General features: G+C 44.2%; 5 protein-coding genes and 1 pseudogene across 8 annotated transcripts in view; 2 read left to right on the forward strand and 4 right to left on the reverse strand.

Moving 5' to 3' along the window:
- Positions 1–3,018: 3,018 nt before the first annotated feature.
- Positions 3,019–20,383, reverse strand: LOC311340571 (B-cell receptor CD22-like; annotated as a pseudogene). Its single transcript has 7 exons — positions 20,329–20,383; positions 17,281–17,647; positions 16,880–17,095; positions 16,487–16,747; positions 12,874–12,940; positions 3,537–3,658; positions 3,019–3,038 (listed from the first exon to the last, which is right to left on the reverse strand). The product of its transcript is annotated as a B-cell receptor CD22-like (transcript).
- Positions 20,384–21,520: 1,137 nt separating this feature from the next.
- On the forward strand, positions 21,521–29,022 carry LOC311340572 (B-cell receptor CD22-like; the record flags this gene model as incomplete). Its single annotated transcript, XM_084465432.1, has 5 exons — positions 21,521–21,575; positions 24,256–24,627; positions 24,817–25,032; positions 25,165–25,425; positions 28,952–29,022. The coding sequence occupies 5 exons, from the start codon at positions 21,521–21,523 to the stop codon at positions 29,020–29,022; spliced, it is 975 nt and encodes a 324-aa protein (XP_084321558.1).
- Positions 29,023–31,683: 2,661 nt separating this feature from the next.
- Positions 31,684–39,843, forward strand: LOC311340573 (B-cell receptor CD22-like; the record flags this gene model as incomplete). The annotated part of the gene is made up of 8 exons (XM_084465433.1): positions 31,684–31,723; positions 37,399–37,770; positions 37,960–38,175; positions 38,309–38,569; positions 38,765–38,858; positions 38,947–39,004; positions 39,442–39,686; positions 39,768–39,843. The coding sequence occupies 8 exons, from the start codon at positions 31,684–31,686 to the stop codon at positions 39,841–39,843; spliced, it is 1,362 nt and encodes a 453-aa protein (XP_084321559.1).
- LOC311340805 (general transcription factor II-I repeat domain-containing protein 2A) lies at positions 33,955–35,322 on the reverse strand. Its single transcript, XM_084465695.1, has one exon. The coding sequence runs from the start codon at positions 35,255–35,257 to the stop codon at positions 34,076–34,078; it is 1,182 nt and encodes a 393-aa protein (XP_084321821.1). The 5' UTR covers positions 35,258–35,322; the 3' UTR covers positions 33,955–34,075.
- A 6,881-nt stretch (positions 39,844–46,724) lies between the features above and the next one.
- On the reverse strand, positions 46,725–50,653 carry ftr84 (finTRIM family, member 84; the record flags this gene model as incomplete). The annotated part of the gene is made up of 7 exons (XM_084465869.1): positions 46,725–47,266; positions 47,555–47,608; positions 47,867–47,923; positions 48,202–48,358; positions 48,651–48,884; positions 49,672–49,767; positions 50,051–50,653. 7 exons carry the CDS (start codon positions 50,651–50,653, stop codon positions 46,725–46,727), a joined length of 1,743 nt encoding a protein of 580 aa, XP_084321995.1.
- A 1,536-nt stretch (positions 50,654–52,189) lies between these two features.
- LOC311340955 (nucleus accumbens-associated protein 1-like) overlaps positions 52,190–72,089 on the reverse strand; it is a 25,898-nt gene continuing 5,998 nt past the window's right edge. For 2 of the 3 annotated variants that reach the window (XM_084465871.1, XM_084465870.1), the window contains exons 2-8: positions 71,297–71,506; positions 70,645–70,887; positions 68,813–68,995; positions 67,632–68,067; positions 62,608–62,920; positions 61,953–62,050; positions 52,190–61,684 (exon numbers count right to left, since the gene is read on the reverse strand). In XM_084465871.1, coding sequence (XP_084321997.1) covers positions 61,368–61,684; positions 61,953–62,050; positions 62,608–62,920; positions 67,632–68,067; positions 68,813–68,995; positions 70,645–70,887; positions 71,297–71,422 — 1,716 coding nt within the window. In that variant the 5' untranslated portion in view covers positions 71,423–71,506 and the 3' untranslated portion in view covers positions 52,190–61,367. The remainder of the gene's footprint in view (positions 61,685–61,952; positions 62,051–62,607; positions 62,921–67,631; positions 68,068–68,812; positions 68,996–70,644; positions 70,888–71,296; positions 71,507–72,089) is intronic. The other variant, XM_084465872.1, reaches the window with a different exon arrangement.

Below are 72,089 nucleotides of genomic sequence, written 5' to 3' on the forward strand. Positions count from 1 at the left end.
ACGGACAACACAACATTTGGCAACGAGAATGGGATAGTTTGCTATGACGTCGAAGGCAACAAGACGACAAGGATTTCACGTCTAATACGCCGGGAAAATGCAGACTGAACCACGAGTGATAGCTAGCGGACCGCCATGTCGCAGGAAGGACAACAGGCTGTTGTTGCCGCATCAGTACCGCCGGCGCCTGCTTTCCATGCTCAAATAGCCCCGCCAGTCCCATTGAACCTTGGAGCATCTGACTTGTACCCGGAATACATGTTATGGAAGGACTCGTACAATTTCTTCGAAGTTGCGAGGGTCAGGGGCGCAGATGGGATTTTTGAACTGGGGGGGACCAAGCTGTCAGCAAATGATTTCACCTCAATAAGTTATTTTTGTGTAATTTGGGCTTTAACTAGCGCTCAAGTAGTTACTTTCGTAATAGCCTATGGGCCAATAGTTTGCACTAAAAAGCCATTGGAGAATTCTTATTTGAAATCATGGATAAACAACAGTGAACATTGTTAAACAAAGGCCTACTTGATCAACACTAGCCATATATGATGAAACTGTTATTTGTCTGGAATGCCAATCATCCACAAAAACTTCATGCCCTGGGCAAAATATGTTTTATTTAAACATTTGTGTATAGCCTACACTCAGAAGTGTAAACAACAACATATTTACATCAATGAAAAAAAAAGCCAAACAAATTTGCTGTCTAAGCAGTGAGCACACTCACTGAAGGACCCAAAAACATCTCTCCTCCTTTCATTACCCTGAACATACTGCTGGGCAATTTCTTGTCTGTCCAGTCTGTCAAGCCTCTCTTGGTGAATATGGCACACAGCAATGCCATTTAGTCTTTTTTTTATAATATTAGATACCTAATAAACCGTTGGAACACGCAAGACCGGTAACCATAGCCATAGCAACGCCGGTAAACAAACCCTGCGAAGCCCAATCCAGGTCTTACTGAAGGCATTTAATGGTCAAAATATTATTAATAAATATTCGAATATTAATATTAATAAACAAAAGAACTTCGAATATGATTTTTGGGCAAAAGTCAAAGCCCTACTAGCGCTACTCAACATTACAAAATGATTAGCTGCCACATCTGGGAAAGTCAACAGGCAACAGGTGTAGGATAGCCTACATACATTGTTTGTTTTTTGAAAAAAACGCTCTGATTGTTTTTTGCTTCTTCATTTTGTTTCTTCGTTGAAGCACCCGCTCTGTCATAGTAGACAATAATGATCACCGCAACAGGTACAAGCGCAGCTGAGCTACAAGTTCCTCTTTAGGACCCTGGGGAGTGAGAGTCGTGCCTTATGGTGTGTTCGAGTTGCACTGAAAGTCGGAACTTGGAGCCCGGAACAACGTAACCTCAAAGTTGAGTGCTCCCAGACACAAACGCCGGGCTCTCAATGCGCGCTGCATGTAAATTAGTCGAACTAACGGAACATTAATCCTCCGTTTTACCGGCGGTGTTTGTCGCCTTATGTAGGGACAGAGTGTGGGGGGGGGGGGGGGGTCTGGGAGTGCTCCCAGACACAAACGCCGGGCTCTCAATGCGCGCTGCATGTAAATTAGTCGAACTAACGGAACATTAATCCTCCGTTTTACCGGCGGTGTTTGTCGCCTTATGTAGGGACAGAGTGGGGGGGGGGATATGAATCTGAATCTATGAATCTGAGGGGGACATATCCCCCCCGTCCCCAGTGCCCCATAGCTAGTGACATAGCTGTAGGCATCCAGTGTCCTGTAGGACTTAAGGCTCTCTCGGGAATAGAGACTTGGTGTCTCGATCAGGTATGAATGGATGTCCGGCCACTGAAGTCGGGGCCACTTTTTCCTCATCATTTATCCACTCACTTGCCCCTAACGCGTATGGGTCATGTTGGGAAAAACAGTCTGCCTAGTTACTTGACCAGATAAAATGAGCCGGAGAGGTAATAAAGTCTGTCAGCACGAGGGCCTCGGATTTATTGAGTAAAGTGGCAAAGGTAATACTGATTCATAAAGCGTGAGAGATCGAATATTCTACGTCCCCTAACAGCGCTGAGGTCGTCTGGAGCTTCGCCTCCGTGGAAGTTCTGCTTCAGAAGAGCACCCCGTGATCCGGTGCATGTGAAACTTATAGTATCTTTCCTAGCCAGCTGTGTGTGTTAGACTTTGTGTAGGTTATAGAGGGTTCTCTTGTCCCTGAGCCTCCGGGTTGTGTTGTCTTTCTGTGTGATAGGCCTATGTGTGTCCTGGCCATCCAGCTGTGGCTGTGAGTGTTCTCCGCAGACTGATAGGGGGGCTCGAGGGTCATCTTGACCCTCTTGAATGTGTGGTGTGTTGTGTTTATTAGATTTAGGCCCAGAGTTGAGTATCGTTGAGAGTCGTAATGTAATGTGTCCGTTAGGTTATTTTTGCCCATCATATTCCCCTCAAGTCGTCGTTAGACGACTTTCACTTAACATAAAAATAACGACAAACTCGACCATATAAAAAATAAATAAATAAATAAAAAATAAATAAATAAAATAAAAACAGCTATCCCCCTCAACCCGTCGCTAGACGGCTTCACTTACTAGGGACACGAGGGGGTTGGACCTCAGCGCTTGTAGCATCATTATTATCACAGAAAGACGACAAACTTGACCATAAAAAATAAGCAACCATGAGCATGGGATCCTAATATCTCGCTTGGCCGGGTGTATGGGGAACCACGTGGGAGAAACGCTACTCATGCTTCGGACATGAGTATGCCATACACACCCTTCCTAGGGGGTGGCATCCACCCCGGCCTTACATTGCGAGCACCCCTTTGCACAATGACACAGAAGGACCGGGTCGGTAACTAACCGCCCCCGAGCTATTTCATTCACAAAAGCAATATTTTTTTTAATTTATTTTTTTTATTCCTCCATGGGCCCCTGACGGCGTCTGGGCCCCGGACAGCTGCACCGGTTGCACCGTCGATATTTACGCCACTGGGGGACATCCTTCATTAGCCCCTGCCAGGGAGACACATGGGAGTATGGGTTAGCGGATGGCGGTGAGGACTGGGAATGGGGGCTGCCCACCTGGAGAGGTTACTAGCACTTCACAGGTAGGGGGAGGGGGGGGGGGCTGGGACTGGGAATGGGGGCTGCCCACCTGGAGAGGTTACTAGCACTTCACAGGTAGGGGGAGGGGGGGGGGGGGCTGGGACTGGGAATGGGGGCTGCCCACCTGGAGAGGTTACTAGCACTTCACAGGTAGGGGGAGGGGGGGGGGGCTGGGACTGGGAATGGGGGCTGCCCACCTGGAGAGGTTACTAGCACTTCACAGGTAGGGGGAGGGGCGGGGACTGGGAATGGGGGGGGGAGCTGTGGGTAGGGGAGGTCGTACCCATAGCCAAGGGTTGCGGTTCCCAGGTGTCCTTCTTGACCGACCTGGTCAAGCTGGTCAGGGAAATCCATCAGGGGCATGAGGGGAACCGCTTTGGAGTAGGGAGGGGGTCGGTGTCTCTCGATTTGTTTTCGAGGGCCTGTAACCCTGCCAGCACTCTGGACACCGACCCCTCTGGAGTTTGGTTTCATCCTTCCTCTGGATCCGTCTTTGGGACAGTGGGATCTGCCAAAACCCGTAGAGGATCAGGAGGAGGCTCGCCAGCTTCAGCCTCATCATGTGGCTGTTGCTCCTGTTGGGGACCACAATGGAAATAAGACTGGGACTTTTGTGTTTCAATCCTCAATTGTATTCTTTTGTCTTTTCATGTGTGTGTAAGTGTGTGTCGATACAACAAAACAAATCAAATCAAAATCAAATCCTGGCTCGGCTGGTCGGCTCTGGGCGTCTCTGCATCTGGCTCCTCCTCACGCTCTGGAACTTGTGTTTCTATTGTTGGAATATAAACTTATGTAAAGCAGTTAGTGGTCAAACATATTTTCTTAATTCTATTTCTTATTGCTCTAATGGAGGTCCCTTATGGGGCCTTGAATAATAGGTGAAGGTATGGGTCGACCCGTAAGCATTTCATGCGGGGTTAGATGCATCATTCTACTAGCATGCATGTGATAACTCATTAGTGCTAGTGGTAGTGCATCTACACAAGTCAATTAAGTCAAAAGTTTGATTACAGTATCCACACTTTTCTCTAATTTCTCACTAATTCCCTCCTTGCTTATTAAATGATAAGCAAACCCAAAAACGTCATTGGTGCAACCAACCTTGATGTCCCTAACCTTAACAACCTTTAAATGAAACCAATCTGGTGGGAAGGGAAATCAAAGCCAGTATATCCAAAACCAAAGGTCGATATTAGTGGGTTTACCATCAGCCGCCGTAAACCAAACTGTTCCCGAAATTAACAAAGTTATGCACTAAACCGAAAACGTAACTTGAGTTAGTATATACCATTTTATAAACGAAAACGCGACATGTCTCATTCTGAGTCCACCACTTCCGCTTCCTGAGCCAACATATCTGACTCCTGTTCCTCCTCCACTTTTCACCCCACCTGGCTCTTCCTATGATGGTTGCAGCTCGTCACTTCAATGCTCACAGTGACTCTGCCAAGTAATCGTGACTGTGCCTGCCTTAGGTTGTCCCTGGTTTCAAGGTGGGATCTAACCCGTCGTTGGCTAACCAGCCTTCCATACTGGCTTACTGCAGGATGCCGTGCCTGGGATACAATCAATTTCCATCCATTAGGTGGAATAGATTGCGAAGTGGAGGGATGGCGACAGAGTCCTCAGCCCCAGCTACTCATGCAGCCAAGTGTGTGTCTAATGGAGACACATCAGGGCGGTTACCCTGTGTGTGTAAGTGGGCGGATGATGGGGCCAATCAGAAAGTAACTTTCTGTTGGAGTGAGAAGTAAAATGTTATCAAATGTTAACATGTTATGAAGGCGTAACAGCAGTAGTAGTGGCATTTGAAATGTAAACCCATTACTTCCGAATGTAAATTGAGAACCTAGCTTGTACATTAGATCCCTTCCCATCAGATGTAGCGCTAATCCATCCAATCCATAATCAATCTAATTGTCCTACTTGTACAGGTTTTTAAGATTACGTTTTATTTTATGTATTTTTATTCATTCTTATCCTTATAATATCCATATTTTTTCAATTATCCTTTCCAGTGTGAAAATAATAATATTAATTTTCAAGTCGCATGACACTTATTGTTTATCTGTATTCTTTTAGGTTAAATCACTTGGTTAATAACAACACTCTTAACTTCAATTGCAGTAACATTATTATTTTGTATGTGACTGATATGTATTCCCCTTTAGCCATAATGTGAATATCAGAACATCTTTTACAATTTAGTTGACACAAATGTAATTGTAATTAGTTATAGTAAAGACCATTTCCTTATTAACTCTATTGTTTCATCTGAAATATGCTTTCAGAACCACCTTGTGTGTTCCAACACTCTGCGCAGGGGAGTAACCTCCCTTATCTCAGTGGCCCTGATGAGGCCTACTACCCGGCCTTTCTCTGTCTAGATTCTATGATCAATTTTAATATAATGTCTATTATTACTGCAATCCCTCAGGGAATAATAAAAAAAAAATTTGTGCTGTCTTTTTGGTACTTAAACCTTGTCAGGTCTGTTGAACTGTGCAGAGTCCTTTTAGGGTGGGTCCTTCTGCTCAGATTGGTGAGAGAGGATTTTCCCTGAACTCTTAAAAAGAGTCCCCAGTGCTGGTTGACCCCTGGACTTCTGTGGACGAGCGGTGCGCATGCTATGGACAACTTTAAATGCTAATTGTTCATGTTATGGAGTCTAGATAATAACCTCTAAATCTCTCTGCCTGTCTCCCTGTGACTCCCTCACAGGCTGCATTCCCCTCTTATCTCTACTGTCCTTGCTGCTGACTACAAATTTGTCAAATGGGAAAACTTCAAATATGGCGGACAGGGACTACAAATCTATGGCATGGGAGAACTACAAATATGGCAGACGGGGACTACCTTTTTTAGGCATAGGGTCAGTTCCCACACACTCTCTGTCTCTCTTCCCCCAACGAACACACACTCAGTGACGCACACACAGCCTCTTTTCCTCCTTCTCGAGCTGTCTTTTACGCAAACGCATACACGCACACACTCTCACTGACACACACACTCGCTCTCAGTTTCTCCTATACACGCTCACACACTGTCCCTTGGTCTCTTTCTGACTCATGCACACTGACACACACTCGCACACTCACACAAACGCACATTCTCGCTCCTACACTGACACACACGTACACGTTTTTTTTTTTTTTTTTTTTAACAAATAAAAATAGACCCATTGTAGATTTAAGATTTAGCAGAAGGCTAAATCAAACCTAAAATTCTTCAGTTGGTGCTTTATAGTGCAGTACGCCGTGTTTGAAAAATAGGGTCCTGCTGGATTCTCATGCGAAAACCGGTAAAAACCAACCCCCACAAGAAAATCCAGCAGGACAATACAAGACACCGCACCTTTAAGAGTTGTCAGAGTCGGGGCCCCTCTTAAATCCTCAGGGAGTTTATTCCAGCTATTTGTTGCCTGGCAGCTAAATCCTGCTTTCCCTTGTTTCGTATGGACTCTTCGAATAATTAACCAATTGATTTTAGTAGTGATTTGTCGCATGTGTGCCGGTAAAGCATTTTCTTTTTATTATTATTATTTTTTTCAATTTGGAGTGATTGTCCCGTGTGTAAAGGTGAGGGACGGTGGGCCTCGGCTATCCCTAATCTGCGTCAGTCCATGTGTTTGTCCGTCAGTCCCCGCATATGCAATGAATATATGGCCCAAATAACGATTATTTATCGTGCTTTTTCAGGCACCTCAAATCCACTTATCAAGGTTCTCGAGGGTATTCTTTTCACCATGCAGCGAGCCTTATTTACCTTGGCCATCGGGAGTATTGTATCACCATGCCCGATTGTTATAGGCCCCGCTGAAGCAATAAATATAGGGACGTTCGTCCACGTTCGCATGTGTCCCCCCTTCCCACGTCCGGGGTTTGCTATGCGTTGCTGTGCGTGAACCCGTTCGCGGGAGTTTTAGGGACCCTCACGGGCGTCCCATGTGACGCCCCCCCCCTCCCGCTAGTAAAGTTTGCTATGCGTTGCTGTGCGTGAACCCGCGACCGCGGAGGTAGGGACACCCCTCTTCGTTCGTCTGTGTCCCCATTCTCGGGGGCAGGTTCACGCACAGCAACGCATAGCAAACTTTACTAGCGGGAGGGGGGGGCGTCACGCGGGACACCCATGAGCGTCCCTAAAACTCCCGCGAACGGGTTCACGCACAGCAACGCATAGCAAACCCCAGACCCGGGAAGGGGGACACAGACGAACGAAGAGGGGTGTCCCTACCTCCACGGTCGCGGGTTCACGCACAGCAACGCATAGCAAACTTTACTAGCGGGAGGGGGGGGGCGTCACATGGGACGCCCGTGAGGGTCCCTAAAACTCCCATCATCGTTGTCATATACATCTCCTCCGGGTCTCATATAAAGCCCGGGTATTCCCTCTAGGTCTCTCTCATATATAGCCTAGGTATCTTTTCCTCTCATCTTATGGCCATCGGGAGTATTGTATCACCATGCCCGATCGTTATAGGCCCTACCTTGGCCATCGGGAGTATTGTGTCACTATGCCCGATCGTTATAGGCCCTAGGCCTCGAGGGTATTATTTCACCATGCAGCGAGCCAGTATTTGTGCGTCACGCGTTTAGGGTCAATCGGGTTTTTACAGGTTAACTCTACTTTACACTCAGCTTTATCCCCGTGGGATGCCCTGTAGAAAACCATTCCTACAGTCTCATCTCCTAATGTGGTTCCTATATAACTATGCAGAATTCGGATTTTATCAACGGGTTCTGCCTACCTTTTGTTTGGGCGCCCGAGGTGAGACTGCAGGAATCGGTGGTGCTCCGGGGTCCCAGGGCGTGCCCCTCTCCGTCCTCTGTGGTTTTCCCAGTTGTAGTCCAATCAGAAAGAAAATCACGTCGGGGTCACCAATTTGTTGGGAAAAACAGTCTGCCTAGTTACTTGACCAGAGAAAATGAGCTGGAGAGGTAATAAAGTCTGTCAGCACGAGGGTCTCGGATTTATTGAATAAAGTGGCAAAGGTAATACTGATTCATAAAGCGTGAGAGATCGAATATTCTACGTCCCCTAACAGCGCTGAGGTCGTCTGGAGCTCCGCCTCCGTGGAAGTTCTGCTTCAGAAGAGCACCCCGTGATCCGGTGCATGTGAAACTTATAGTATCTTTCCTAGCCAGGTGTGTGTGTTAGACTTTGTGTGGGTTATAGAGGGTTCTCTTGTCCCTGAGCCTCCGGGTTGTGTTGTCTTTCTGTGTGATATGTGTGTCCTGGCCATCCAGCTGTGGCTGTGAGTGTTCTCTGCAGACTAATAGGGGGGCTCGAGGGTCATCTTGACCCTCTTGAATGTGTGGTGTGTTGTGTTTATTAGATTTGGGCCCAGAGTTGACTATATTCATAATGTAATGTGTCCGTGGGTTATTTTTGCCCATCAGTCATTAAGACGTATCCCATTCACTAATGTTAATTTATCTGCATAACCAATTTTATCACTCTCTGATAAACTGTTGTAGTAAGCTGACAACATCGCTAGTTAACACCGCAACTGCAAGTTAACCACACAGAGATAACCATGGCAACCAGTGAAACGTTTTTCTGCGGTGTTAACTAAAGTGGCCCCGACTTCAGTGGCCGGACATCCATTCATACCTGATCGAGACACCAAGTCTCTATTCCCGAGAGAGCTTGAAGTCCTACACGACACTGGATGCCTACAGCTATGTCACAGACAATCATGTTCAGGACATACATGATTACAAAATTGAAAACTTTGTGACTCTGAAGACCAAGATGCTGCCTAGTGAAAGACAAGGGAAGAGGACGGAGATGTATAACGTCTGGGTCATTGTGCAGATTGTTGCATTTTTAATCATCTGCTCATTCAATTCAATCACTTCCTCTGATAGCTTGTAACCAAAGACGTCTCCTGTTTGCCTTAAATGGGGTGCGAGTTGATGGTATCTGATAGAACTTCCACATTTTGTTTATCTTATTAAAACGGTTTGTGCAACCAACAGCACAACAAGACATGATTGTGCGCTCGACTCTTTCTGCAAACGACATGCGCAGTAGAGCTGGGAGTGACGTAGAGTGACGTAGACTGATAATCCCTCTATACTACTATTGCTAATTCTCGTATGATAATACATCTTCTTTTTGGTTTTATTCCACATTGTTACAAAGTTTCTTAGTTTACAAATACATACTCCATTCTCGTTCACCACCAGATTGTATTGCATCTGCCTTGGCTCTATCCCTCTCCATCATGTGTGCTTTAAGTTCCTGATCTAACCAAGGACACATGGCGTTTCGCACCGTTAACTTCCTGACAGGAGCTTGTTTATTCACGATTGGGAGTAACAAACTGTCAAACGCACCTGTGGTGTATTGGATTGAGCACTCGGTGCTCAACTGTGTTGGACTGTCACTACTGCGGGGTTCGGTGATTGGCTGCGGAGGTCTGGCTATTCAGTGTGTTTATAGTGCGCCAATAAAGTAACTGGCTCGTACTGCATCCTTGCCTCCGTGACGATAGACGATAGACAATAGATCAATAACCTTAACCAAATAAAGTGAGTTAAAAGCGATCCTGTCTCGGTGGCCTTCCCGGGACTAAAATATCATAACATTCACAAAGTAAATGTACCTGGTAATGACAGAAGGATTGCTAGAAATGGCAAATTCATAGTTCTCTAGTCCTCTCCTTTCACACTTTGTTGTTCTGGAGAGATATTTAAACTCACCTGCAGGTAAAAAAAAAAAAAATCGAAAGTACATAAAAGGAGAAATACATCAGTTTGTAAAAAACATTGTTAATAGCATTTTAGCTGAGAAAACCACAATACTTATCTTAATAGGATTTGTAGCCATCAATATATTTGCTAAACAGTGAAATTAAAGTAAAAACAAAGTACATGGTCTTACTGTAAAATAGAAAGCTGGTCTGGTCTGGTGTATGTATGCCCGTTCAACATATACTAAGCTTAACAAAAAAAATAAAACTTTCAAACCTTCCTCCTCTTACCATAATTATCAGTATTAACAAGAACTTTGAACTTCCAGGCCTGGAGCAATGAATAACCTTAAGACCACAATGGCACATAGTTCCTTCTTGTTTTATATTTTGCTGTTTTATCTTTATCTACTTCTCTTTCTTCTTCCTTTTTTATTTGACAGATTTCTGTACTTACTTCATACTTAAACTTTTTGAATAGTTTGTTGACAAGACAGGATGAAATCATATTTTCAGCTTACAACATACAACTTTTAAATAGTTTTCTACACAGCACACAGGCCTGAGTAGAACGATATGTATTCCTTTCCTTAGAGAACTACCTCACCCTGGTACTTTTCTCTAAGCATGTGTATTATTTTTAACTCATCACTTCAACTTTAACTCCCTCAAACAATTACTTAATTGTATGAATGTATGTTCTGAATATCTTTAGTGTATATAATGCACCTACAATTAACAGCAAATCAATTGTCATAAAAAATAATAGTCCGTCTGTCGACACTGAGAAATATTTTATTGGTATCGCTCTTAATCACAGTTACAGTCTCAAAAGCCCACATTGTAGAAATCGAAATACTGGCTTACAAATCTGGCAGCTCCAATGTTAACATGCAAATATCACAATCTTTACGTTACGTTATGAGAAGTTAATGAGAGTGGAACATAAAAAAATCAAGGATCTGGTTGGAGGTATTCAGCACATAAAGAAATTAAGTGCTATAACATGAGATAAAATATGCAGAAAACCATCACATGTATGGCTGTACATTGCTAGAAGACAATCTCACTGCATATGGTTCTCTATGTCAGACCTAAAGCAATTCTCTTGTTTAGCATCAGAGCTGACAGTAGGCTGACTCTTGCTGGTTCACTTCTCTGTATAGCTTTATTATTATTGCTAATAGTAGTAGTAACTCATTCAGGTTGACTTCCTTCTATGGTTGAGTGAGGACCTTCCAAGCCAAAGCTTCATGCTCAATACCACTATGCTGTGTATTATTGGATATGGTGTACAATTCTGAGATGCTTTCTTTATCTGTCTTGTAAATTTATCTTGAAGACATGTGCTTTAGTCCCACTGGGAGGCTGAAGTCTCTACACTCTATACCAGGGTTTTTCAAACTGTAGGGTGCGCCTCCCCTATCAGGCGACATGAAAAAAAAAAAAAATAAAAAAAATAAAAAGCCACCTGTGCGCATCAAAGACGCAAACTCATTGCTCCCACTAAAGTAGTGGTGAGCCAAAAAGAAAGAAGAAGGAGGATGATAAGAAAGAGGCTAAACTGGCAGTTTACAGATAGTTTTTTTACACAGATAAAGACGTTAAAATGTTTTAAAATAAGTTTAAAATGTGTAAAAGAACAAAAAGATCTTTAAAAATTCACAGAGATGTTTGAAATGTTTTTAAAAAGTTGTTAAAAATGTGTAAAATAATTTGAATATCTTTAAAAACACACAGAGATGTTTTTTTTTCAAAAATATCTTTAAGATGTGTAAAGGACAAAAATATCTTTGAAAACCCACAGAGGTGTTTGAAATGTTTAAAAAAATATGTTTAAAATGTGTAAAAGAACTATTTTTTTTGGGGGGGGGGGGGGGCATCTGTTTATTTGTTCTCTGAGGGGGGGCTTTCTCACACTTTGAAAACCCCTGGTCCATACTCTATACTCTATATAGAAATCCCAAGAGAAGCTTACTCAGCCACAGCGTTGCGTCTTTTACAGTTGACCACAGAGTACACGACCTTCTGTCTCTGATCTGATTGGACAAGGCAGTTCCTGGAGCTCTATTGGTTCTCTCTGTGCTGAAGGGGCGGAGCTATTGGTCAGAGCTGCTATGTTTTCATACACAGGAACAGGAACTGTCTGAGCAGGAGAGAGGAAACAAGAGTACATTTTGGTTTTTGGTTAATTTGTCAAACCTTGTGGTGACCAATGTTGACATCTGTTTGTTTTCACACAGCCTAGAGTTACTCGGGAAACAAAACATATTGGCACCTAAAATCCAATTCTATCTGCCATATCATCTGGTGACCATACAGGATGAACATAGAATGACTTGTACCATTATCTGGTGACCATAGGGGAAGAACAAAGAATGACCTATACCATTATCTGGTGACTGTTGTGGATTTTGGTCCAGGAAAGGCCGCCGAGACAGGATCGCTTTTAACTCACTTTATTTGGTTAAGGTTATTGGTCTATTGTCTATCGTCTATGAAACAAAAGGAGAGGAATGGTAAATAACACGCGCGGAGCGTCTCAGAGCTTAGCATCCAGGATACGCTGCTGAGAGATTCTGAATCTAAACTGGCGGAGTCCGAGTTAAATAAGAAGGTAAAAGGTGGGCGTGCTCTGTGGCTTTAAAAGCCCGCCCCCTTTCATCTATGGTTTTCCCACTTCCTCTGTGTGTCCGTTGCTGCCCCTAGTGTAAATGTTTCGTAACTTTGTCAAATGTGTTCAGTGCTGCCCTCTGGCGATTGTGAGGGGAAATCAACTCTAAACTATGCTTGGTGCTACTGGATATGGCTAAGTGAGAGTATTACAGTAAAAATGTATCACTAGGGAATATTACAATTAAAAAATGTCACATGACCATAGGGGAGGAACATAGAATGACCTGTACCATTATCTGGTGACCATAGGGGAGGGTAGGAACATGACCTGCACCATGATAGTTTAGTCTTATACATCAGCTTTAGTTTGGGTCAACACAGGTCCCACACAGAGACTGGCCTGGTGAGACTTCTTCTATCGGGAGAATTAATAAAAGGATGGTTGAGTCAAAAGTCTTCATTCCTGTCCCTCACCTCCTCCTCCTCAACCGTCTCTGCTGCCTCCCCCAGGCCAGATGCTTCTCTGGAGGCCCTTGTTCTTCTGGTAAGAGAACAGAGATAAAGAAGAAACAGAAGTGAATGGAAAATGAGAGAGAGGAAGAGAGAGGCACACAGAGAGAGAGAGAGAGTGACAGAGAGAATGAGAGAGTTAGCAAGACAGAGAGAGAGGCAGAGAGAGGGGGGGACAGAATATCTCACCTAATGAAGAGAAAAACAAGGAGTATTGCTGCCAATGAAACCACAACGATTCTGACAATGACGGTGATCCGTGATGACAGTGTCTCTGGAAAAAACAGATATGAATTCATACACTGGCTGGGCTAGTTATTCTAATGCTAAGGCTTGATCACTGCAGCTTCGAGTGTATCAGGTATCATGATAAAGGAACAATGTGCAATTTGGAATGAGCAGGACAACTGAGTTTCTTCTGCAAGCAAATGGAATTTTTGGCATTGAAGGTGTAAATAGCCAAGTCCCTCTCCATGACTGTTGTCAGGTGCTATAGGCCTCCATCTGCCATCAAGGATGCATTTTCGTCCTTGAAGCATCTTTTGTCCAAATGAAATTATAATGAACTTTTAATGACTGGAGATCTGAATTGGGACTGGCTAAATGCAGTTTTGGATTAATTCAAATCTTTCTGTGACTCTATTAATCTTAGCCAGCTGGTCAACCTACCTACAAGGCCAAATCTTAAAAGTTCTGATAAGTCCACATTGATTGGTCTAATTCTAACAAATGTTCCTCATAAATTTTCATCATTGGGAGACTTCTGCAATGATTTGAGTGATCATTGTGTTGTTGCTACTTGCAGGGACACTAAAATCCCCAAATGTAAACCATGCATTATTTTCAAAAGGAATTCAAAACATTTTAATGAACAAGCTTATCATCATGACTTGTCTTTGGTTAATTGGGGGCATATAGGTCTGTTGCCAGAAGTTGAGCTAACTTGGACATTCTTTAAGGAACATTTTATGAATATTGTAAATAAACATGCTCCTATCAGGAAATTCAGGGTGAAGGGACGAGAAAACCCCTGGTTTTCCCCAGAGTTGTCAGATACGTCCATCAACGTAATGTGGCACGGGCCAAAGCCAGAAATAGTGATTTTGCCTCTCACTGGTCTGTTTTCAGGCAACTAAGGAACAAATGCACTTCTCTTATCAAAAAGGCAAAATCTGAATATTACTTGTCTGTCACAACTGAGAACCTCAATAATCCTCAGAAAAAGTCTTTATCTGTAATTAAAAGTCCTCAGGCTCTTCCGACATTTGTTCTAAAAGACTCCCAGTCCGAGTCTATGATAAATCTGAGGTCCTAAATTGCTTTGGGGGGGGGGGGATTATCAATAATAGAAAATGCGCAGATCATTTTCTTTCTAGTATGCTCGTGCCGCCCCCCCTGTAATGCCGCCCCGGGCGGCTGCCTGGGTCGCCCGTACCTAAATCCGCCACTGGTGACAGGACTCTGTGTATTAAATATGATGGTCTGTGTTCTGAATTTGTTAATGTCCACAAGGGTGTGCCGCAAGGTTTGGTATTAGGACCCCTCCTGTTCATTATGTACATTAATGAGTTGGGAAAAAATGTGTTTGATGCTAACATGCATTTTTATGCCGATGACAGTTATTTGCTGTTTTGGATCGACTCATGCTAAAGCTGTTGAATCTCTGCAGAGAGCTTTTGATGTGGTCCAGCATACACTCCTGCAGCAAAAACTAGTCCTCAATGCTGACAAGACTAAACTAATGCTGTTTTCAAAAACTAAGAAATTACCTCAAATTGTCCCCACAGTGTCCACTCTTGAGGGAAATGTCATAGAGGTGGTTCATATGTACAAATACCTTGGTGTCTTGCTTGATGACTCCCTCACCTTCAAGCCCCATATTGACAATATTGTGAAGAAACTCTAACTTAAATTGGGTTTCTTCTTCCGAAATAAGTTTGGTTTCTCTTTTGAGGTGAAAAGGCGGCTTGTCACTGCGACTTTTTTATCCATTTTAGATTATGGGAACCTGGTGTATATGAATGCCTCAGCTAAGTATCTATGCAAGATTGACGCTGTTTATCATGCATCGCTGAGGTTTATTACTAACTGTGGAGCCCTGACCCATCATTGTGAATTGTATTCTCGAGTGGGATGGCCTTCTTTGTCCACCAGGAGGCTGGGACACTGGTGCACTTTTATATGCAAGGCCATGCTTGGACTATTACCCTCCTACATCTGTAATCTAATCACACGGAGAAGTGTTGATTCTTATGGTTTGCGTTCAAATGATCAGTTGTTGCTGTCTGTTCCATTTGCCCGCACAGAATTGGGAAAAAGGGCTTTCATGTACTCTGCTTCTACATGGAACATGCTGCAAAAAGACTATAACGGAATATATGGAACTGTCTTTGAATGCTTTTAAATCCCGGCGCACTTGAGAGAGCACTTGAGACGACCTCCTTTACAATTTTAATTGCTGTGTGTATGTTGTAACTGTAACTTTTGCTGCCCTTTTTGCTGCCTCTTGGCCAGGACTCCCTTGAAAAAGAGGTTTTTAATCTCAATGGGACTTTCCTGGTGAAATAAAAGTTAAATAAAAATAAAAATTCAGCGCCATTAAAGTCAGCTGTTGACGATCTGATGATCTTACTTCCTTCAGACTTCCTTCAGACAATCCCGTTTGTTATGTTACGTGTCTTTTGTGCAACAATAACAATATATCAATAAATAAACAATGAATCCCCTACCAAAATGGTTCATTCTCCTGAATATCCCTACAAATTATATTTTGAGATCGCACACATTTCATTTCGGGAGCATATGCCCTTGTTAGGGGAGCAGGACGAGCGAACCCAAACGCAGGACACAGGGAGGCGGAGACAGGGTGAAAGGAAGTGGGATTTATTGGAACCAAGGGGTAGCCAGGCAGGCAAGGGTCCGGCAACGGGCAGGCAGTCAGGCAGGCAAGGGTCCGGCGACAGGCGGGAGGTCAGGCAGGCAAGGGTCCGGTAACGGGCAGGCGGTCAAGCAGGCAAGGGTCCGGCGGCAGGCGGGTGGTCAGGCAGGCGAGGGTCCGATAACGGGCAGGCGGTCAAGCAGGCAAGGGTTCGGCGACAGGTGGGTGGTCTGGCAGGCAGGTGTTCGGCAACGGTAGACAGAACGGAGAAGAGGACAGGAAAAAGGTTTACGAGGAAGTCAGGGAAACTGAACTGACTCAAATAATGCTGGTAGGACCGATACGAACTTGGTAGTTGTATATGACGAACTGGCGCTGGCTGATAGAAGATCACCGACTGAAGTAGGGAATGGAGATTGCAGATTGCAGACAGTGTGTGTTGGGAGAATGAGGACCAGTGGCGACAAGCGGCCACTAGATGGGGGTGTTGGATACATTCAGTAGCAAATGTGTGTGTGTGTGTGTGTGTGTGTGTGTGTGCGCGTGTGTGTGTGTGTGTGTGTGTGTGTGTGTGTGTGTGCGTGTGTGTGTGTGTGTGTGTGTGTGTGTGTGTGTGTGTGTGTGTGTGTGTGTGTGTGTGTGTGTGTGTGTGTGTGTGTGTGTGTGTGTGTGTGTGTGTGTGTGTGTGTATGAAATTACCTGTCACACGAATGGACAACAAGGTGGAATTGTGACGTCCAATTGCATTACGGGTTTGGCAGTAATAGTTTCTTTCCAGCTCAGATGTGATATTAGTGATGGTGTAGTTCTGTCCTGATTGTCCCACTGAGTCATTATGTTCCTTGAACCAGGTGTAGTCAGCTGCTGGGTTGGCATCACTGCTGCAGCTCAGAGTTACTGAGCTGCCCTCCTCTATTTCACCAGAGGGACTCACGGTCACTGAGGGGGTCTTTGGAGCGTCTGTTAGAAGTTAAAGTAATTAATTAAAACTCAACCGTTTGAGTGCATCCATAGTACATCTACATGTAGCTCTGACCCTAAAAGGTCTGCAATACTGTTATCATGTCAGTGTAGTGTGTGGAGTTGTCTTACACACTAAAGGAGAGCGGAGATGTTCGTATCCTTTAACGGCACATTCATAGTTGTCTTCAGAACTAATGTTGCCTTTGTAGTACATTCCCTGTTCTACATGCGTTCCATTCCTGAACCAGATGTAGGTAAAACCACCAGCTAGACTACACGTACTGTTGCATATCATGTTTGCCCTGGTAGGATCAGTAGAGGAAGGGAAGGACACCTTCACCTGGTCTGAGAATGAAATAAACAGTTAATTACAATAATTAATATTACACACATAACAAACCTCCAAGAACACAACCACAAACACACAAATAATTCAGACAGTCACTGACACACACACACACACACACACACACACACACACACACACACACACACACACACACACACACACACTAGTTATCAAAGTTTACCTGTCACAGATAACATCACTCCAGGGACTCCACTCCTCTTCCCTCCTTCTATGTTTGAACCTGAACTTGTACTCAGCAGAGTCATTCTGTCTCAGGTCTTTGATTCTCAGAGTACACATTCCATTACAGCTGGACGAGGTACATCTTATATTTCCACAGCTGTATTCAACACGATCTGCATAGTCTGCATCAGTGATCAGATTAACTGGCTTATCTATCTCTCCTTTAGTAAACCACAGTGTTGTGACTTTGGGGTGGCCATTGTTAGGGAATTTATAGGTGCAGTTGATGTCAACTGTTGATTCTCTTAAAGCGCAGACATTACTAGGTTTGTAAGTAACTCTGTAGTTCTCATTACCCTGTAGCGCTGAAAAAGAACAACACACAAACAAGACACAGGTGGTTCAACTGAAGAAATGCATGATCACAAGATACAGAAAGAGATGGAGGCTGTTGGGTGGAGCTGGAATCAACAGATTCTTGACCACTGAGCTGTGAGAGGAACGTTTTAGAGCATCATGAGACCAACATTATACAGCTAATGATAGAGCTAGTGATACAGCTAGCGGTAGAGCTAGTGACACAGATAGTGACACAGCTAGTGATAGATCTACTGATAGAGCTAGCAATACAGCTAATGATAACTAACCAAGCAGAGAGATCGGTAATTTACAGATGTAAACTAAGATACATGCTTTGTTCATTGACATTCAACATTAAAAAAAATGGTGCAAGCGTGGATGGGCTCATTATGGAACTATTGGAATGCAATTATATTATTGTAAGGACAGAGGTCAAAAGTTAGGAATGGAAATTAATTTCATAAATTTAAGTAATTTTGAAATATTCCACCAGAGGGGAGCACTGAGAGAAGGAGGTCGCATGAGGTGACGGTGATTTAATTGATTCACGCTTCCGGGTGCGCGGACTTTGTTTAAGATATGTTGAATGGGTGAGACAAAGGACCAAACAAACTAAACTGGGTGTGCATCAATGTAAAGATGACCGCATAGAGGCTATTGGAATGTATATGGTATATTTGATTATTTTGAATTGTTGGGAGATAAAAGGTGGCAAATGCGATGCAAAGAAAAAATATATAGGCCTATATTACATGAAACTGATGATAATGTTGACTATGTTAATACTGTATACAGTGGCAGACTCAGACTGTTTGAAGGGCAGGGGCGAAAAATAAAAAGGGCACATTCTGCACAACATGGGGCACCACCAGCACGCAAAAAGCTATGATGCATCATGTAGCCTATGATGAAATAGTCCTCATCCTCATTAAGATTATACGGAAGAGGATTAGGGCCACATAAAAAAAACAATTTTGTTCTGACCTTATTCTCAGAATTCTGAGAAAAAAAGTCAAAATTCTGAGATTAAAGTCTTTGAAGTCTAAGGAATTCTGAGAATTAAGTCAGAATTCTGACTCTATTCTCAGAATTCAGACTTTTTTTTCAGAATTACATAGTTCTGACTTTAAAATCAGAACTCAATTTAATCTCAGAATTCAGACTTTTTCTCAGAATTCTGAGATTAAAGTCAGAATTGTGACTTTAAACTCTTGCTCTAGAGGGCACATCATCATAATTGATTGTATGAAGGGGCACCCTAGAGGGTACTCAATAATTTTTATTGAGTGAAGGGCAGTCAATAAGGCACTTCCTCTCGTTTTCACCGCTCTAGAGGGCACTTAAGCAACACTTTCAACTATGGAGGCACCAGACGGGCAGAAGGGCACAAGAAGGGCACTCATTAAGGCACGTTATCAAATTTTCTTGTTCTAGAGGGCACATCATCATAATTTGTTGTGTGAAGGGGCCCTAGAGGGCACCCAATAATTTTTTGCACATGTAAAGGGCAGCCAATAAGGCACTTCCTCTCGTTTTCGCCGCTCTTGAGGGCACTTTAGCGTGCTTTTGCTTTTTGTGGTTGCCCCCCCTGCCCCCCCCCCCCCCCCTGAGTCCGCCACTGACTGTGTATTCACTTTCTCTTTTCTTCCGATAAGTTTTATTGAAAGGTTTTCAACCTTGCAACCTGATGACAACCTGCTGAAAACACTTCCAACTAGCAGTCTTGAAAAACTTGGAAAATAAACAAAAGAAGTTGTCAAAGGGAACGAGTTGTGCACTGCATAGGCTACTATGTTGTCCTCTATGCCATTTTCGGCTTAAGGCAGACATTGAGGCAGAAAAGCCTGGAGAAACTGACAATATTATCGAGACAAACGATGTGGCTCCGCCGAATATTATTAATTTCGATATTGTACAAAATATTGTTTTTATGATATGAAATGATTCAAGATAGATATTTACATTGTTTTATCAAAAATACCAAAATAGGACATGTATATTATTGTATTTGGACGTTTTTTATCCTACTTCCACAATCTTCGTTTTGTCCATAAAGTTAGTCACAATTTAATGGAAATCAATATAAATCCATGCATATCCTTTTTAACAAAAACCACAATAACTTTTGAAATATTCAGCATAGACACACCAAACATATTCTAGTAATAACTGCTATTCTTCAACATCCTTTGTTTTGTACTTGAAGCATATTCAAAGTTATATCAAATATCAAAATCAAGTGAGTAGGTAGCTTTAAATAGCCTAATATGAAGTGCAATATATTTGCACAAATTCTATGTACCAATAGAATATTTTTGCTTTGGTTTCATGTATCCTTGTTGAAAATTGATATGTTTTTGAGATTGTATCGTTAAAGTAACTTCACCCTTTAGAAAGCAATGTTAACTTCTGACCTAATTCAGACTTTAAACAACTGGACGTTGTTTCAAAAATTTAGTAACTCTTGTAAATATTTCAGATTAGCAACCAGGAAGTGCAAACAATCTTTAATGTGATCTCAAATGCTATATATATTCCGTCAAATATTTCACACAGTACTCTGATTAAAAAAAATCATTAAAACAGGCTTTGGTTTCCCTCTCCTCATTACAGTTGCTTGGTTTTCATGTTAATCAGAGAAACAGTTCAATTGCATGTAGAACTGCTGCAATTTAAATGTACCAACCTGATAATGACAGAAGGAAAGCTAGAAATCCTCTTGCTGCTGATCTTGAATTCATAGTTAGTCCTGTCCTCTATCACTTGGCTGTTGTAGGGAGATATTTCAACTCACCTGCAGTTAAAATAAACTTAAAAAGTACATACAAATAATAAATACATTTGTTTATATAATTGTGTTAAGCAGTGGAATGAAAGTTAAGGAAATGAAACATCTTACTGTAGAAGAGAGAGCTGGTCTGGCAAAGTCTGTCGCATGCCAAAAAGCTAGTTTTTTTTTTTTTTCTAAAAGCTAGTTGAAGAAATACCAACAAACATAAAAATACTTCCTTCCTCTTCACACCATGATCAGACTGACTTATTGGGAACAAGTGGGCTTGTTGCACAGAAGTTTAAGACCACAATGACCAGTACAAATTTCCTTCTTGTTCTCTATTTTTTCTATGAATCTTCTCTCCTTCGTCTCCACACACTCCACACACACACACACACACACACACACACACACACACACACACACACACACACACACACACTATATATTATGTATACTACAAATATTAAAGTGACCCAACCTCAATCTCTTCCGTGGTAAAATGGGACTGTACATTAGTGGTGTACACCAGTAACAGTAGACATTAGACTTGGCCAGTATTTATTGTCCTATAAAATGGGCCGGTTACACCCTTTGGGACTAACTGTGATTAAGAGCAATACTAATTAATTGATATTATGAAAAAAGACTACTAAAAAAGCGTGTGTGTGTGTGTGTGTGTGTGTGTGTGTGTGTGTGTGGAGACGAAGGAGAGAAGATTCATAGAAAAAATAGAGAACAAGAAGGAAATTTGTACTGGTCATTGTGGTCTTAAACTTCTGTGCAACAAGCCCACTTGTTCCCAATAAGTCAGTCTGATCATGGTGTGAAGAGGAAGGAAGTATTTTTATGTTTGTTGGTATTTCTTCAACTAGCTTTTAGAAAAAAAAAAAAAACTAGCTTTTTGGCATGCGACAGACTTTGCCAGACCAGCTCTCTCTTCTACAGTAAGATGTTTCATTTCCTTAACTTTCATTCCACTGCTTAACACAATTATATAAACAAATGTATTTATTATTTGTATGTACTTTTTAAGTTTATTTTAACTGCAGGTGAGTTGAAATATCTCCCTACAACAGCCAAGTGATAGAGGACAGGACTAACTATGAATTCAAGATCAGCAGCAAGAGGATTTCTAGCTTTCCTTCTGTCATTATCAGGTTGGTACATTTAAATTGCAGCAGTTCTACATGCAATTGAACTGTTTCTCTGATTAACATGAAAACCAAGCAACTGTAATGAGGAGAGGGAAACCAAAGCCTGTTTTAATGATTTTTTTTAATCAGAGTACTGTGTGAAATATTTGACGGAATATATATAGCATTTGAGATCACATTAAAGATTGTTTGCACTTCCTGGTTGCTAATCTGAAATATTTACAAGAGTTACTAAATTTTTGAAACAACGTCCAGTTGTTTAAAGTCTGAATTAGGTCAGAAGTTAACATTGCTTTCTAAAGGGTGAAGTTACTTTAACGATACAATCTCAAAAACATATCAATTTTCAACAAGGATACATGAAACCAAAGCAAAAATATTCTATTGGTACATAGAATTTGTGCAAATATATTGCACTTCATATTAGGCTATTTAAAGCTACCTACTCACTTGATTTTGATATTTGATATAACTTTGAATATGCTTCAAGTACAAAACAAAGGATGTTGAAGAATAGCAGTTATTACTAGAATATGTTTGGTGTGTCTATGCTGAATATTTCAAAAGTTATTGTGGTTTTTGTTAAAAAGGATATGCATGGATTTATATTGATTTCCATTAAATTGTGACTAACTTTATGGACAAAACGAAGATTGTGGAAGTAGGATAAAAAACGTCCAAATACAATAATATACATGTCCTATTTTGGTATTTTTGATAAAACAATGTAAATATCTATCTTGAATCATTTCATATCATAAAAACAATATTTTGTACAATATCGAAATTAATAATATTCGGCGGAGCCACATCGTTTGTCTCGATAATATTGTCAGTTTCTCCAGGCTTTTCTGCCTCAATGTCTGCCTTAAGCCGAAAATGGCATAGAGGACAACATAGTAGCCTATGCAGTGCACAACTCGTTCCCTTTGACAACTTCTTTTGTTTATTTTCCAAGTTTTTCAAGACTGCTAGTTGGAAGTGTTTTCAGCAGGTTGTCATCAGGTTGCAAGGTTGAAAACCTTTCAATAAAACTTATCGGAAGAAAAGAGAAAGTGAATACACAGTCAGTGGCGGACTCAGGGGGGGGGGGGGGGCAGGGGGGGCAACCACAAAAAGCAAAAGCACGCTAAAGTGCCCTCAAGAGCGGCGAAAACGAGAGGAAGTGCCTTATTGGCTGCCCTTTACATGTGCAAAAAATTATTGGGTGCCCTCTAGGGCCCCTTCACACAACAAATTATGATGATGTGCCCTCTAGAACAAGAAAATTTGATAACGTGCCTTAATGAGTGCCCTTCTTGTGCCCTTCTGCCCGTCTGGTGCCTCCATAGTTGAAAGTGTTGCTTAAGTGCCCTCTAGAGCGGTGAAAACGAGAGGAAGTGCCTTATTGACTGCCCTTCACTCAATAAAAATTATTGAGTACCCTCTAGGGTGCCCCTTCATACAATCAATTATGATGATGTGCCCTCTAGAGCAAGAGTTTAAAGTCACAATTCTGACTTTAATCTCAGAATTCTGAGAAAAAGTCTGAATTCTGAGATTAAATTGAGTTCTGATTTTAAAGTCAGAACTATGTAATTCTGAAAAAAAAGTCTGAATTCTGAGAATAGAGTCAGAATTCTGACTTAATTCTCAGAATTCCTTAGACTTCAAAGACTTTAATCTCAGAATTTTGACTTTTTTTCTCAGAATTCTGAGAATAAGGTCAGAACAAAATTGTTTTTTTTATGTGGCCCTAATCCTCTTCCGTATAATCTTAATGAGGATGAGGACTATTTCATCATAGGCTACATGATGCATCATAGCTTTTTGCGTGCTGGTGGTGCCCCATGTTGTGCAGAATGTGCCCTTTTTATTTTTCGCCCCTGCCCTTCAAACAGTCTGAGTCTGCCACTGTATACAGTATTAACATAGTCAACATTATCATCAGTTTCATGTAATATAGGCCTATATATTTTTTTTTTGCATCGCATTTGCCACCTTTTATCTCCCAACAATTCAAAATAATCAAATATACCATATACATTCCAATAGCCTCTATGCGGTCATCTTTACATTGATGCACACCCAGTTTAGTTTGTTTGGTCCTTTGTCTCACCCATTCAACATATCTTAAACAAAGTCCGCACACCCGGAAGCGTGAATCAATTAAATCACCGTCACCTCATGCGACCTCCTTCTCTCAGTGCTCCCCTCTGGTGGAATATTTCAAAATTACTTACATTTATGAAATTAATTTCCATTCCTAACTTTTGACCTCTGTCCTTACAATAATATAATTGCATTCCAATAGTTCCATAATGAGCCCATCCACGCTTGCACCATTTTTTTTAATGTTGAATGTCAATGAACAAAGCATGTATCTTAGTTTACATCTGTAAATTACCGATCTCTCTGCTTGGTTAGTTATCATTAGCTGTATTGCTAGCTCTATCAGTAGATCTATCACTAGCTGTGTCACTATCTGTGTCACTAGCTCTACCGCTAGCTGTATCACTAGCTCTATCATTAGCTGTATAATGTTGGTCTCATGATGCTCTAAAACGTTCCTCTCACAGCTCAGTGGTCAAGAATCTGTTGATTCCAGCTCCACCCAACAGCCTCCATCTCTTTCTGTATCTTGTGATCATGCATTTCTTCAGTTGAACCACCTGTGTCTTGTTTGTGTGTTGTTCTTTTTCAGTGCTACAGGGTAATGAGAACTACAGAGTTACTTACAAACCTAGTAATGTCTGCGCTTTAAGAGAATCAACAGTTGACATCAACTGCACCTATAAATTCCCTAACAATGGCCACCCCAAAGTCACAACACTGTGGTTTACTAAAGGAGAGATAGATAAGCCAGTTAATCTGATCACTGATGCAGACTATGCAGATCGTGTTGAATACAGCTGTGGAAATATAAGATGTACCTCGTCCAGCTGTAATGGAATGTGTACTCTGAGAATCAAAGACCTGAGACAGAATGACTCTGCTGAGTACAAGTTCAGGTTCATAACAAACATAGAAGGAGGGAAGAGGAGTGGAGTCCCTGGAGTGATGTTATCTGTGACAGGTAAACTTTGATAACTAGTGTGTGTGTGTGTGTGTGTGTGTGTGTGTGTGTGTGTGTGTGTGTGTGTGTGTGTGTGTGTGTGTGTGTCAGTGACTGTCTGAATTATTTGTGTGTTTGTGGTTGTGTTCTTGCAGGTTTGTTATGTGTGTAATATTAATTATTGTAATTAACTGTTTATTTCATTCTCAGACCAGGTGAAGGTGTCCTTCCCTTCCTCTACTGATCCTACCAGGGCAAACATGATATGCAACAGTACGTGTAGTCTAGCTGGTGGTTTTACCTACATCTGGTTCAGGAATGGAACGCATGTAGAACAGGGAATGTACTACAAAGGCAACATTAGTTCTGAAGACAACTATGAATGTGCCGTTAAAGGATACGAACATCTCCGCTCTCCTTTAGTGTGTAAGACAACTCCACACACTACACTGACATGATAACAGTATTGCAGACCTTTTAGGGTCAGAGCTACATGTAGATGTACTATGGATGCACTCAAACGGTTGAGTTTTAATTAATTACTTTAACTTCTAACAGACGCTCCAAAGACCCCCTCAGTGACCGTGAGTCCCTCTGGTGAAATAGAGGAGGGCAGCTCAGTAACTCTGAGCTGCAGCAGTGATGCCAACCCAGCTGCTGACTACACCTGGTTCAAGGAACATAATGACTCAGTGGGACAATCAGGACAGAACTACACCATCACTAATATCACATCTGAGCTGGAAGGAAACTATTACTGCCAAACCCGTAATGCAATTGGACGTCACAATTCCACCTTGTTGTCCATTCGTGTGACAGGTAATTTCATACACACACACACACACACACACACACACACACACACACACACACACACACACACACACACACACACACACGCACACACACACACACACACACACACACACACACACACACACACACACACACACACGCGCACACACACACACACACACACATTTGCTACTGAATGTATCCAACACCCCCATCTAGTGGCCGCTTGTCGCCACTGGTCCTCATTCTCCCAACACACACTGTCTGCAATCTGCAATCTCCATTCCCTACTTCAGTCGGTGATCTTCTATCAGCCAGCGCCAGTTCGTCATATACAACTACCAAGTTCGTATCGGTCCTACCAGCATTATTTGAGTCAGTTCAGTTTCCCTGACTTCCTCGTAAACCTTTTTCCTGTCCTCTTCTCCGTTCTGTCTACCGTTGCCGAACACCTGCCTGCCAGACCACCCACCTGTCGCCGAACCCTTGCCTGCTTGACCGCCTGCCCGTTATCGGACCCTCGCCTGCCTGACCACCCGCCTGCCGCCGGACCCTTGCCTGCTTGACCGCCTGCCCGTTACCGGACCCTTGCCTGCCTGACCTCCCGCCTGTCGCCGGACCCTTGCCTGCCTGACTGCCTGCCCGTTGCCGGACCCTTGCCTGCCTGACTACCCCTTGGTTCCAATAAATCCCACTTCCTTTCACCCTGTCTCCGCCTCCCTGTGTCCTGCGTTTGGGTTCGCTCGTCCTGCTCCCCTAACAAGGGCATATGCTCCCGAAATGAAATGTGTGCGATCTCAAAATATAATTTGTAGGGATATTCAGGAGAATGAACCATTTTGGTAGGGGATTCATTGTTTATTTATTGATATATTGTTATTGTTGCACAAAAGACACGTAACATAACAAACGGGATTGTCTGAAGGAAGTCTGAAGGAAGTAAGATCATCAGATCGTCAACAGCTGACTTTAATGGCGCTGAATTTTTATTTTTATTTAACTTTTATTTCACCAGGAAAGTCCCATTGAGATTAAAAACCTCTTTTTCAAGGGAGTCCTGGCCAAGAGGCAGCAAAAAGGGCAGCAAAAGTTACAGTTACAACATACACACAGCAATTAAAATTGTAAAGGAGGTCGTCTCAAGTGCTCTCTCAAGTGCGCCGGGATTTAAAAGCATTCAAAGACAGTTCCATATATTCCGTTATAGTCTTTTTGCAGCATGTTCCATGTAGAAGCAGAGTACATGAAAGCCCTTTTTCCCAATTCTGTGCGGGCAAATGGAACAGACAGCAACAACTGATCATTTGAACGCAAACCATAAGAATCAACACTTCTCCGTGTGATTAGATTACAGATGTAGGAGGGTAATAGTCCAAGCATGGCCTTGCATATAAAAGTGCACCAGTGTCCCAGCCTCCTGGTGGACAAAGAAGGCCATCCCACTCGAGAATACAATTCACAATGATGGGTCAGGGCTCCACAGTTAGTAATAAACCTCAGCGATGCATGATAAACAGCGTCAATCTTGCATAGATACTTAGCTGAGGCATTCATATACACCAGGTTCCCATAATCTAAAATGGATAAAAAAGTCGCAGTGACAAGCCGCCTTTTCACCTCAAAAGAGAAACCAAACTTATTTCGGAAGAAGAAACCCAATTTAAGTTAGAGTTTCTTCACAATATTGTCAATATGGGGCTTGAAGGTGAGGGAGTCATCAAGCAAGACACCAAGGTATTTGTACATATGAACCACCTCTATGACATTTCCCTCAAGAGTGGACACTGTGGGGACAATTTGAGGTAATTTCTTAGTTTTTGAAAACAGCATTAGTTTAGTCTTGTCAGCATTGAGGACTAGTTTTTGCTGCAGGAGTGTATGCTGGACCACATCAAAAGCTCTCTGCAGAGATTCAACAGCTTTAGCATGAGTCGATCCAAAACAGCAAATAACTGTCATCGGCATAAAAATGCATGTTAGCATCAAACACATTTTTTCCCAACTCATTAATGTACATAATGAACAGGAGGGGTCCTAATACCAAACCTTGCGGCACACCCTTGTGGACATTAACAAATTCAGAACACAGACCATCATATTTAATACACAGAGTCCTGTCACCAGTGGCGGATTTAGGTACGGGCGACCCAGGCAGCCGCCCGGGGCGGCATTACAGGGGGGGCGGCACGAGCATACTAGAAAGAAAATGATCTGCGCATTTTCTATTATTGATAATCCCCCCCCCCCCAAAGCAATTTAGGACCTCAGATTTATCATAGACTCGGACTGGGAGTCTTTTAGAACAAATGTCGGAAGAGCCTGAGGACTTTTAATTACAGATAAAGACTTTTTCTGAGGATTATTGAGGTTCTCAGTTGTGACAGACAAGTAATATTCAGATTTTGCCTTTTTGATAAGAGAAGTGCATTTGTTCCTTAGTTGCCTGAAAACAGACCAGTGAGAGGCAAAATCACTATTTCTGGCTTTGGCCCGTGCCACATTACGTTGATGGACGTATCTGACAACTCTGGGGAAAACCAGGGGTTTTCTCGTCCCTTCACCCTGAATTTCCTGATAGGAGCATGTTTATTTACAATATTCATAAAATGTTCCTTAAAGAATGTCCAAGTTAGCTCAACTTCTGGCAACAGACCTATATGCCCCCAATTAACCAAAGACAAGTCATGATGATAAGCTTGTTCATTAAAATGTTTTGAATTCCTTTTGAAAATAATGCATGGTTTACATTTGGGGATTTTAGTGTCCCTGCAAGTAGCAACAACACAATGATCACTCAAATCATTGCAGAAGTCTCCCAATGATGAAAATTTATGAGGAACATTTGTTAGAATTAGACCAATCAATGTGGACTTATCAGAACTTTTAAGATTTGGCCTTGTAGGTAGGTTGACCAGCTGGCTAAGATTAATAGAGTCACAGAAAGATTTGAATTAATCCAAAACTGCATTTAGCCAGTCCCAATTCAGATCTCCAGTCATTAAAAGTTCATTATAATTTCATTTGGACAAAAGATGCTTCAAGGACGAAAATGCATCCTTGATGGCAGATGGAGGCCTATAGCACCTGACAACAGTCATGGAGAGGGACTTGGCTATTTACACCTTCAATGCCAAAAATTCCATTTGCTTGCAGAAGAAACTCAGTTGTCCTGCTCATTCCAAATTGCACATTGTTCCTTTATCATGATACCTGATACACTCGAAGCTGCAGTGATCAAGCCTTAGCATTAGAATAACTAGCCCAGCCAGTGTATGAATTCATATCTGTTTTTTCCAGAGACACTGTCATCACGGATCACCGTCATTGTCAGAATCGTTGTGGTTTCATTGGCAGCAATACTCCTTGTTTTTCTCTTCATTAGGTGAGATATTCTGTCCCCCCCTCTCTCTGCCTCTCTCTAGCTCTCTCTCTGTCTTGCTAACTCTCTCATTCTCTCTGTCACTCTCTCTCTCTCTCTGTGTGCCTCTCTCTTCCTCTCTCTCATTTTCCATTCACTTCTGTTTCTTCTTTATCTCTGTTCTCTTACCAGAAGAACAAGGGCCTCCAGAGAAGCATCTGGCCTGGGGGAGGCAGCAGAGACGGTTGAGGAGGAGGAGGTGAGGAACAGGAATGAAGACTTTTGACTCAACCATCCTTTTATTAATTCTCCCGATAGAAGAAGTCTCACCAGGCCAGTCTCTGTGTGGGACCTGTGTTGACCCAAACTAAAGCTGATGTATAAGACTAAACTATCATGGTGCAGGTCATGTTCCTACCCTCCCCTATGGTCACCAGATAATGGTACAGGTCATTCTATGTTCCTCCCCTATGGTCACCAGATAATGGTATAGGTCATTCTTTGTTCTTCCCCTATGGTCACCAGATAATGGTACAAGTCATTCTATGTTCATCCTGTATGGTCACCAGATGATATGGCAGATAGAATTGGATTTTAGGTGCCAATATGTTTTGTTTCCCGAGTAACTCTAGGCTGTGTGAAAACAAACAGATGTCAACATTGGTCACCACAAGGTTTGACAAATTAACCAAAAACCAAAATGTACTCTTGTTTCCTCTCTCCTGCTCAGACAGTTCCTGTTCCTGTGTATGAAAACATTGCAGCTCTGACCAATAGCTCCGCCCCTTCAGCACAGAGAGAACCAATAGAGCTCCAGGAACTGCCTTGTCCAATCAGATCAGAGACAGAAGGTCGTGTACTCTGTGGTCAACTGTAAAAGACGCAACGCTGTGGCTGAGTAAGCTTCTCTTGGGATTTCTATATAGAGTATAGAGTATGGACCAGGGGTTTTCAAAGTGTGAGAAAGCCCCCCCTCAGAGAACAAATAAACAGATGCCCCCCCCCCCCCCCCCCCAAAAAAAGTTATTTTACACATTTTAAACATATTTTTTTAAACATTTCAAACACCTCTGTGGGTTTTCAAAGATATTTTTGTCCTTTACACATCTTAAAGATATTTTTGAAAAAAAAACATCTCTGTGTGTTTTTAAAGATATTCAAATTATTTTACACATTTTTAACAACTTTTTAAAAACATTTCAAACATCTCTGTGAATTTTTAAAGATCTTTTTGTTCTTTTACACATTTTAAACTTATTTTAAAACATTTTAACGTCTTTATCTGTGTAAAAAAACTATCTGTAAACTGCCAGTTTAGCCTCTTTCTTATCATCCTCCTTCTTCTTTCTTTTTGGCTCACCACTACTTTAGTGGGAGCAATGAGTTTGCGTCTTTGATGCGCACAGGTGGCTTTTTATTTTTTTTTTTTTTTATTTTTTTCATGTCGCCTGATAGGGGAGGCGCACCCTACAGTTTGAAAAACCCTGGTATAGAGTGTAGAGACTTCAGCCTCCCAGTGGGACTAAAGCACATGTCTTCAAGATAAATTTACAAGACAGATAAAGAAAGCATCTCAGAATTGTACACCATATCCAATAATACACAGCATAGTGGTATTGAGCATGAAGCTTTGGCTTGGAAGGTCCTCACTCAACCATAGAAGGAAGTCAACCTGAATGAGTTACTACTACTATTAGCAATAATAATAAAGCTATACAGAGAAGTGAACCAGCAAGAGTCAGCCTACTGTCAGCTCTGATGCTAAACAAGAGAATTGCTTTAGGTCTGACATAGAGAACCATATGCAGTGAGATTGTCTTCTAGCAATGTACAGCCATACATGTGATGGTTTTCTGCATATTTTATCTTATGTTATAGCACTTAATTTCTTTATGTGCTGAGTACCTCCAACCAGATCCTTGATTTTTTTATGTTCCACTCTCATTAACTTCTCATAACGTAACGTAAAGATTGTGATATTTGCATGTTAACATTGGAGCTGCCAGATTTGTAAGCCAGTATTTCGATTTCTACAATGTGGGCTTTTGAGACTGTAACTGTGATTAAGAGCGATACCAATAAAATATTTCTCAGTGTCGACAGACTGACTATTATTTTTTATGACAATTGATTTGCTGTTAATTGTAGGTGCATTATATACACTAAAGATATTCAGAACATACATTCATACAATTAAGTAATTGTTTGAGGGAGTTAAAGTTGAAGTGATGAGTTAAAAATAATACACATGCTTAGAGAAAAGTACCAGGGTGAGGTAGTTCTCTAAGGAAAGGAATACATATCGTTCTACTCAGGCCTGTGTGCTGTGTAGAAAACTATTTAAAAGTTGTATGTTGTAAGCTGAAAATATGATTTCATCCTGTCTTGTCAACAAACTATTCAAAAAGTTTAAGTATGAAGTAAGTACAGAAATCTGTCAAATAAAAAAGGAAGAAGAAAGAGAAGTAGATAAAGATAAAACAGCAAAAGATAAAACAAGAAGGAACTATGTGCCATTGTGGTCTTAAGGTTATTCATTGCTCCAGGCCTGGAAGTTCAAAGTTCTTGTTAATACTGATAATTATGGTAAGAGGAGGAAGGTTTGAAAGTTTTATTTTTTTTGTTAAGCTTAGTATATGTTGAACGGGCATACATACACCAGACCAGACCAGCTTTCTATTTTACAGTAAGACCATGTCTTTGTTTTTACTTTAATTTCACTGTTTAGCAAATATATTGATGGCTACAAATCCTATTAAGATAAGTATTGTGGTTTTCTCAGCTAAAATGCTATTAACAATGTTTTTTACAAACTGATGTATTTCTCCTTTTATGTACTTTCGATTTTTTTTTTTTTTTACCTGCAGGTGAGTTTAAATATCTCTCCAGAACAACAAAGTGTGAAAGGAGAGGACTAGAGAACTATGAATTTGCCATTTCTAGCAATCCTTCTGTCATTACCAGGTACATTTACTTTGTGAATGTTATGATATTTTAGTCCCGGGAAGGCCACCGAGACAGGATCGCTTTTAACTCACTTTATTTGGTTAAGGTTATTGATCTATTGTCTATCGTCTATGAAACAAAAGGAGAGGGATCGTATATAACACACATGGAGCGTCTCTAAGCTTTACATCTAATCGATACGCCGCCCAAGAGATTCTGACCTAAAATGGCGGAGTCCGAGTTTTATATCAGGTGAGAGTAGACTTCTTCTATGGTTTTCTCACTTCCTCTGTGTGTCCGTTGCTGCCCCTAGTGTATGTTTTGTAACTTTGTTAAATGTGCTCAGTACTGCTCTCTGGCGATTGTGAGGGGAAATTACCTCTAAACTATGCTCGGTGCTACTGGATATGGCTATGTGAGAGTATTACAGTAAAAATGTATCACTAGGGAATATTACAATTAAAATATGTCACATGAACATTTAGTTTAACTGTTTCAATGAGTACCACGAGAACCAATCAATTTGAATAAGGAGAGGGTGAATGCTGTAGCCCACTAGGAGATACTTTACATCCACCATCACCAGAGTATTCAGTCTTGGTTGTATACTTTCTGTGGAGCAGTGTTGCTGGGACACCTGTCAACTATGGTACGGTGTGGTCAACTGAGAATAGAAACCTAAGTTTAGTCGTTATGAGAGATACACAAAAAATCATTAAAAATAAACAACTAGGATCTGAGGGAGCGGGAGGGAGTGGGAACAGGTAGGACAGAAATGCAGTGGAGGTAATTATTGATCCAGGCAATCAAAACCATGAGCACAGTTTATTCTTGCTTGCGTCTATTTCTTTCAGCCAGTCGTCAGTCATTTGGGTTAGCGCTGTAGCTGTGGAGTTCCCCTTTCTGTATGCATGTTGATGAGCTGTGTTCAAGTCATTTATAAATAAATCTTTTTTTTATTTGCTCATATACTATTCTTTCCATGATTTTGCTTAGGGTGGGTAGAATGATTATTGGTCTACTATTCTTCCCTGAGAAATTCTTTATTCTTTATTCTTGGCAAATAGATTTTTCAAAATGTAAATTAATTAGATAGGCAGAGCCAAGACATCTGCCACAGGTTTAAGCAACCTCACATCCACAGGTTATCAACACCCGCTGGTTTGTCCTTATGTAGCAGAGGCCAGTTCAACCGCTCGCGGGTCTCGAACCTGCCACCTCTTGAACTACAACACTACCAGCATAACCACTGAGCTAAAAGCCCAGGCTCCTAACTCAGCGGCTAGAAGCCTCTTTCTGCAAACGATATGCGCAGTAGAGCTGGGAGTGACGTAGAGTGACGTAGACTGATAATCCTTCTATACTACTATTGCTAATTCTCGTATGATAATACATCTTCTTTTTGGTTTTATTCAACATTGTTAAAAAGTTTCTTAGTTTACAAATACATACTCCATTCTCGTTCACCACCAGATTGTATTGCACCTGCCTTGCATCTCCATCATGTGTGCTTTAAGTTCCTGATCTAACCAAGGAGACATGGCGTTTCGCACCGTTAACTTCCTGACAGGAGCTTGTTTATTCACGATTGTGAGTAACAAACTGTCAAACGCACCCAGAGCAAGATCAGGGTCTTCCTTCTGTAGAACTTCAGACCAGTCAACCTCTCTTACTTCATTACAGTAGTTATTTTCATTAAAGTTTTTAAAGATTAGTTTGAGAGTAACTTTCTGACCCTCCTTGTGTATTTTCGTCTTTCTTCCAATAGCGATAAGGTTGTGGTCGCTGCAGCCTACGGGAATGGAAGTTACTTTTGAACACAGCTCAGAAACATTTGTAAATATTAAAACAATACAAGTTGAGGATTTGACTCCATCCGCTCTACTGCATATTCTTGTAGGCTTCTTGACAACTTGTGATAAATGACATGTATCTGCTAAAGAAAGTAGTCTAGCTTTAAGCGGGCAGTCTCTCACATTCCAGTCTATATTTAAGTCTCCTAAGAAAAACATTTTAGAATTTGCATCACACGCTTTGTCCAGTACTTTACATATATTGTCCAAGTACACTGTAGTATCGTTCGGTGGTCTATAGCAGCACCCATTAACATTGGCTTTATATACGGAAGTTGAACTTGCAGCCACAATACTTCCACCTCTTTACATCCTAGATCATTCCTTGTTTTAACTGGTATATGATCTTGACAATAGATAGCTACCCCACCTCCCCTTGTTGTTCCACTATCTAGTCCAGGGGTGTCCAAACTTTTTTCAGTGAGGGCCAAATACAGAAAAATAAACAAAGGGCCGGGCCACATATTAACACAATTTTTTCCTACACATTTCTAACTCACCGGTAAAGAACATTCACTCAGTGGGAGCAGTGATGCTGTGCTTTGGACTGCAGGATGGCTGACATGTCAGGAGAAAGTTTGGTGGTTGAGACACGAAGGACTTCACAGAGATGGCTATCAGTCATTCTGGTTCTCAGTCTGCTTTTGTTCTGATTTAACAGAGAAAATGTTTGTTCACATATGTATGTTGAGCCGAACAGGCTCATCATTCTTTTTGCGTGGCGTCGCATCAGAGGAAACTTGGCATTATCCAAACTCTGATAGAAGTCAGGGAGGGAGAGAAGCTGATGTTGACTCTTCAGAAGATCATCACACTGCATTTCAATGAGTTCTAACTGCAGACTCTCTTCCACTTCTTCTGCATCCACCATGAAGGGAGTGGAGAACAGCTTGATTTCTTTCTCAATGGCAGAAAAATCTTGGAAACGCTGGTTGAATTCTGTCACAAGAGATGCAATCACAGACACATATTTTTCCTTTTTAGCAGAAAGGTTGGCCTCTGGAAACGCAGACTTGATTTCAGACAGCGTGGGGAAGTGTGCAGCATTAAAGCTCCGTAGCTGTGTCTCAAATAGGCGGAGCTTTACACAGAACGCTTTGATGTGCGCATGCAGGTGTGGCACCAGCTGTTCTTTGCCTTGTAGGTTCTTGTTCAGTGTATTCAGATGATGAGTAAGATCAACTAAAAATGCCAAGTCTGCCAGCCACAGAGGGTCACTCAGCTGATGAAGCGGTCGGCCCTTCTCTTTCAAAAACTGGTCGATTTCTGATCTCAGCGAATAAAACCGCTGCAGCACAGAGCCGCGGCTGAGCCAGCGCACGTCACAGTGGTAGAGGACGTCCCCGTATTCAGCATCCACCTCAGATAGGAAAGCTTGGAATTCTCTGTGGTACAGTCCTCTAGCTCGAATTATGTTGACAGTTTTTACAACAGTGTTCATCACATCGCCCAGCTGGACATTCTTAGCGCACAGTGCCTCTTGGTGGATTATACAGTGCACTCGAACAGCCTCACCTCCGCTCTCTTTTACCTTGGCGCACACCAACGATGCCATTCCTTTGCGCTCACCCGTCATAGCCGGAGCTCCATCCGTTGTTACTCCACAGAGCTTGTCCCATTTTAGCCCCATATTTTCAACTGCATCTGACACAGCTTCAAAAATGTCTTTGCCCGTCGTTGTGCCTTTTAGGCTCTTCATATCAAGCAGCTCCTCCGTACAGCAAAAATTATTATCAACTCCCCGCAAATAAATTAACAGCTGCGCGCTGTAGCATCTGTGCTCTCATCGCATGCAATTGAGTAAAAATCAAAAGCACAAGCTTTGTCTCTGAGCTGATCTTTCAAGTTAGCTGACAAGTCCTCGATTCGCCGCACCACTGTATTTCTGGACAGGCTCACGTTGTTAAAATCCTGCACTTTTTCCGGGCACATTATTTCTGTGACTTTTATGAGGCACTGCTTTATCAAATCACCGTCTGAGAATGGTTTGCCGTGCTGGGCAATGAGTTTAGCAACTTCATAGCTTGCTGCTGTGGCATTTTCTTGTATTTTGTTGGCACGGGAAAAAAACTGCTGTTGAACTTGCAGGCTAGCTGCCATTTGCTTGAATTTCTGTGTTCGTTCAGCACCGGTGTACGATGTGTAGCTCTGATGTTTGGTCCTTGTAACCTTGTAACCGTTACAAGGTTGAAAACCTTTCAATAAAACTAATCGGAAGAAAAGAGAAAGTGAATATACAGTCAGTGGGGCAATCGCCCCCCCTCGTGCCTCCATGGTTGAAAAAGCGCACTAAAGTGCCCTCAAGGGCGGCGAAAACGAGAGGAAGTGCCTTATTGGCTTCCCTTTACACATGCAAAAAATTATTGGGTGCCCTCTAGGGCCCCTTCACACAACAAATTATGATGATGTGCCCTCTAGAACAAGAAAATTCGATAACGTGCCTTAATGAGTGCCCTTCTAGTGCCTTTCTGCCCGTCTGGTTCCTCCATGGTTGAAAAAGTGTTGCTTAAGTGCCCTCTAGAGTGGTGAAAACGAGGGGAAGTGCCTTATTGGCTGCCCTTTACACATGCAAAAATGATTGAGTACACTCTAGGGTGCCCCTTCATACAATCGATTATGATGATGTACCCTCTAGAGCAAGAGTTTAAAGTCACAATTCTGACTTTAATCTCAGAATTCTGAGAAAAAGTCTGAATTCTGAGATTAAAGTCAGAGTTCTGACTTTAAAGTCAGAACTATGTAATTCTGAAAAAAAGTCAGAATTATGAGAATAGAGTCAGAATTCTGACTTAATTCTCAGAATTCCTTAGACTTCAAAGACTTTAATCTCAGAATTTTTACTTTTTTTTTCTCAGAATTCTGAGAATAAGGTCAGAACAAAATTGTTTTATGTGGCCCTAATCCTCTAATCCTCTTCCGTATAAACTTAATAAGGATGAGGACTATTTCATCATACATGACGCATCATAGCTTTTTGCGTGCTGGTGGTGCCCCATGTTGTGCAGAATGTGCCCTTTTTATTTTATGAGTTTATGAGTCCACCACTGTATACAGTATTAACATAGTCAACATTATCATCAGTTTCATGTAATATAGGCCTATATATTTTTTCTTTGCATCGCATTTGCCACCTTTTATCTCCCAACAATTCAAAATAATCAAATATACCATATACATTCCAATAGCATCTATGCGGTCATCTTTACATTGATGCACACCCAGTTTAGTTTGTTTGGTCCTTTGTCTCACCCATTCAACATAGCTTAAACAAAGTCCGCGCACCCGGAAGCGTGAATCAATTAAATCACCGTCACCTCACCTCACGCGACCTCCTTCTCTCAGTGCTGCCCTCTGGTGGAATATTTCAAAATTACTTAAATTTATAAAATTAATTTCCATTCCTAACTTTTGACCTCTGTCCTTACAATAATATAATTGCATTCCAATAGTTCCATAATGAGCCCATACACGCTTGCACCATTTTTTTTTAATGTTGAATGTCAATGAACAAAGCATGTATCTTAGTTTACATCTGTAAATTACAGATCTCTCTGCTTGGTTAGTTATCATTAGCTGTATTGCTAGCTCTATCAGTAGATCTATCACTAGCTGTGTCACTATCTGTGTCACTAGCTCTACCGCTAGCTGTATCACTAGCTCTATCATTAGCTGTATAATGTTGGTCTCATGATGCTCTAAAACGTTCCTCTCAAAGCTCAGTGGTCAAGAATCTGTTGATTCCAGCTCCACCCAACAGCCTCCATCTCTTTCTGTATCTTGTGATCATGCATTTCTTCAGTTGAACCACCTGTGTCTTGTTTGTGTGTTGTTCTTTTTCAGTGCTACAGGGTAATGAGAACTACGGAGTTACTTACACACCTAGTAATGTCTGCGCTTTAAGAGAATCAACAGTTGACATCAACTGCACCTATAAATTCCCTAACAATAGCCACCCCAAAGTCACAACACTGTGGTTTACTAAAGGAGCGATAGATAAGCCAGTTAATCTGATCACTGATGCAGACTATGCAGATCGTGTTGAATACAGCTGTGGAAATATAAGCTGTACCTCGTCCAGCTGTAATGGACTGTGTACTCTGAGAATCAAAGACCTGAGACAGAATGACTCTGCTGAGTACAAGTTCAGGTTCATAACAAACATAAAAGGAGGGAAGTGGAGTGGAGTCCCTGGAGTGATGTTATCTGTGACAGGTAAACTTTGATAACTAATGTGTGTGTGTGTGTGTGTGTGTGTGTGTGTGTGTGTGTGTGTGTGTGTGTGTGTGTGTGTCAGTGACTGTCTGAATTATTTGTGTGTTTGTGCATGTGTGGTTGTGTTCTTGCAGGTTTGTTATGTGTGTAATATTAATTATTGTAATTAACTGTTTATTTCATTCTCAGACCAGGTGAAGGTGTCCTTCCCTTCCTCTACTGATCCTACCAGGGCAAACATGACATGCAACAGTACGTGTAGTCTAGCTGGTGGTTTTACCTACATCTGGTTCAGGAATGGAACGCATGTAGAACAGGGAATGTACTACAAAGGCAACATTAGTTCTGAAGACAACTATGAATGTGCCGTTAAAGGATACGAACATCTCCGCTCCCCTTTAGTGTGTAAGACAACTCCACACACTACACTGACATGATAACAGATATTGCAGACCTTTTAGGGTCAGAGCTACATGTAGATGTACTATGGATGCACTCAAACGGTTGAGTTTTAATTAATTACTTTAACTTCTAACAGACGCTCCAAAGACCCCCTCAGTGACCGTGAGTCCCTCTGGTGAAATAGAGGAGGGCAGCTCAGTGACTCTGAGCTGCAGCAGTGATGCCAACCCAGCAGCTGACTACACCTGGTTCAAGGAACATAATGACTCAGTGGGACAATCAGGACAGAACTACACCATCACTAATATCACATCTGAGCTGGAAGGAAACTATTACTGCCAAACCCGTAATGCAATTGGACATCACAATTCCACCTTGTTGTCCATTCGTGTGATAGGTAATTGCCTACTTCAAACACACACACACACACACACACACACACACACACACACACACACACACACACACACACACTCAGAGTATCAATAGGCCAAGTCTTAATACTTCGCCAACAATCGGCACACAGCTCATTATTGGCCTATTAATTGAACAGTTTGTTATCAGTGTCTGAATTCAGATGACTATGTTCCAGAGATGCCATCATCATTACAGACAATAGCAGTAGCAGTAGGAACCATTGGTGTCTTACTGGCCACCATACTCCTCCTAGTCTTCCTCTGGATGAGGTGAGATACACTCTCCTCTTTCTCACTTTCTTTATGACGTTCCTTCCCTTCTCCTGTTGCATCTTTATGTTTCTGTTCTCTTCACCAGAACAAAGAGGGCCTCCAGAACTGGTGGACAGGGAGGAAGGCCAGATACCATGGAGGAGGTGAGACACAGGAAGCCATTTATTACTAACCCATCGAGAGACCACACAGGATTCATCGTTGATTCCTTAGAAAATATCCTTTTCTGTTGTTGTAGCCTTGTCACTAGGTTATACTTTACAGCCGCATGACTGACATGACTTGACAAAGCGATGCTTTGTCAAGTCATGTCAAGTCAAGTCAGTCCTTTGGACTCTGTATACTGTATATATATATGTATACTCTTGTTTTAAAAAAGCAAATTAATATTTACATGAAATACTGTTGAAGGAAACCTTGTAGGAAGGATTTGAAGTGAGGCCTACAGCAGCCTGCATGGTGGGACCACTAGTCACCACCAAGGGTCTCTCAATGAACCAGAAACACATGGCCTTCAGGACTGTCTTCAGAAGTGTAACGTGTCTTCTTAATTTACTCTACTGTCCTCACTCCCCACCAGCCACCTCCTGTTCTGGTGTATGACAACGTCTCAGCTCTGTCCAATCGCTCAGCTCCTGCAGCACAGAGAGAACCAATAGAAGATCAGGATGACCTTCACTATGCCACCATCCACCACTCTCACTCAGGGAACCAGGAAGTGCCTCACTGTTTGGCTGCCTCCCGTGTCCAATCAGATCAGCCAGAGGAGGTCCTTTACTCTGCGGTCAACTTTAACAGAGAGACAAGACACAACGCTGTCCCAGAGTAAGCTTCTCTTGGTATTTCTAAAGACAATATAGACAAACAAGGTGAGTGAAGTTCATATGTCCTCTGTCTTCTTTACAGGGCCTGTGACCAGAGAGAGACTGGAGAAACCTCAGAATTGTACAGCACTGTCAAGAAAACACCCCAGGGGGTTTGATTGTTCCACTTGTGATCACTGATGGCCACCAGTGATGTCACAGGGCCTGTTGTTCTTGTGGCCGTCGCTCCGCTTCATCGCTGTTATCTGCTGGTTACCTGAATGTAATGCTCTTTTCAGGGTCTTAAATTACAATACTGGTCTTGGTGATCTAACCATCGTAGCCATCTCCTGTCTGTACTATATCATTCTATATAGAAAATCGATTTTCCCCCTTTTTATAACTTTCTACAATTTAGTCAAAAAGCACAGAGAACACAGAAACGGAACCACGCTCAATTGAAAAGGGATTTTTTTGGTTAATGTGCCTTTAAATGGATGTGTGCCGTGTAGTTTGAATTACAATGCTGTACACTGCTCTTCTTCTATTTCATTAAAAGGTGATATTTGCATTTTATTAATTGTTGTTTTGAGTGGTGTGATCCTGTGACAGATCTTACCATAATGAATAAATAAAAGCGTATTATTACTGTGGATCATCACTGCATTATTACTGTGGACTATTGCTGGGATTGTTACTAATGATTACCACTAGGATTATGACCATGGATAAGGTGATCACTGGGGGATCCTTCCTTTCAGGTAGTGTTAGGGGTGCAATTGCTGCCTTGATTGACATACATAGTACTACACGTTATTCTTACGTGTCTACATATGTTGTTGCTGGGGTCATATCAGTTTGTGGGGTCATGTGTATATGTTGCTATAAAGTCACGTGTACTTGTTGCTAGGATCTAGGTTTTTTTAACTGGACCACTCATCCTCATCCTCATCGTCGTCCGCTTATCCGGGGTCGGGTCGCGGGGGCAGCAGCTCAAGCAGGGGGCCCCAGACTTCCCTTTCCCGGGCCACATTGACCAGCTCTGACGGGGGGATCCCGAGGCGTTCCCAGGCCAGTGTTGAGATATAATCTCTCCACCTAGTCCTGGGTCTTCCCCGGGGTCTCCTCCCCACTGGTCGTGCCTGGAACACCTCCCAAGGGAGGCGTCCAGTGGGCATCCTTACCAGATGCCCGAACCACCTCAACCTTAACTGGACCAAACAATTTGAATTTAAAATGCATAATTAATGTACATGGGCATATTGCTCTTGGGCGACTCCTGTTGTACTCGCTACGTCAAGATGGGGGAGTAAGAGGGCCGGTACAAAATGACGGTAACATGAAGTGACTTATAATCCATCTCAATAGAAACTGCAATGTATTGATCTATCTCTCCGTCCATCCACCTCTACAGTTAGGCTGGATCAGTACTTTGATAGCATTGGTTGCAGAATTGAAACACAATTCATGTTTGATATGAAATCCTTATTTTATGATCAAATTAAGTGTTTGCTGAAAATGTAAAGAACAAATTGTAAGCTAAGTCATTGAAGTTATAGATAGTCTTTTTAACGTGCTTCAGGAAATATATTGTTGTGCCACAATTTCACAATATAAATATTATTGCCATGATCATTTTTCGCTCATTAGATCGACATGTAGAGTTGTATATTTCAGAAATAGAAAATTACATAAATAAATGGATAACATCACACAAAAATCTATGAAAATTAGAAATGCACCCACATGCCAAGGTTTGAAAGAGTAAAACTATTATATATAGGGTAGGGGGGACAATGGCATCTTGTAACACCTTTCACACTTGTTTATATATCTTGGGATCAATACATTATAATGTTAATAATTACATACCAAATGAAATAATAAAGGAATTTATTTGGTATTAATTTCATTATTTCAGTACAGAGTTAAAGGCATTTAAATAGGCAGTGTGACACATTGCCCCACCAGCAGGTAAAATGTCACACTATGTGGGGTAGGATCTCACACTGGATTTTGCAACACACTAAATTTGATTCAATGCATTGTTGTAGTTTTTTTCTTTACTTCAAATTCAAAATGAAATTCAGCTTCATACATACATTGTATTTTACATACAAATGTAAGTCAGCTACAGTCCCATTCAGCTCTATGATTTGTAATTATCTAACTGACAAATTACCAACAAACAATTGTGAAGTAAAAATCATTACGACCAACTCATTTTGAAACCCCTTGTGCTACCTGCCTTAACTAAGGGCAAGGCAGCTCACCAAGCAGTCCGTACCAAAGGTCCATTTGCCAACCTTCGAAGCGTATATCAAGGGCACAACCACACCATTAGCGATGCCTACAAAGGCGGAAATGGTATATAAAATGTCCAGAGCATCGTAAGAAAGAAAATTGATTAATGAAGCTAGGATGATGTTTATGCTGTAGTTGAGAATGATGGACGTGAGTATGATGGAGATGGTGTGCAGCGCCCTCTTCCTGATGTCTTTCCTCGTGGTTGATTTTGCTGCGGTGGTGGCCTCTCCCGGGCGAGGCTTCCGAAGCGTCCTGATCACCGAGGTGCAGCAGAACAGCTTGAGGGAAAACAGCATCAGGTACCCAGTAAGGTAAACATATTGAAGCCCGACCCAAAAATGACAAAGGTAAAAAAAGATAGACCCACCCAAGCCAGCCAGCCAGACCACAGCAGAAATTCCAACCCGATACTTGAGACCTTTGACCTGGAGGAAGGTCACTGGCCGGACCACCCTGAGGTACACCTCCACGCAGATGCAGCACTGATAGAGCGGACGGGTGGTGTAAACCATACCAAAACTCAGCTCTCCCAAGAACTTTGTGGCCGGGACAGGCACAAATCGGTATATGAAAATAAAAATGTTGGACAGGCAGTTTAATATTTCTGAGGTGGACAGGTTCAAAGTGAAGAACTCTGTCGACAGGTCCTTGTTGGGTTTGCTCAGAATCAGAAAAAGTACGTAGCAGTTGGTGGGGAAGGCAACCATGACGTTGATGAGGTTACCGGTCATCTTCATAACTTGCCAGTCCACCGTAGTGAAATTTTCCCCAATGGATGAATTCATTTGGCAGCTAAAAGAAGACAGAACAGGAGATCTAAGGCAGCAAGTTTCAGTCTCACAATCAAACCTGTTATATTATATAATAATACACATATATAAAAATAACAAAAAAAAAGACCTAACTCGCTAATGTGGTCTTCTGGAGATGTGGAGATAAAGTCCTTCAAACCTTTGTTTGAAATGATGATGGTTGAGTGATCAAAAAGAGCAGTGTAGTTAGACTGAGAGTAACACTCTTCTTCACTGTAGTGAAGTGCAAGGAAGCAAAGCCAGCAGGCTAAACTAGTCAAATGGAAAGGGAGACCGCAGTACTTTAAACAAACTGGATGGCTCCAATCAGGTGTGAGGAGCTGCTACGGCTCTACTGATTATCTGTTTTTCCGTAGCACAGGGTTGTTGTGTACAAGGATTGGCTTTTGGAAGGAAAAAAAAAGGTCTGTGAATGGCAGGCATAAGCGTGTGTGTTCCATACCCCGCAGTACTGCCCACAGAATCTCTCGGGGAACTCGTCTGCTTTCTCCAGATCTACAATATCCACAACTAGACTGGATTTGTGAACTCCTGAGCCCCCGAAATCACCTGCACCTGACATGGTGAAGAGAGACCTCCCTCTCCTCACCCTGTAGACCTCCCTCTCCTCACCCTTTAGACCTCCCTCTCCACACCCTGTAGACCTCCCTCTCCTCACCCTGTAGACCTCCCTCTCCTCACCCTGTAGACCTCCCTCTCCATGCCCTGCAGACCTCCCTCTCCACGCCCTGCAGACCTCCCTCGCCATGCCCTGCAGACCTCCCTCTCCACACCCCGCAGACCTTTCTCTCCTCATCTGGGCAACAACCTTTTCCTGAATGAGGATTCTAATGCTGTGTATCCAGTCACATGAGATTTGCATCAAGCTGTGTCTATGCTTTCTTTGCCTGATAGCAGGTTGATGCAAAGCAATTTAGTGCCCAGATATTTTTCTTGCAAATCAGCCATAATGCCTGAAAAAATATTGATAGAGATGGAAGGCTGATTAGTTAGCGATACAACACTATTTGTCCTGCTTGCTCAACGAAGCCTCAAAGTGAACTGCTTACATTTTGGTTAGAATCTATGAAGCATTGTGCTTCTATGTACACAACGATATCCATTCCATAATGTCTTCGTCCCGCATCAATGTAATCACTACCCTATACAGGTGCACACACGCACACACACACACACACACATGCAAATAGGCCTTTGTATAGGCTGATTTGTCGGTTCTTGCCTAGTCTTGTGTTTGACAGTGCTTCAGTTGAGTTGAAATCTGTAGTAACTTATTTTCCACTTTTTATCTATATCGCTGCTCTATGTTGGTTTCCTGAATGTACTGCACCTGTAAGTGTCTTAAATTGTAATACTGTTCTGGGTAATCCAACCAGTGTTGCCTTCTCCTGGCTGCAGTTAACATTCCTCTATAGAAAATATATATTTTCCCCCTTTTAATTACTTCTGCATTTGAGTCAAAAAGAACACAGAGATGTTCACCAACAATTAGTGAGTCCCAAATGTAACCGCTTCAACTAAAGAGTGATTTTTGGGTTAATGTGCCTTTAAATATAGGATATTTACTATGAAGTTTATATTACAATGCTAAAATGATCAAATGAAAAGGGGATCTTTACATGTTGTTGTTTTTAGGGTTATATGACGATAAAAGAATAAATTGATGATGTGAACATGGAAGACTCCGATCACATGGGACCTTTGAGTCCCATGAGTCCTTTATTTTATGCAAAGTTTCCATTATCGGCAAAAAACGGCCTAATTTAGTTATTTGATGTCTGATTTCTAAAGAAAAGAAAATGAATGAGTTATTTTACTATGCTATGGTTGTGTCTGCTAGAAAGACACACTGAGTATTCAATAGACTTTGCCAGTATTTAGTGACCTATAATAAAGGCCTGTGAAGACTTTTGAGACTAACTGTGATTAATAGCAAAACAAATTAATTTATACTACAAAAGATGGAATAAGTTAAAAAAAAAAGTAGGCTTTTGTTTTTTGAGGGACCACACATTTAAAGTGATTGGTTAGGAACCATTGCGTCATGTCATTACAGAACCATCTGTAACTGGGCGACCTGCAGGTTGTATGTGTGCAGGAAGCACAGAAAGGAGAGAAGATTCATAGAAAATAAAGTGAAAATAGGAAACAAGAAGGAACCTTTCATTCTACTGTTCAATGTGGTCTCAAACATCTGTGCTCCCCCCACCAGTTCTCAGTACGACATGCGGCTGATCATGGCAAAAGAGGAAGGAAGTCTTTTTGTATGTATTTCTTCAACTAGCTAGACTATGTCAGACCAGCTCTCTCTTCTACAGTAAGATGTTTTATCTGTGTCAATTTACAATGGATAGTGTAGCCCAGGAGTCCAAACTTTTCACCTACCATAATCTAAGATCCGAATCATCAAGCTGGGGCTAATATTCAGATCTTAGCGTCGCCGCCGGGGGGCTCCGCGGTCGGGGTTCCGCCGCCGGCCATAGGCCCGGTCAGGAATCTAGCTAAGATCTGCTAAGAGCTGAATGGCCCGGTGGTTGGGGACCGCTGGTGTAGCCTATCTATGGGCAATTAAAATGCATGAAAAGGCCATGCTGTGTATGGATAACGCGAACACATTGGGTACCTACATCTAATAGAGAAGTATTCATCGAACCGCAGGCCTTGACTAGGCTAGTCTACATAAAAAAGACGTGTGCAACTAGCCTAGCTAAACACCGAATTGTGTTCTCATTAAACAACTTGCGATACGAGAGTCCTGGTTGCACAACAATAATAACAAATTAAGTGAACAAATAAATGATATAGTTGGTTGCATGGTTGAAACATTTGAACAACTCTTTACGAAGCATTGTGCTTACAGAACGATATCCATTCCATAATGTCTTCGTCCCGCATCCATGTAATCACTACCCTATACAGGTGCGCGCGCGCACACACACACACACACACACACACACACACACACACACACACACACACACACACACACGCACATGCAAATAGGCCTTTGTATAGGCTGATTTGTCGGTTCTTGCCTAGTCTTGTGTTTGACAGTGCTCCACCCAGCAGTTTAATTCAAATCTGTAGTCATTTCCTTTCCATATTTTTTAAATATTTTGTGGCAGATGCCGGGGACGGTTGAGGGGAGTTGTTATTGAAGGGAGATATCTTGCAGCTGGTTAGCTACAACCCCAAGCCTTAAATGGACTTCATCCATTAACAAGGCAAGCCTGAGAAGCCTTTGAGCAGGAGTGCTTGGGGTAAAAGGAATGTCATATGGAAGGTTAGCAAACTAGCGGTGCAGATCTTCTGGGAGTTCTGTACTGCTGACGAGAGAGACTGAATATAATGAATGACCCATTGTGACCTGGACCGTCTGATTACCCCACCGTGTACCGACTGCTTTGGATGAGAAACCTTCTTGCGACCGCCTCTTGACACTGGACAAACGGACTGATTAAGGCTTGTGCTTTGAATGAGGTAGTTTACCTTTGTCACTAAATGTTTTCTATATGCTGTAGAATTTAAATTACAAAAATATCTGAACACATTAACATTTTGTTAAATGAACATTGTTGTAGCTTAAGAGGCTATGACAATAACACACACACACACACACATATATATATATATATATATTTATCATATATACATCATATCATGTCATATATACACATTAGGTCCATGAAATTTGGAGTTCCTGTGGATTTCCATGACATAGACCATCTCTCTCCGGGAAAACATGTTTTGTGAGATCAAACAGGGAGAGAGGGTGAGACTTCCGAGGGAGCGTCATCCATTTCCGCAACATGTTTAGGATATTGCTTTGTCCAATCAAAAAGCTCGGACATACACAGCTCAAAGGACGTAAAACACATTTAATTTGGGTCATAGGAGGGATCAGATGGGATGCTCTCTAATCCCAATTAGCGTCCCCCCCTTCAGTAAGGCAACGAGGCGGGCTTCAGATGGACCAGACTGACCGACGAACCCACGCCGAAGCCAGCGTAGAGGGGCTCTGAGAAGTTGGCCTTGAACCGGTGGAGCAGCACCATGGTATCTGACACCGAGTAGAAGGCCAAGCTGTGGCCCGCGTAGTCCAGGAACACACCGATCCGTGTGGCCCGGGAGGCGGCCGGCAGGTCCTGGTCCCTCTGGTTGTGCCACGCGGAGTAGCCCCCGTCGGAGCACAGCAGGCTCCAGGACTTGTCGTTGTAGCCCAGCAGGCTGTGGGAGTTCTTGCCCTTGCGGCTGATGCTCTTGTAGGCCACGCCCACGGAGAACTCCCCGGTCCACTCGGCTTCCCAGTAGAAGCGGGAGCCGGACAGGGCCTCACGGCACAGCACCTGGGAGAAGCCGTCAAAGCGGTCCGGGTGGTCCGGGAGGAGCTGACCCGCTTTCCTCCGGGTCACCCGCTGGCTCCCTTCTGACAGAACCAGCTCCTTGTAGGCCGAGTTGGGGTCAAAGGTCATCTTGCTGGTGTCTAGCACATAGATGTAGTTTGTTGTTATTTATACTCCAATATATTGCTAGGGTCATTACCCACTTTATAATTATGTATTTATAATTCTTTTATATTTGTATTTGTATTTATACATTTTTTTTGCACATATTAAAACAAATTCCAAGGTCTACTTTTATTTCCTAACCATTCTTTTGTGCTTCATATTTTCATCGATAAATGTGTCCTTTCTATTATTTTCAGCAGATGAATGCACGTGAATGGAGAGTGAAGGAATTGTCAATGAGTAAAGATGGTAGGTATACACACATCTGAGGAAGTCCGCTCTGCTCTTGGGCTCCTGGAAGTCCAGCCTGGATGGGACTAAACAAAGAAAATCACCCGGTTTTAACCACTTTTTAAAATCTTATTTAGCAAGATGTTAGGATAAATAAATATATAAATAAATAAATATAGCTATGAGTATATCTGCATGTTTATATATATATATATATATATAATATGAATGTATTATATATACATAAATATTTATATACTGTATATATAGCTACCCTTATTAAATAATTATTACTGACATTAATATGATGATTAATGGTATTCATCGGGCCGATAGACTCTCACCTTTGTTTAGCTTGTCCCCGTTCCGGGGCAGGAGAATGTACACGGGCGTTTCACTAACTGTCATAAAAATACACACTGTTAAACCATGGTCACAAACATATAATTTTGTTGTTTTTAACCACTGAACTTTTGTCTTATCTCATGTTTTAACATTTCCCCCGTAGAAAATACTACCTCATGCCCTCTGGTCAGCGTTACTTCTTCATTCTTTCGTGTAGGACTGAGGGCAGACTGGACACTGCAGTGAGAGTGACCTCTTGGGGTACTACGTGGCATTACAAGACCGTACTGACCGTACCGTACTTTAGAGAATCTAAATACTACATCTTGGCCACCTGTCTTGGAGATCTTGCTGAGTTCGGTCTTGCAGATGTCGTCCAGGTGCTCTTTCATGTCCGCAGCCGTCTTGCTCATCTCCTCGAAGGCGAACTGGGGGTTGATGAGCACCTTGGGCACCATGGGCTCCGGTCGCACACACAGCGACTGGAAGTTCTGCTCAACAACCATTACCATCATTGATGCTTTTAGTGTTTGCTGTTATCAAGATTATCATGATGGTGAGGATTTATTCATTTCTAAAATAATTGTATAAAAAAATATTAACAGATTTTGTTTATTATAAAGCTTTTGTTTTATTTTATACCTAGGCTAGACAGTTTGTGTTATGTATTACTATTGTGTGTTTATCAGAATGATATTAAAGTGTCAACCTATAGAGGAGGGGTTGGCCCATAGTATTGTGTGTGCACTGTACACACCCCCCCACAGCTCACTTGGTTCCTACCTGCAGGAAGTGGATGTTGTCCTCGGTCTCCAGGATCAGTCGGAGCTCTGCGTCGCGGCGCTGCAGCTCTGAGATCTCGTGCTCCAGGCGCTCCACGTAGCCCTCGGCCTGGGACATGGCCGCCTGCATGTTGGCCTGGATCAGCTGCTTCAGCTCCGCGTGCCAGCGGTCCACCGCCTGCTGCATTTCGTGGAAGCTCTTGTCGCTGTCTGCTTGCGCTCGCTGAGCACAGCTCTGGAGAGCCGGAGCCAGGGGGAAGAGGGACCGTGTTTGAGTGTTTTTGGTTCATATTTGACTTTGATATTTGAATTTGACTGGTACTTTGCACATGCCATAAATGGTATCACTTTACAATAAGGGTACGATAATAAACCATGAAATAACGTTAGTTGATGCAGTAGAAAGCGTTAACTAACAGTTAACTAACAGTTAAACAGATAACTCATGGCTAATGGGCTAGTAATAATTAACTTATGGTGTTCATTTATCCCAAGGAATTCAGTTAACCTAAACGAATGGGCGTGGTCGCCATGTTCAGTGGGGGGGGGGTCCTTTGTGGCAGTGAAATTGTGTGGGGTGCTATGGTTTGGGTGAACCGCGCCCATTCGGCGGTGCAGTAGTGAGGTCGTTGGGAGCTCCGCCACCGCCACCTGTCAACATGTTGGTTCGTTGATATGTGTTGTGTTTCTGTATGTGTTAATAAGGGCCACTCTCGCTGTTGTGTGGTGTAAGGGCCACGAGTGTAGTATACTGCTTAACCTTCCCGTGCTGCTCGCCACACTAATGTTAATTCATGGTTAATTGTAAGAATTCATTGGTAGCCTTATTCTAAAGTGTTACCATGTGGGTCCCACAGCATAAGTAAAGGCCAGTATACAAATGAAAAGTAGATAAACACACTACGTAACATAATCATTCTAGTAGAGGTCAACCATTAATGAACACTAAATGATTGACAGGGTGTGCATTTAGGCTATGTGTCGTTGTATTGTATTATAATTTGTTGAATTGTATCGTCTACTTTAAGACGGTCCACGTTGTGTCGCAGTTCCTGCAGCTCCTTCATCCGGTCCTGGATGATGTACTGGACCTCGGACTGGGTGCCCACCAGAACTTTCTGCAGGGACACAAGACGAGAGGAGTCAACACAATTCCAACTTCCTTTTGTCTTCTGCCTGGCACGCATTTGTTGGCCTAACACACGGCACATGGCATTTATCAATAATAAAAAGTTAGTATTATCAATAATAAATAGTTAGTATTTTTTGTGGATTTGATATTCCCCCAAACCGTTCCGTCAGCTTTACGTTCCTCTGAATTCCAAGCAGCCCCACGTTCCATCAAACATCCCCAGCAGGACGTCCTGATCGCGGTCCTGCTGGGAGTTCACCTGGGCTCACCTGTTTATCAGCGCGCTCCTCCTCCGCGGAGATGATGTTGTGTCCGCGATGCTCGCGCACGGTGCACAGCACGCAGATGCACATCTGGTCGGTGCGGCAGAAGAGCTCCAGACCCTTCTCGTGCTGAGGGCAGATCTTCCGGTCCAGGTGGCCCGTCTCGTCCACCAGCTTGTGCCGCTTGAAAGTGGCGGACTCGTAGTGCGGCTTGACGTGCGTCTCGCAGTAGTACGCCAGGCACATCAGGCACGACTTGACCGCCTTGTTGCGCGGGCCCACGCAGAAGTCGCAGAGCACGTCGCGCTGCATGTGCGGGAAAGGCGCCGTGATCGCCGGCGGGTTACGACGCGGCTCCTGAACGCGTTGTACGTCGGGCACCTGGCGCCGGAGCACGGGGCGCGGCGTGAAGGTAGCGCGGCACTGCGGGCAGCTGTACACGCCGACGTGGTCCAGCTGGTCCCAGTAGATGGTGACGCACTCGAGACAGCAGTTGGTGTCTCCGCAGGGGAGGGTGACCGGGTCCCGGGGGTCGTCCAGACACAGCGGGCAGCAGTAGGGTCCCGGGGGAATCGGGTAGCCGCCGGACTCCGCCATGATGGCGTTCATCGTGGAAGAAGTCCCCCCGTGAGATAATAAAGAAAAGAAAAATTTAAGACGAGACAATTAAAAACAGGTGACTGTTAGCCGCTGCAGTTATTGTTCACTAAGTGTCAACCGTTCCTATATCTGGTCTATTTTCTTGAACGGATAAATTGTAATATAAGGAGTGCGTCGATCAGTTAACTAATGGAAGCGGCATAATGCACAGAGCAGCCAAGGTCGGAGTCGCGCGTAAATGCTGGTCCACGTGTGTCCCGCTGTAAGGGAGCAGCTAACAGCCTGCGGGGTCTTTAAGTGACATGTCGTCGAGGAGCAGGCAGGGCTTGTATTTAACAACAAACACTGTGTTGGTACTGTAAGCACCAGGCTCTCATTCCCTCAAAAACCTGTTTTACCGAAACCGATTTGGATAACACGCTGACGCGTGCTTACCGTGCAGGAAAATAAATGTCGTGTGTGTGTATGTATGTGTGTGTGTGTGTGTGTGTGTGTGTGTGTGTGTGTGTGAGTGAGTGTGTACGTGTACGTGTACGTGTACGTGTGCGTGCGTGCGTGGGTCTGTGTGTGCTCGGACAAATAGGAACTTTTGTCCAGCGGCCTAATGAACAGCATCCAGGGCTGGATTGTTGGTTGGGTTCCCAACCTATAGGTGAGTCCCACTCAGACATCATTGCATCAGTGGCTCAGACATCATTGCATCCTTGACTCTCTTCTTGCTTGGCTGACACTGACCTTAATGTTGTGACAGGTCCAGATCAACTTCTACTTGCGTCTCTCTGTGGCGCTGACTATGGGTTGTCATGGTGATGTCGGGACGTTCCTGTTTTCCCTGGGAACAAACGAGAGGACACTGTCAACATGTGGGTAGGCCTACCTGGACACACACACACACTCTGTAAACACTCCATTATATGGGTAGCTGGACGCTCACTCCTTGTGTAAACACCCGGTCATGTGGGTAACTGGACACATAGCTGGGTACGGTCAAACCTCAAGGGAAGAGGATGTCTTCTCCACCCACAACCTTGGTTGTTTAGAGTTTAAGGTTAGAGTTGGGTTAGATTCAAGTAAGAGGGAGAGAGCGGGGAAAGAGAGGAATAGCTCATAAGAGCTTACAAGTCACCCTCACATAATACCTCTTGAATCTTATTCTTACCTTTGGTAAGGGGGGTAGGTTGAGAGTTTGTTGAGTCATTCCGACTTTGTTAAGAACGTTCATTTATGTGGGCCTTCTTTTTAGATGTAAATGTAATTTATTTTTACCATGGTAATTCCTATTGTGAACAGAAAAAAGTCAACGTTTTACATCTAACCTCAACATTTCTTTGTAGACCTTGATATTACCCTGTTTAGGACCCATCTACATTTCATTTACATTTAACCCAACATTTCAGATGTGTTCAATCATACACAGTCTAAGTTGTGCACGTGAATGAAGCATGGCTGAAACCCCAACCAAGACAAACAATAAGTCACAAAAACACATGTTATCTTTGTTACAAACCTTTTTATTAAGATATTCAGATTTTTTTCTCAGTTTTTTTTCTCAGTCTGTTTTCCTTGTATCTTTACAGTAGTTTTAATGTGCAATTATCTTTATTACTGGGTCACAGTTAGGAATTCACATAGTTATTGGCACTTGGAACACATGGAACGGGAAGGGGGCACTGGCATGTACATGGGAAGGGGTGGGTGGGTGGGGCGGGGCACAGGGAGGGGTCAGGGTAGATCGGGGGGGGGGGGGGACAGAGGGGTGGGCAATATTCTTTGACATCAGTATGAGGCTACTGCATTCTGGATATTATATATACTTTTTTTTGTCCAAAAAGATGTAATTCTTTCTTTTCCGAGTTATGAAGGAATAATAGATGGTGAGAATAAAAGCTCATGCTGCGAGTGCACATCTAACAATCAAACTTCGATAGTGCTTTCTATGTATTCATGTACAGTTTAGATATTTATATATTTATAGTGGAAAACAAGGAGTAGTAGTACGGTAGTAGTAGGGTGGGGGTGGGGGGGGGACAAACCAAAAGGATTTCTGCTGAGGAGTTGGCCCTACCACACCAGAGACAAGGAAAGTAAAAGTCATTCATGGTTGCCTAGGTGATATGTAAAACCCCTGGACCGTTTATTATCTGAGGTAACGAGTGTCCTGACAGACTGCCGTCAAATACCCTGCAACTGATATAGTTTCCGTGTGTTTGATTGGAGATGCAAAGCGCCTCCCCAGGTATTGTTCCTGAAAGCGAACCGATATGTATCTGCGCAAAAGTCAGCCACACACCGGCCCTAGAAGCCCTTCCACCCCCTGCAGCCCCCCACCCCCCCCTGCCCCCGCCTAGCTTTTAGCAGCTAGTCTAGCTTCCTTTCCCCATAGCCGTATAGAAGCTAGCTGGTAGCCTAGCGCCTGCCTGTGTGGTCAGTAATGTATGCTATGGCTGAGAGCTCCCGAGGTAACTGGTACTTTATTTTTATATTTTTTAAGTTCTTTTAAAACTGCATCAGCGGAAAAAAAACGCACACACACACACACACACACACCCGGATGCTGTGTCCATGGAGGGACGACAGCGCATGTGTGTGTGTGTGTGTGTGTGTGTGTGTGTACAAATATATTCATATATGCATTTATATATATTTATATTTCAGAGGTCTGTGTGTGTGTCGTTTGTCTCTGGTGTGTGGGACTATAAAAGAGCAGGGAAATTGACAGGAGACCACAGAATAGCAGATATAAAAAAATATTTAAAAAGAAACAAGACAAAATACAGCCGTGAAGGTTTCCAGGCATGGGGTGAAGGGGGGGGGGACAGGAAAATAAAGAAAAAAAAATCTGCCTTTGCAACACTTGGCATCCAGCCAGTAAAAGAATTGTCGATTTGGTTGCATCAGCGAATTTAATCTCCTTTACAATAACGAAAGAACCATCCTCCCACCAGTGTTTTGATCGCTTTCCAAGACAAATAACTTCCCAAGTGAATAACCCCGGCCCTGCCCACTGTTCCCTCTCAGTATCCATGTTTGAATACATGTGGTGGAGGTTTAAAAAAACAAAAAAAACAAGAAAAAAGAACAGACAAGGTTCATGCAGTAAAACGGTGACAGGCGACGACATAGTGTGTAACGTCTGATACCAAATCAATGGGTGGTGGTGGTGGTAGAAGTAGTTCCGGTCATTTCTTTGGCCATTTCCAAAACGTTTAAGATCCCCATTATAATCCAAACTAATTGCTTTTAAAAACCTGTCCTGGGGCCCGTTCCAACGAACAGCTCCTACATAGCACCTTCACCGAGGGGGGGGGGGGCACCCCACCCCCCTCCCCCCACACAGTTACTGCCAGGAAGGGTGAGGGGGAGGTACTGGTCTGCTCCAACATTATACAGTACTTTCTTTCAAACACCAACACGAGAGGGGGGAAATAAAAATGACATACAAAAAGATCATAAAAATGAGTTTTATAAAAAATCCCACAAATTTGATTCAGAGTGAACATTACCCCCCCCCCCCCCCCCCCCCCCCCTCCCCTCCCCATCCCCCACTCCAACAACACCACCTCTCACACATCACCTGGCACACCTACCACACACAGGAAGTGACGTTTGGGGAGCATGCTCAGAAAGGTGCAGAGGCTCGGACCCGCGGCCTCTCTTCCACGCCGGCGGGAACTCACCGACAAGGTGCTTCTTTGAACATTATCCATTTTGATTAAATCCTTACGTCACCCCCCTCCGTGTCACTTGTTCCCCGTGGCGTGGGCGACCAAATGATGGGTAGAAGCGACAGACGGAGGGGAGAGAGATGTTTTGAGAAGCCAACACACTTGAAACACTGCAGGAAGGAAGGATATTTTTCAAGAATTTTTTTTTTGCTTTTTTGTAAATCAGTTTCAATCAACCGACTCATATTTGGCATTCTCATCCCACGGTGTGTGCATGTAATTTTTTTGTCATATATTGTAAAAATGTGGAGCAGAACTCTCTTATGTTCTGGCCCTAAGGTGCTTGGTTGAATACAGTGATCGAGACTTGATTATAACTTATATAATAGCTTTAATTGTTTGGCATCACTGCTACTGAGGTATACTGCCACCTGTTGGTCACCCGCAGATACCGCACATGCCACCCGCTATATGTGTAGCAATACACCAACCTGGCCACCAGATGGCAGTTGGCACAGTCACAATGATCAGATTCAACCAACAATAGCTTATTCTCAAAAAAGGCTAAGCTGGTCCATCAAGAACCAGGTCAAGTAAAGGAAAAACTTAATGTTTGTCTCTAATGGAAATGTGTTGGACGAGCAAGACGTATCCCCAAAGGGCAACGGAAATGACAGGGATAATACTGTGTCCCGTGGGATAGATACTTTTAACAGACATTCAGACACAGCGTGTCTTGTTTACAAAGTGAACCTGACAGTGTTTCTCATGTTTGGACCAATCAGTCACCCTCCGTCTAGGTCGCTTGGTTCCCATAGTTACACACATCACAATAACAAAGATGCAGAAGAACAATTAACCAACCAATATATATTAATTGGTTAGCCAATTAGCCAATTAACAATTAACCCTCTGGTCCAGCAGTAAACTGCCCCCACCCCCTCCCCTGTCAGTAATTCACAATCACTATGCAAAAATATGTAGTTCTCTTTCTCTTCTACACTACTTTATACCTCCTCTCTCCTTTTCAGTTTCATTTTTTTCTCCATTTAAAACTTTAATCTACATGACTTGGCAACTCTAGTTACAGGTGTTAATGAGGAATTATTAGTAGAATTTTTTTTAAAAATAACTTTTCAAAAGACTACAGTACACTAGGTCAATTGTAAAAAATATGAACACAAAAATAAAAAAACGAAATTCTCAAAAGATAACAGGCAACCGCCATCGAAGGTTGGAGGTTGTAAAAAAACAGAACATAAAAACTTGTCGCCAATAAGTTCCCAATATGGTATATAAAAGGTCCTCTAGAAACACAATCTAGCCCTCCTCCGCTTCAACCTTTACCAATAAAAACTGTGCTCAGGCAAAAGCCGCTATACAGGAAGGCAAACAGCAGTAACAAAACGCACATTAGAAGAAATATAAAGGAAAAAGTCAAAATAATGAAATGGTGGGGGTGGGGGATATTTCGGTTTCAAACCGAGACGAGAGTCCATCATGGATGTCGTTAAACAACATACTAACATCTCGTCTGCTCGATCAGGGGAAAAACTAAAATACTAAATACCATACTTGTCTCAATCATTGTCCTAGCATCCAAACTGTTTTCATTTGATTGGTCATCAACGAGCGACCAATGGGACAGCACCATTAGTGTGGATGGCAAACGACACTCAAGCAAATTACCAAGCACAATTGCAATTGCCACTGTTGTGCCAGTGTTGTGCGACAGATGGCGCCAATTATCTCAAGTTGGATTCCAGTGGGTTTTATCCCACTTACATGTACCACCGCAGAGAATTCGATGCAGCCCACAAATTATGCAATTCTCTTGAGGGCACAGCACACTTATAATAGTAATATGGCGTGTTAAGTTTTACGAAGTAATGATCACATACAACACCATGATTGCATTTTTTTTTAAAGAACAACATTGATTGAAATTAGTGCCACATTAGTCTAGGAAAGTTTTGGTCAGTCTCAACACCATTGATACTCTCAATTGTCCCAAAGTCATCCTGCTCTCCGTTTAAAAAAAAAAACACACAATGTAAACTCACTAGGGTGCAGGGCGGGTGTGCGGGGGGAAGAGCGTCCATTTTAGGAAATGTATGCAAGAGTTCGCCATTAGACGTCTTGTCACATATTTGTACCGAAAAATCAATTACACTGTATCATTCCAGTTTGAAAACCCTGAACCTCTACACTGGAAAAAGAAAACCTCCAGTCTTTGATTTCAAATGTCCTTAACGCGGTTCACAATTCTCGTAGGGGGAGGGGAGAGGGGAATCCAGGCAATGAGGTGACATTTCTCCAGTCGCACCCCACCCCTCTGCACAGCCCCCACTACATAAACAAACAAACCCATGATGTTTGTCTCTGAGGCACCGAGCCAAGCAGAGTCACTGCCACCCCCCCCTCTCTCTCTCCCTCTCTCTCTCTCTCCCCTTCTCCCTCCCTCTCTGTGCCTCATCCCTATACATTCCTCTCTCTCTCTCTCTCCCTCCCCACCAGTCTCTCTCTCCCTCCCTCTGTCTGGCTGAGTCTCTCCATCTCTTTGTGAGCGCTGTGTTTGATCTCGCTCTACATCAGAGTGCTGCAATGCTCCGACGGCTCGGGGACTCTTTAACAAGCTCCTCCACTCCTCTCTACTGTTCCAAGTCTAGAAACTCGCGCCGCTGATTGGACGGTCTGGCCGGGGTGTCTGGCAGCCCTCCGATTGGCTGTGGTCAGGATCATGTTTTAGGTATGCAGGACATCGGCAGGGAATCTACGGTCGTCCGTCCTCCCATTAGCGACGCGACAGACACAGCTAAAATGTGCACTACTGTTTTAACCAGCCGTCCTTCTTCAGCTCACAATGCAAACGTGCTGCAAAGACAGTCACTCATACACACACACACACACACACACACACACGTGGCAGAGACATGTGACATAGCGAAATGGGAGGCGCCAAGGTACAGCAGAAGAGAGAGTCAGTAAAGGGAGGGGGGGGTTAAAAAAAAATAAAGGGGTGGAAAGGAGGACAAGAAGAAAGTAGAAGAGACCAAAAAAACAAAAGCTGAATCTCCAAAGTACAGACCGTCCCTGAGTGGAGGGAGAAAGGTAGGATGAGTGGAGTAGAGGGGAGAGATGAACAAGAGGGGAAGAGAGGCAGGGACAGACAGAACAGACAGAAAGAGAGAAGAGGGACAGACAGAAAGAGAGAAGAGGGACAGACAGAAAGAGAGAAGAGGGACAGACAGAAAGACACAGACAGAAAGAGACAGGAGGGACAGACAGAAAGAGAAGAGGGACAAACAAAGAGACAAGAGGGACAGACAGAGAGAAAGAGAAGAGAGACAGTCAGAAAGAGACAAGAGGGACAGAGAGAAAGAGAAGAGAGACAGACAGACAGAGAGAAGAGGGACAGACAGATAGACGGACGGCAAAAACAGGGTTAGGGTGTAACTTGAACCACCAGAACAGGCCTTGTCCAGTACAACTACAAGCAAACACTAAACGAGAAACGGCTAAATAAAATAAAATAAAAACACACAACAACGAAAGCGGGAACAATAGGAGGAGAGGGAGAGCTGCGGTGAGTGGTGAGTGGAGCGTGTGTGTGTGTGTGTGTGTCATGGAGTCTGGGAGATAATTGTATGCCGTCCAAAATGGTAACCGTGCCGCTCAGGATGATTCAGGCTCCGCAACATGGCCGCTCTGCCTCCAGGCTTTGATACACCAGACACATCGCATGCCGCGCTGCAGACCACTGCGCCTGTCTGTGTGTGTGTGTGTGTGTGTGCGCGTTTATACGCGCGCGTCCCATATGTGTCTATGCGTACGTGTCTGGTATATGCGTGTGTCTTGGTCTGTGTGTGTGTGTGTGTGTGTGTGTGTGTGTGTGTGTGTGTGTGTGTGTGTGTGTGTGTGTGTGTGGCGGTATATGTGTGCAGAGGTTGGGATGAGTGGCTGTTTGTTTTTGTCTGCCACAGAGTGTCTCGCACACACGCGCATGCACACACACACAACTTGCGGGCTGAATACCTAAGCCACCCACACAGAGTGAAAGTCATGCGCATGTGGGTACATTAAGACACACACACACACAGCAAGCCTATTGCATATTGCGCACACACACACACACACAAACACACACACGCACGCACACTGTGTGCCTGTCAAAAGCACTTGGTGTGAAGAGACACACACTAACACGCAACCCTCCATAAATGGAAAGGAAGAGGCAGACACACACACACACACACCCACACACCCACACACGCACAGACAATAGCACGCATGCATGCATTCAGAACGAATAATCCAAGCGCCCTGCATACCCTCCCCTGTCTCTCTCTCCGTCTCTCCTTCTCTCTCGATCCCCTCACACAATCACTCTCTTCCTCCCTCTCTGGGGAGATTCACTCTCCTCCTCTCCATATTATCCCTCTCCTTCCTCCTGCCAGGCCCACCATCCCATTCCTTTTGTCTCCACGTTGATGTTTGGGTTTCTCAGGCGGTGGGAGGGCTTTTAAAAATCATTTTAAGGAGACGTCAAATGTGCAAATGTATCTTTTTCACACCCCCTCAATCTTGACTTGGTCTCACAGCCACAGCCTTCACCCACGGGACTCTGCCTGACTATAGCCTGCACCAACAGGAGTCAATTGACTATAGCATTCACCCACAGGACTCACCTGGCTATAGTCTGCACCCACAGGACTCATATCTGACTATAGCCTGCACCCACAGGACTCATATCTGACCATAGCCTGCACCCACAGGACTCATATCTGACCATAGCCTGCACCCACAGGACTCATATCTGACCATAGCCTGCACCCACAGGACTCATATCTGACTATAGCCTGCACCCACAGGACTCATTTGTCGACAAACAGCTCTTTGCCAAGCACAAAACATCTTCACTTTCAGTCAACCTTGACGATGCTTGGAGCTTAAAGAGCATGTGAGCAGCATGCAGGATACAGAAACAGCATGGACAGCGCCATCACTGGTTAAGCAAGGCATTGCAGATATGAATGGCTGTTTCTGATTGGGTGAAATGGGTGCCGAGTGGTTTCACGCACCCCATTTGGTGTCACCACGAGAGGTGTGTGTGTGTGTGTGTGTGTGTGTGTGTGTGTGTGTGTGTGTGTGTGTGTGTGTGTGTGTGTGTGTGTGTGTGTGTGTGTGTGTGTGTGTGTGTGTGTGTGTGTGTGTGTGTACCAAGAGAACACAGACAGAGAGACACAGTTCTGACGGCGCAGCAGCAATAAGGTGCTTTAAGAAGGTGTTGCTCTTCCTTCGACAAAGAAATCCTACCAAGCCTACACTAAAAACGCACACCACACCACTACCATCAGACAAACATCCTAAAAAATACTCAACCAACCAAGAGACAGCCTCGGAGCACATTTCCCCCCCCCCCACACAGTGTCTCCCTCCCAGGGGAGGTCCACTTCTAAGTAAGACTTCTAGATTGTCATGGAGGAGATCCTTCTCCACCCACCGCGGGTTACCGCTCGGCTGTCTGCTGCAGCGAGACCAGACTTCCCTCCCCACCCCCACCACCGTCTCCACAGCCACAACGTGCATGAGCGTAGGCCGGTGGTTGGGTGGGCGTGTGCTTGCGCGTGCACGGTATTTACGTTGCTTTGATGGATGAATGAACGCTCCAATTGTGTAAAAAAAACAGGCCATCTGGCCTCCCTCTGCTACAGTGCATGTGTACACGGACACGCACCCGAGCGCACGTACACACACGCGCAAACGCATGCAGACACACACAGAGTCCTAATGCATGAATTAGCACCTGTGTGCATGCCAGCAGAGCGTGCAGTCGGTAAGCAGTAGCTTGTCTGGGGCATCAGTTCTATCCCTGTTTTCCGATATGCGCGTTGGGTCCCGTCATTATGGGGGGGGGGGGGCTACCCATGTATAAACCCCAGTCAGGGAGCCCTCCTCTCGTTATTAACTTGTTCTGCTTCAATCGTTTTTCAGAACCGCTTTAGATAGGAATTCCACAAAAAACAACGAGAACACAGTGCATTCCGCAAACTCTGCGAGCGCTACTCCGCTGGAAGTATTGGTACGACAAATTATTCAAAGATATCGGGCAAGACATTTTTAGAACAGAATCGGTCTCAAGGAGGGAAAAAAAATGTGCTTCTGGAGGTGGGGGGGGGATATCATACAAAAATATTAAAATTAATTTGGAATTCCCAAGCAGATGAGCTTTGCTATCTTAAAGCTTTGGCTAGTTTTGGCCTAGCGCGCAACGGCTCATCGCTTCAGAGGACAAACGACCACATCGCACTGCCGGCGGAGGTCACCACCACAACACGAGTCCAATGAAAAAACTGAAGGGGATCAGCATCCAAAAAAGAACGGTGGCAACATACCAAACCAACCCCCCCACCCCCCGCCACACGCATACATTCAAGATAATAACAGAACAACAGTGGTAGCCGACATTTTCAAACCCTGGCACTTTTTTCATTCTTTCCGAAAGCTGAGGGGGGGGGGGGGGGGGGGCTCTTTCCAGTCCCGCCCATCCTCTGCAACGTCTACAAGATTCTGTTCGAGCCAAAGACACACGCATGCACACACACCGACAGCTCCTGCTCTCTGGGAATGTATGTCATGATATCATCATTAAGGGGAGAGGAGACGTGACCGTAAACAATTTAGATGAACAAAAAAACAACATGTTTTTCCATCCCACGGTAGGATGTTTGAATGCACATGCAGAGCAGACGAGCGACCCCACCCTCCTCTTGGTCTCTCTCTCTCTCCCCCTTTTCAAACCAGGGACATAGGAAATGTTTGGAGATCGAAATAAACAGAAGGGGGAAAAACAAAAAACAAGCATGAGGAGAAGAGGACGCTATTAAAACAGGAAGCCAAACAAACGAAAAAGAAATTAAATAGAAACAATTGTTCCTCAAACCCGGGGCGGAGGAGAGCGGCGCCGTAATCGCGACTACCTCCGATTCCTGACGCTTCTCTCTCTCTCTCTCTCTCTCTTTTTCTTTCTCTCTCTCTCCGTCCGTCTGTCCCTCCACTCAGAACAAAGTGCTACCGTCGGCTGCGGCCGCCTGCAGGGCGTCGGCCGCCGCCGCCGCGCCGCCCCCCGCGTCGCTATTGGCCGCGGCCTCCAGGGAGGCGGGGTCAAACCCGTGCTCGGCCCCCACCAGGGCGTCGGCCTCCATCTTGACGCTGTCGGCGAGGAAGGCGGAGTAGGCGTCGCCCTCGGCCATCAGCAGCTTCAGCTTGGGGATCCAGCTCTTACGCACCACGCGCCGCGCGTTGGTGCACATGTCCGCCGCAATGGCGTTCATCTCGCTCTCCTTGAAGCTCGGCGCAAAGTTCTGGCAGTAGACTGCGGGAGAGGGGAGGGACGTCGGAGGAGATGGGGGGGGGGGGGGGGGCGGAGGAGGAGGAGAAAAGAGCAGGGGGAGAGGAGGAGGAGGAGGGAGAAGGATGTTACTATGCAACTCCGAGTGGGTTGTGTTATTAACTCGGTATGTGGGAGTTGATCCGCGATTGTGGGGTGTGTTTGAGACGGTGTTTATGTGCGCGTCTGGGTCATTGTGTGTGTGCCCGTGCGTGGGTGAGTGTGTGTACACGTGCGTGCGTGCGTGACTCACACTTGACGGCGTGCAGGACTCTGTTGTCCAGGGGCTTGCGGCTGGGGTCGTTGGTGGAGGAGCGGATACCGGTACCACAGCTGTTAGCTAGCGTGCTCCTGGGACAGCAGAGTGGAAATACACACACAGTTAGTTCACAGTGGACATATACACATTTAACACGCCGCAGAAATACACACATACACAGACACACACACACACACACATTAACATGCTGCAGAAATACACACATACACACACACACATTAACATGCTGCAGAAATACACACTCATTTAGACATTTACATTTAGGGCATTTAGCAGACGCTCTTATCAAAAGTACACTCACACACATTAACACGCCGCAGAAATATACACACACACATACACATACACAAACACAGACACACACACTTACAAGCTTACTACTGTGACACTTACAATCACAGTAGGGATTCCAGTATGTAACATGCCGTAAACGCACAAAAGAGACTCACACAAACACAGTAGAAACACCTTCATGCTTGCACACACACACACACATCATCAACACACACGTCTACAACACAAGTGGTCCCCGCAGTAGAAACGCATCTTCAACACAAATGGTAGTAACGCACGTCTTTATCGCGACGGAATCAAAACCAACAGCATAGGGGGAGGGGGGGGGACTGACCTGTCGAAGAAGGCGGCCAGCAGCCGCCTCAGCAGCACCTTGTGGCGCGTGCCGGCGCTCACGTGGCAGTTCATGAGCTGCGCACGCGAGATGAACACACAGGTGCCGGTGACCAGCTCCAGCTTCTCCGCCGGGTCCCCCTCCTCGTACAGCCGCGGGTGGCAGCGGTTCCCGATCTGGCTGATGAGCTCGGCGGGCAGAGACGCCAGGTCCTGGCGGGCGCGGCTGCCCCGCCCGCCGCGACCCCCCCCACCGCCACCGCCGCCAGACTCCGCCGTCACGTCCGGGAGGGCCTCCACGCGCTCGCCAGCCACTGGAGGGAGGGAGGGAGGAGATAGATGTGTGGCGGGTGAGATGGTGGTTAGTAGTGAAGACGAGTGAGGCTGAGTACATCCAGTCGTAGGAGTTTGTCATGGTGGAACATTGTGACTCGGACCGTTGTGATGCAAAACGGTCTGGATAGTTTGGCATAGTCATCGTTTTTATAAAGGCAAGGAAAAATCAAAACACCCCTATGGAGGCGATCAACATTATGAACAACAAGGTGAGCAGCAATGCACTTTGATTTCCACACCATCAGGTTTGTTAAGTGGATATTATTTTCACCATTAGGGGGTCAAAAGGTCGCAAAACGTACAAGAACCGGCGACGCGGTACATTTAACGCCGTTCGACGTGCCTGCCGTCCGCTGTTAAATAATGATCAACTTCACAAGCAAGGAGCCTCGTTTGGATTCTGCAGCGTGCCATTTCTTAATAAATCAATTCATAACCAGCCCCTCTGTATTCATATCATGTCCGGCTCCCTGTGATTATATCGAGTCTCCCATATGAGGCAGCATATGGCGGCCGTATGGAATGGAGCGGGATCAGGAGGAATCACGCAAGAGGCATCTGTGTTCCTTCCTCGGGAAAAGAAAACACATCCTCCACCAGAACAGTGCGTTTCTTCTGCAGCGAACAGTCTCAGCGAGTTATTGAGTGCTGGTGAAGACAGAGAAAAAGAAAGACACGCAAATACCAGATGACCAACACTCCGATAGACTTGATAGTCAGCTAGGGGCAGGATAGTCTAGGTTTCAGGGTACGTTTATTTATACAGTTGCCAGTCTACACGTTAAAATGTAAAGACCCTTTATAATAGTTTACTAATACTGTCAAGCTTGGATTAGCAGCCTGTTTATAGCCAATAACGTGCTTACAGATTCCACATTCCTATCAGGTCGCTTCCAGCAACCTGATAGGTTGAAACAAATATGAAGCGAAAGAAAGTAATCTAAAGTCTGCTGAAAAACTTTGGATTATTGATCTAAAAGTCTGATCTGTCAGACTACCTAAATAGCAAATAGTAATAACAGCTGATGAACAATGCGCAAAAAATCAAAAGTATCCAAAGAAGGGGTTAGCAAACAGATGCTAGTGACCCAGCTTTCTACCAGTTCTGCTCTGGCACTCTTTACCAGCGTTTAGGAACAATGAATATTTGGAAGAGTAGTCCTGCAACGGGATGCCAAAAAACCCAACAAGCGAGTGTTTTAGGGGGGAGATGGAGACGGGGGAGGCGGAGAGAGCACATCTGGAGGTCTGAAGAGAGGAGAACATAATGCTGTGACTGGCAGGCAGCCCAGAGTGAGACGTTTGTTCCTCGTTCGTCTCCCCTGAACACAGACATGTGTGTGAATTAAATATAAGTACTGTTAAAGACTGAAAGGGGAAGACGGTGCCATTTTAAAAATTAGATAAAGATAAGATGTGATAGATATGATATCTTTTCAAATCAAGAGTAAAAAAATGTTGTGCAGCCGTTGCTGTATAAAGTAGGGTGCGATATAACCCTATATATAAATAAACATATACGAGTAAAAGTGTTACCACTTACCATTATCATTAAGGTGCCAAAAAGCTTAACGGTAGCACTTCAAAAAATATACACAGCCAAAAGTACAGTAAGGGCTATACAAATCGATATAAATGGAAAGGAGCTAATCCAAATATACGATGCCCAAATTTCCCACGTTAACCTTAAGCATCACAGAGACGTATGAGAGTGTTGAATAGCCCCTCGGGCCCCACCACACATCCGTTAAATTGTTCTGCAGGAGTTTGTGTTCCAGCTTGCTCCTGTAGCCGTCCTTTCCCTGCTGGATCCTCTCCTTGAGTGGTCTCTGAATCCTTTTTCCACCAGCTCCGCTCCGGAAGGCTCTCTTCTTCTCATTCAAGAGGGACCTTGATGTCTCTGGTGGCCCAGGGTTAGTTGTTGAAGAAGCTGCATACAGCCTCCGCTGGAACAACGTTGTCCACGCAGAAGCGGATGTGATCGTTTATGTCACACACTCCATCCAGTCTGTTGCCTCAGAGCCTCATTAGTCTCCTGTGACTGTCTCCTCCAGGTCCTGTTAGTTACAGGCCACTGATGGACTAGAGGCTTGTAAGGCGGCATAAGGGGGGCCTTGTTGTGGTCAGATCCGCAGAGGGAGGGCTTTGGGTTGGGGATACTGTGTCTCCTGATCATCCGCGTATAGAAGGTCAGGGTCTTGTTTTCCCAGGTTGGACAGACTGCTTGAAAGTGGTCAAAGTCGCAGCCAGTGTGATGTGGTTGAAGTGCCCGGATTTCTTGATGAATGTTTAAATTCTCGCAGTGACTGAGTGAATGATGTCAGCCACACCCACCCCAATGCCAGAAGGAGGAACTTAAAAACCATGACGAAGGCATGGGAAAACCCTCTCGGCAGATCGTATTGCTTTAGTTCAGACGAACGGCAGGCGGTTCAATGTCGGGGCTACACACACGTTTTTTTTTTAACAGGGGTATGACCAGGATTACACCATTTGTTAACTAGAAAAGCAAGTCCCGACCTTCCCTTCTTGACACACTCCCTGGCAGTAAGGTAGGACAGCAGTCTGTCAGTCGAGGGACAGACAGGGATGCGCTGGTGTAGCCATGTGCACTACCCACTGCTCGACTCCTCGCCAGAGGTTCTAGCCCCCCCCCCCCCCCCGCTTTTGGTAGCAAACGACTTTGCGTTTTCCACAGTGATGGAAGGCAGATATTGGTAAAAAAAAAAAAAGAAGGACAGCCTGTCCTATTCTTCCCCTGTCGTTGTCGCACCTGCCTCTCATCCCCTGTGCCTCCTTTCCCACAACTCCTTAGGGATTTCCGGTCCCTCCCTCACCAACATCTTGGTGGTAGCAACAACAGATCCCTGTTGCCAACAAGGGCCTCTTTTCGCTCCGTATCGTTGAAGGACAGGGAATCGGTTGAAGAAGTGTGCCCACGACGAAGAAAACTACGTAAAAATACGTTCCACAACTAAACAAACTAAACCCACACCCAATTACGCTAAAACAAAGTGTGAGTAAGAATCAGTACGAAAAGAGCAGGAAAAGATATAGGGAAACTGTTGCTGCCCGTTGGGCTCCCCGGGAGCTAGTACTAGCCGTATGAAGGTAAGCTGAACGCAATGTTGGCAAGTGGAATCGAAAGCTTTCAAGTTACTTCTTTGGTGTGTGCGGGAACTTTGCATTACAAAAAGAGCAATTTCATCTCAAAAAAAAAAAAAGTGCAAACAAATAATATTCAATTTCCTGCAGAGCCAACTCTTTAAAATAAACATTAATTTGAATCGCATTGTTCAAATAGCGGTACACCAATATTCTTCCTCTCGTTTGAGTGTTCGTGGTGTTGCCTGTTTGGAGCGCTAAAACGGTTGTATGTTGTACACAGCCGGGCGGTATCCCGACTGCATCCGACGCTCACAATAGTATAAGTAAGTCCAACATAAATCAATACATGAATAAATAAAGCCGTCAGCATAAGCACTCTTGTGTCTGCGTCTCCTTCAGCTGCCAGACAAGAGGATCGACAGATGTTCCCCCAACACCGACGTTTGTTCTCCTCCGAGAAGTCAAGCAGCAACAAGATAGATGCCTACATCTATTTTTAGAAGTGTACATTTGATAGCCCTGCATTGGCACAAGGTGAAAAAGAGAAAAAAAAGAAACCCAATGAGCGTCGTACCGCCCGCTTGGTAAGAATGTTGTGGGGCGGCAGGCGAGCATAGCGCAGAGATAAAGACGAGCTACCATACGGGGAACGTCTGAGAGGACGTATGGCGGTCGTGTTGGGGTTCTGGTGAACACGTCCTGTGGTCTCCCACGCTGCGTCTGCCCGCTCACGGCCTCCGGTTTACCGTTCGGCAGTTGATCAGCAGACACGACTTGCACTTCAGAAAAGCAGCAGGTGAGGGGGAGTAAGAGCATCTGGTCAAGGATGCCCCAAAGGTAAGCTGACGGCATTGGGGATCGAACCCAGTACCTTTCAGCGGGACACTGAGCAACCTAACCAACTCGCTCTCCTGCACTATGCTACTAATGCAGTGCATGTCATCCCGTGACTGATTTTCATTGGTGTAGAGAGTGAGAGTGAGAGGAGGGCTGGTGTCCGGTGCTGTTTACTGCTGTGCTGTTTTCCATCAGCTGTACATGGAGCTGTATGCTGCGCACCATTGTGTGACGGAGCTATCTAGCCCATGCCACAGAACTGTGCATGTGTCTCTTCGAGCAAGACTGACGCATCGCAGATTCTGAACCAGTGGACTTGTAAATCTAATTGGCCAGTGTACCACTGAAGGGAAGATGCACCGTGCCCTCGGACTGTTCCACCGTTATGTTCGTAGAGATACCAACTATTTACGAATTACTAGTCTAATAATAATAATCTCCGGCCGTCATGTCCTGTTGACAGCATAAGGCCACCATCAGCGATATGATGTCTGGATCATGGATCATGGATCATTGCGGCCCCATTGTCCAAGGACATCATATAGCTTGGAATAATACAGGGCACAGAAGAAATGGTGGCGCAGCTACAATTTCCAATCATCAAATCGAAATACCCGGCGAATGCTGTGCAGCGGGTAGTGGGGCGTTTCCAGTGGGTCACACTTCACCAGAACAGGTGGAATGGGATGAGCCCGTACAGGCGAGTCATGTACCTGACCAGGTGAGGCGGCGAGGGCTACTGACCTGTGGCGCCTACGTTCAGCATGCTGTACATGGTGTACATGTTGCATATCTGCCGGTACTGCTCCTCGGCGGTCTCGTCCGCCATGTCGTCCTCCTCCTCGTCGTCGTGGTAACTGATGGGCGAGTCGCTGGTGTACATGCTGAGTGCGCCGGGGCTCGTCCCGTCGGGCGTCACGCCGTTGTTGTTGTTGTTGTTGTTGTGGTTGCCGTTGACGCCGTTGCCCGCCCCCTGAGTCATAACGCCGCCGACCATGCCCCCGCCGCGCCCGTCCTGAGCGGAGGCCGAGGCGGCGGCGGCGGAGGAGGAGGAGGAGGAGTAGCGGGCGGCCTTGCGGGACCCGCCACCCCCCAGGCCACCGCCGCTGTCGCGACTGCTGCCCTCCCAGAGACGCTTGGCCACCGGGGTGCAGACCACTGAGTAGGGGGACCCTTCCTGCTGGGAACATGGTGACACGTTCATGAATGGTGATACACAATAACCCTCCTCAAATAACATGCCCTGTGTGAACCCCAGAGGGGCAATATTGAAGTTTTTCTTCAAATTCAGCTATTTAGATAGCAGAGATCAACAGTTATTTATATACAGGTTTATAAGTTTGTCCCTTTTGACCCATCCCGGAGCAGTGGGCAGCCGCAGTGCAGTGCAACGCCAGGGGAGCAGGTGGGGGTTTCAGGTGCTTTGCTCAAGGGCACTTCATCCGTGGATGAGGACGTAGGAGAATGCTGCACAACCACTCCCGTCCATATTTTTGCCTACCAGTAGGGATTCGAACCGGCCACCCTCCGGTTACCGGTCCAACTCTTTAACCAATAGGCCACAGACTTTTTTATTTAGCTGCAATAGTGGCAACATTTTAAATATGTCAATATGTCATAAACTAACATGACACACACTCGCTCGTTTTGTTGGAGCAATCCTCCAGCTGCACAGTTATATAAATATCAAATATCAATATATAATATATAATATAGTATAAAAACAACAGTATCAACAATATAATGAATAAAAACAGAATGTTTTCAAAAGTCCAAGTTAAGTCCTTAAAGTGTCGATAGTGCAACGTGTGTATGGGATTGGGAGTATCAGTGTGTTAGTATTGGAGGCCAGGCGGATGGTTGAGGCCAGGCGGATGGTTGAGGCCAGGCGGATGGTTGAGGCCAGGCGGATGGTTGAGGCCTACCTGTGGCGTGGAGGCAGCCTGCTCCGTCTTCACCTTGGAGACCAGGGGCAGCGGGGTCAGGCATGGGGTGGGCCTACCTGCTGCAGAGGCCCCGCCCACGGTTTGAGTGACAGGGCTCTGAGGCTCAGAGGGCGGGGTTTCCTCGGTGTGAAGCCCCTGGGAGTCACAGCTCGGGGATGACACCTGGAACAAACCAGGGGTGCGTTTCCCAAAACAGTCAGGACGTAATAAGTAAATAAATAACTTTTCTCCCCAATTCTGTGCAAGAGTCAAATGTGGATAGAGCACTCGCCCTGAGAGTAACAGGTTTGTTTTGTGGCCACCGGTTCAAGCCCTGCAAGATGCGTCTTGTTTCCTCAGTTTTAATGAAATATTTTAATGTTTGAAGTCTGTTTGAAGTCTGATCTCTTAACAGTAGCTTGTGTTGTCGCTGCAGTGGATGCATGTTTCTTGATACTTTCTTTTATTTTAAATTGTAGGCTATCACTGAATTCACTTCTCTAAAACCCACTGCCCAGAATCTTAACCCATATGTAAAAGTAACAGGGTTGTTAAAGAAAATATTTGTGAGCCATTAAATGTCCAGTGATGTTCCACACCCTAACATTTGGATGCGGTACTGCACTAACCTGGAATGCTAATTGCGTAAAAAAGACAAAGAAGACTGAAATCGGTCATGTGACCATGAATATCCAGGAAGCATGTGGTATAATATGGACCAGCCCAAGAGCCGTTTTACCATGTGGGTAATAAGGACTCAGCCAGACTATGTTGTTGGGGAAACAGTCAGGAAGCCTTAACTTGCTAGTACTATGGAGTTTAATAACTTAATCCATACTATGAGCTTACTATGTAGATTAAATGGTTTTGGGGAACACTTTCCTATTAACTGTTGAGTCCCTAAGAGGTAGGTTGCTAAGGAAGTTAGCAACTATGCTTTTGGGAAACAAATCCCAGACCGCTTTGTCACAACAACAACAACAACCACTAGAGGGTGCATTCCAAGAAGCCTAATCTGGGCCAGTTAGGGTGCTAACACATTCAGTAAGACTGGTTAGACCCTAATCAGAGGTGGTCTGGGCATTCCTTTAGCAGTGTGAACACAAGTGTGTCCTGGGCCACATAGAGCACTCAGTGACGTCCTCTGCGTAAGCAGGAGTACGTATTCATTTGCGCGCATACATATTACAGAAATCATCAAGAAATCATCAAACCACCCTGGCTTTGTCAACAACGTCCAGAATTTCTAAAAGCGATATTACCAGTACTGCAAACATTGTTTCAAATTTGGTTTACAAAGAGGTAGTCTGTGTTGTTTGGAATTCATCTTTTCTTTCTTTTTAGTTCAAGCTGTCATACATGGAATTTCATTGCTGCCTCCCGCTGGTTAGAAACCCATTTGGTCTTCGCACGGCGAAATGCTGTACGTGTTTATTCACATTCAGAGCGGTGGAGTCAGCTCCGATCCCAAGCGGTCCCACGGGGACGCATGTGCAGACGCATTCTAATGCGTTGTGTGAGCTGACGTACCCAGAGCTGTCCACTTGTGATAGGAATCGCCCGACACCAGGTGTGAAGCGGGCATTGCCCAACCCTTCATATTCGTTTCTAATGGACTTGTGAAAACCTTATTTCCCATTCAACAGCAGTGAACCAAGTCACAATGAGCAGGAGTGCAACAATCAACGCTGGTCTGCACCGTCCTTCCATCCATCCATCCCCACCCTGGTCTCTCTCTCATCCAGTCACTCGCTCCTAGATTTACCAGGCCACGCCCCCGGTCAACACACCCCCCCCCCCCATCCAACCCCAGTCCCTCAGTTGCCTCTTACCTTGAGGAAGAACTCTGTTCCCTTCTCCATGATCTGCTGGATCTGGAGGAAGCCGGCGGTGTACATGAGGAGGAACTGGTCCCCTACGTTCATGCTGAGGCGGCCCGTGTAGCAGAAGGCCAGGATCTGCTGGAAGCTCTGGGGCTGCACGGCCGGCGGCAGCTCCACCACCGAGCTCTTGCCGCCGGCATTGAACAGGTCCCGGAAGTAGGAGCTGCTGGCGGCCAGTACCGCGCGGTGGGCCTGGGGGGAGGAAGAAGGGTGAGGGAGGGGGGTTTAGGGGGAGGTAGTAGCATGGGGAGGAGGGAGGTTTGTTACGGGCATGGACGAGAGCAGCCGATGTTTGGCGACAAGACCATTGTGAACTTTGTGAATTTTAGTGAGGCTAAAATCAATAATCCATTTGAGTCAAAAATCAATGACATTTAATGTCATTAAAATTGTTTTTATCGAGCTCACAATAAAATAATCTTTTGCAATACAAAAACAGTATCCTGCATGTCGCCGTTTTCCTCATTGGGGTTCAAAACCCATTCCCATTTCCGGGAGTGAATCAAACACCCTTGCAGTAAAACATCCTGCCCCAACCTGTATGGGCAGCCGGAAGGCGAGTGAAAGCAGGCAATAGGGGATGGGACGGGGACGGTCCTACCTTGAAGGCGTGGCCCTTGACGACCACGGAGACGTCGCAGTAGAGGCCCTGCAGCCGCTGCTCGTTCAGACACTCGAGGACGTTGTTGCCGAAATTGGGGATCGCCATCTGTAGCGTCTGAGCCATAACGCTATGGCGGGACCGCGCGCTCTAAAGGAGACGGGACCGCTGCAGCACGGTGGCTTGCTGGGGCATGGGATGGAGCTGGGGCTGGGAACACACACACAGGGTACAACATAAGACCTCACATACCTCTATATATTAGTGATAAACCTATTGTTCGGCCGACGACCATAATTGGGCTGATTAAGACCATGAATCATCAGGGACTCAATTACTGCCGTAGACGTTCACGAATATGGCATTCGCCACAGCCATTGCAGTCAGCAAACGCAGTTGGAAGAGCAGTCAAAGTACGTCAAGTATGCTATGAAAAGCAGACAACCGTGACAACAGCAATGATGGAATTATATAAAGGCGTTATCTGAACGACTGCAGACGCTGCCTCAAGTAAGTCAGAAGTAGTGCATTTGTTTTCTATTGATTTTGAACCGTGTTCGATCAGTGATTAACAGATCACACCATTGGTTACCGTGCCCACGATCAAGATGGGTGCATCCCTACCATACATTGAGGGTGATGCTTCAAAGCACAGCAGTGAGTGCAGACATTGTTAGCAGGGCTGGCCCTCTGTGTGAATCGATCCCCTAACCCTGGCCTTGTTTAGGCCCTGCTCCACCATCCAGATGCAAAGGAGAGCCGTATAGACAAGTTTATGATGTCTCAAGTGTCG

The sequence above is a fragment of the Micromesistius poutassou genome, assembly GCF_964030765.1.
Source record: "Micromesistius poutassou genome assembly, chromosome: 3".
Taxonomy (NCBI): Eukaryota; Metazoa; Chordata; class Actinopteri; order Gadiformes; family Gadidae; genus Micromesistius; species Micromesistius poutassou.

Coding starts and splice junctions, on each gene's coding strand:
- LOC311340805 (XM_084465695.1), bottom strand. CDS start 35,257: ATGAAGAGCCTAAAAGGCACAACGACGGGCAAAGACATTTTTGAAGCT.